Here is a 71,673-nt window from a genome sequence, read left to right on the forward strand (position 1 = left end):
TTGTCCTTTTGCCCTTGCAGGCTTTGGAGAGGCCTCCCAGCTCCCAGGCCCCACTGTGTTTGCTCGCTCCCAGCCCCCTGCTTTCCAGTAAGAAGCTCTCGCCAGGACCCTCAGCTCTTGGCTCAGTTCCCCTCCAGCTGCATGTTTCTGGCCTGGGACACTCTGTGAACTGGCCTGGACAGCTCCATGCAAACCCAGCTCGGGGTGAGGTGGCCAGCCTGCCTTGCAGACTCTGGGAACACAGAGCATCCCAGGCAGTTGCAGAGTCCAGAACCTGGGTTCCAGGTTGGCAGGAGATGTTAGCCAAGATCTTCTTTCCCTGTATCCCTGGCTGGGTGCCTCGGCTGGATTCCCTGGTTAGCTCAGGCCACAGCAGGAGAGTGGCCCTTGGTTATTTGGCTTTGATTGCATAACCCTGTGTGTGAGGCAAGAGCAGACATCTGTTGTTGAGGCCAGCCCAGCACCCATACCCCCCCTTCTTGGCAAAAGCCCCCTGATTACCCCATGGGGAACTCCCCAAAGTGTACAGCCTGGGAGGGGTTCTGCCTATCCAGATGCTCTGGCCTTCCTTGCTAGGGAACTAGCCTGCTGCTATGCTTTCAGGAGCATCTTCATCTTGATGGATGGTGCCTGGGTCTTCTTTCCCTGAGTGCCTCCTTTACTTGTGATGAAATCCTTTCCTGTAAAGGCACACACACACACACACACACACACACACACACACACACACACACACACACACACACAGCAGAAACACAGATGGTTAGATTCTAGGTGCTAAGCCTGGCTCTGCATCAACCAGAGGTGTAGCCCTGGGTAGGATGCCTGTCTCTGGTCCTCAGTGTCTCCATTTGCACTTCTGAGTTTGTCCTCCGTGTTGCCTCTTTGGCACTGCCTATAGCCCTTGTCTGCTCTGACCATTGAGGCCATTTAGATAGGAATGTTCACTGCCCAGGGCCTTTCTGCCTTGACCCCAGAGGTCTGTAAGATGTGGTCAGCAGAAGAGAATAGCAAGGGTGTCTTCGTGATTTCCTGTCACGTGCCAGTATCATGGGGATCAGAATACTGTTCCTCAGCCTGCCTAAGGCCAGCACAGCTGTGGCTTCATGGAATAGCTGTCTCCTCCAGAAGCCAATGGGCCTCATATTTGTTGACTTTTTATCTTCCTTTTGCAGAACTAGGGATGGGAGCCAGGGCCTTGAGCATACTGGATGAGCACTCCAAAGCTAAGTTACACCCATGCCATTTCTCTCTTTTCTTTGACTTTTTGTTATATTTTTATTATTTATTCATTTATTGTATTGTATGCCTGTGTGTGTGCGCGTGTGCGTGCCCGTGAGCATTCACGCATGTGTGTGTGTGTGTGTGTGTATACTTGTACCATGGCACTGGAGTACAGTGTCCTCTAACAGGACAACCCGGGAGTCTGCTCTCTCCTCCCACCAACTGGATCCTGGAAACTGAACTCGTACTTGGCAGCGAGCACCTTCACTCCTGGGCCATTTTGTTGACAAAAGCCTTTTAGACAGACTCTAGGTTGCCCAAACTGGCCTTTACCTCTCCATATGACCCAAACAGGCCTTGGAATTGTGAAGCTGGGGTTATAGGCTTGTGCCTTCAGGCCTGGCTATTTTTTACAATTTTATTAAAAGTTTTGGATATTTATTCAGACCTAAATATATCCTCCTCCTTCTCCTCACCTCTCTTTCACCTCCCAATGCACACACACCAGTTACAAGGTGGAGGGCTAAAATCAGCTTTTGCACGATTATGCCCACGACAAGGCCACCAGGTGTCTGGAGCGCTCACTGGTCTCCACACTGTTTCCACACCCTGGTATGCTTCATTAGCATTACCCCTTTCCAGCTCCTCCACCCCACGAGGACAGTATCTATAATGGAGATGGCAGTGTGTTCCCCAAGCTCTCAGTCATGGCTTTATTGGGGAACATAACTGGACTACATTTCCCAGCATCCTTTGCATTTAGGCGTGACCACATGTCTGAGCTCTGGCCAATAGACTTGGTCAGGAAGGGAAATGTCCCATCCCTCCCCTTTTATCCTGGAAATAAACATCCTTCCATGCTGTCCTCCACAATCTCTCCCTCCTATCCAGCTGTTGCAGAGAAGTCCCTAAGAATGGCACGGCCACAAGGAGCTAGACTTTGCTCCTCCTTCTGCCAGCTTATAGCTGTCTGTGACAGGAGCAATAGGTGTGCTTTTGTTTGGGGTGTGTCTTAGTTTCCTTTCCTGTTGCTGCAATAAAATACACTGACAGAGGGAATGTATGCCTGGTACTATAATCCTGGCCAAGAACCTGAAACTGGGAGTTTATAGGCCTCAGTGTGACACCTTCACTGTTCACCAAAATGGACAAAGCTTCTTGCAGAAGAGGACAGATAATGTGACTCATGACTGGTCAAGGTGCAGGGAGTACCTGGCCCTAAATATGACATCTAAAACACGCAGACACACACACACACACACACACACACACACACACACACACTCACACACACACACACACACACGCTCACACACACATACACACACACATACACACACACACACACACACACACACACACACACACACACACACGCTCACATGAATACACACAACATGAATGCTAGAAGGGGACTTGTTGGGAAGAAAGGTTTCACCAGGAAAATTTAGAGGGAGGGTAATGGGGTGAAAAGGATTAAAAGGCATAGTATACATATACAAAACTGACTAAGAATAAAAAGCCTAAAAATTCTCTCTGATAAAAGCAACTTAATGGAAGCTGAGTGTGGTGGCACACGCCTTTAATCCCAGCACTCAGGAGGCAGAGGCAGGCGGATCTCTGTGAGTTCGAGGCCAGCCTGGTCTCCAGAGTGAGTTCCAGGACAGCTAGGACTGTTCCACAGAGAAACCCTGTCTCAAAAAACAAAAAACAAAAAACAAACAAACAAAAACCAAAAACAAAAGCAACTTATGGAGAAAGGGTTTATTTTTGGCTCACCATTCACAGTCCAGTCCATCACGGTGGGAAAGTCGAGGCAGGCAGCGCTTAAAGCAATTGGCCCTGTTTCACCCACAATCGGGATACTGGGGGGGCGGCAGGGAAATGCAGCTAGTGTGCAAATTCATTGTCTCATTTTATAAGCCCAGGATCCCACGGAGGGAGGGATTCTATTCACAATGAAGTAGGTTTTCCCTCAATTAATATGGCCAAGATACTCCTCACAGGCGTGCCCAGAGATTGACATGAACACTAACCATTATGGGGTTATTTGTTATAGTCATTGCCACTAGCAAAGCCTCTTCACTGGCTCTATCCAGGGAAGGCTCTTTATTGTAGAAGGACCCCATTTTAGGCTCCCTGAAAGCTAGCAGGTTATTCTGCCTTCATCCTGGAAATGTGAAGCCAGAGGCTCCATCTCCACCCCTGGCCTTCACTAACCACCAGCCTCTTCTCCAAGTCTCATAGCTGGGCTTCACCCCTTTTCCAAGTCTCATAGCTGGGCTTCACCCCTTTTCCTCAACCCACACTCCAGCTTCTCACACTGCTGTGTGCCAATAGTTCCTAGCTGTCTTTGGCCATCCTGTCATCTCTCATTTATTTGGTTGCTGTCTGAGACTGGCATTTGGGGTCAGAGATATGACTGTTGTTTCCTTCCTGACAAGTGACTGCCAATCTGGGGCTGGCTCTCTCCTGAGTACTCCTGCCCTGCCGTTGGAGGTGTCTCGGGACTGCTCTGAGTGGCCAGCCTTTGAAATCCTATAGTGTGGAAGCTCTAACAGGGCTGTTCCCACGACCCTGTTTTCCTGGGACACCTGGATCCCAGTGGGAAAGGCTGGCCTCTGCCTTTCCCTTCCAGGAGCTGCAGGAGGCTCCAGGAACCTGGAGGCCAGGAATGGAGGAGGCCTGCCTAGCTCTGTACCCTGCTTGACAGCTGGGAACAGAACCTGGACCTTGCTGGGGCGGGGGGGGGGGGGGCTGGCCAATTACTTGAAGTGTAAATTTCTGTTTTGCAAAGTGAGCACCTGACTTCAGAGAGTGGAGGTGGCACGGGGGACTTGCTGAGGCCCTGAAAGGCTTGAGGTGTCAGTTCAGGGTCCCAGAGATGGCAAGCAGTGGCTGTGGGCGGGTGAGCACTCCTGAGGATGGAGGCCTATCTCTCTGCCCATTGCACTGACAGGCGTGGAAACTCTTGCTAGCATCCCCTCCCAGAGAAGACTACTCTTGCTTTGAAGCATGTTCTTACATAGCAAATCTACTAAGTAACCAAGGGTGACCTCTGCCTTGAATTACTGATCGTCCTGCCTCCACCTCCCAGGTGCCTGGGTTCCAGGTGTGTGTCACCATGCCTGGTTTATTTGGTGCCATGGATCAACCCCAGGCCTCGGGCATGTTGGACAAGCACTCTACCAGCTGAGCTGAACCCCCCAGGACCCTCTCCCCCTGGAAATGACTAATTGGCTTCCAATCTGCCTGTTCCCATCCCCCTAGCCCACGGTTATCTTCCTAGTAATAACTTTAACAGCAGCAATCCTACTAGCTATGTGTGCACAGCCCACTCAAAGCCAGTCACACCCTAGACTTCATTGACCCCCTTCCCACTGGCCCCAGAAAGAGGTACTCCATGGCCCCATTCTATGGATGGGCATGTTGAGGTCCTCTGAGCCTACCCCAAGAACAGCAGTAAAGGCCTGGCTTCCCTATTCGGCAGCAAGGTGCACAGAGTTGCTAGGGAGGGGCAGGAAGGCTGGCTCTTCCAAGAGCTCATGGGCTGTCTGCTCTCCTCTCCTTCTGTGGGCCCCTGACTTCCACAGCACCCCAACCTGCTGCTTGCTTGTCCACCTCTGGTTCCTAGCACAGAAGGTAGCGACAGCTTGGACTGCTGCAGGCTCGGCTGTGCTGAGTTTCTCCAGTCCCTATCGGGATCCCTGCTTCTCCAGGCTGTGTGCTCACTTTGCAAAACAGCAGAATTTATAGCCCAAGTAATTGATCAGGGTGCTCCTGCCTCCCTCCATCTCGCTGGGTCTCCTAATTCCCTTCTTGCTTTTCCTCCGCTTTCTTCTCAGCACACCATCTGTGGTGTCAGGGAATAGGAAGCCAAAAAGGGAGGGGAGGGTTCTAGCCCCAGTTCTGCCAATTAAGAGTCAAATGAACCTCAGTTTCCCCATCCACCAAACGGAGGACCATGACACTACTCAAAGAGTGTTAGGCCCAGGTGCTGGAGCCAAGGGTGACCATTTACTCCCTAGAGTCACTCCAAGAGCTGAGGGTGGGACTGAGACCCACTTTCTGGATGGGGGCATTGTGACTTTGAGAGCTTGTACTAGTTTAGGGCTACAGAGCTGGTAAACAGTGACTTCGGGCTTAAATCCAGGCTTCTGTGCCTGGGATCCTAAACCCAGAAGCTAGACTGCCCTTCTAGAAACAGAAATAATGGAATCACCCCGTCGGGCCTGACCCTACTTCTCTCCACCTTGTGACCAACCATGGGCATAGGGCAGAGTGTGCAGGCACAAGGGGAATTTTTATAAACTGTTCAGTGCTGCCGCATGGAAAGAAAAGTCCTAGTAATTTCTATCCCTCAGCGCTGGCCTCTCCAAAGCCTGCTGTATGAACAGGAGCTTTCAGGGAGGCCAGTAGAGCCTTCTAGAGTGATCCATAAGAGGACTCCAGGGGGCACACCACTGACCCTTCCCAAGGCAGGCGAGGCACCAACCTGGGAGGTCCAGTGTGCCTGGCCTGGCCTGGCCCTGCAGACATGGACTGGGAGCCCCTCCTCAGCCCTCGGGCTGGTGGTAACCTCTGAGCACCTTTCTGCTCAGTTGGTGGGAGTGATTGCTTTCTAGAGGTCACTGGCTTGTGTAACCCCCTCCACTCTCGGTCTAGCTCTGCCCTTCTGTCCGTTTGTCTTTTCCTTTCTCCCAGCACCTGGGCGCCACCGATAGGATTCGTTTCCCTTCCATGCTACAACCTCCCCAGGTCAAGGCCAGCTTCTCTCCCTCAGCTGCGCATCCGTGGGGGCCTCTGCCCAGTGCAGCAGCCGAACCTCCTCCTGGCCGGACTCTACTGGGGATAGAGGCCTTTTTTTTGTACCCGCTTTGGGGCAGGGATGGAGCCTCCCTCCTCGGTGGCCGCCTGCTCGCGCTTTGCTGAAGGAGAGATGAGAGCAGGCTGCAGGACTGCAGGCAGCGGCTTGCAGAACAAACAGAATTTTTTTTTGCAACTAGAGGGGGAAGCACAGAGCTAAAAATAAAACGAAAAGATCAGTATCTGTCAGTCTGACAGCTGATTGGCTGCTCGGAGATGCATATAATTACCAGCAACTGGCGCTGGGTAGGCAAAGCCCGGAGAAACTGCTGAGATGAGGTTAGGATTTAACCTTTAAATTCTGGAGCCACCGGAAAGCTAGGGGAGACGACGGGCGTCGGTGCTAATGAGGCTGGGGGGCGGGGGCCGGGGGCACCGAGTCGGGTTCAGGTCCGCGGGCTCGCCCGGAGGCCCGAGGAACCCTCAGTCCGCGCCTCCGCCATCAGACTGGGAGTGCCTCTGATTGGGCGGCTCGGGGGCGGTGGGCCTTCTCCCCGCCCAGCTGGGGGTGATGTCTTCCGGGAAGTTGGGGGTCGCTCTTGGGAGGGAGGGGGAACTACCCGGGGCTCTGGGGGGTCCCAGGACCCTGTCCCCACCCACATTCCTTTATCTCTCTGTGTAGTACTAGTAGGGTTTTGTTTTGTTTTCGCTGCCCCCTCTTCAGCTCCCCCCCCATTCCCACCCCAGTCTTCTTCCTGCCCTGGCCAGGGCACACTCAGGCTGGTCCCAGGTTTCCCTAGAGATAAGCCAGAGAGGTGTTGCTGTCCTCCCTAAGCCTCAGTTTCTTCATATGTAAAATGGGATGGCAATGGTAAAACCTGCCCGATGTCTCACAGGTGCCAGGCAATTTTGCACCCAATGACTACCCAACCCAATCCAGGGACCAAAAGACTTTGGTCTCCCCATGTGTGAGCTAGAAGTAGGGTCCTGCCATGCCCCTAGGGTAACCTTGGGGACCCAGTGAGCACCTGCATTTCTTAGGATGGTGGGTGGAGCTCCCAGCAGCTCCTGGTACCTTCTCTTTTCCCTGCCTCTCCTCTAAGCATCTTCACTGAAGGTGAAGCCCCAGCCATCCCCTGTTGCAGCCTCTGGGTTTCTGACTCACAGACTGTGGGCCTGAGGAGGGCAGGAACTGCAAAGTCAGCCATTTGGCCCCTCAAAAGGAAACTTCAGATTCCTTGCTCTGTGGACTAAGAGGCCAGGCAGAGGCAGAGGTCTCAGGCAGCCACAGAACTGAGGCAGGCAGCGGCCGCAGGGGATAGGCACCCCTCTATTCTCGGTACTCCTAGGGCCACTGCTTCTCGGACAACACCTAGGAGATGCCACCCTTGGACTGGGAATAGGCAAAGTGTCTGGGATGAGGGAGGAAGGAGTAGCTCACACGTGGCCTGGCTGTGAGCATCCCACAAGGATCCCTGCAGTGCCCACAGCAGGCCCTAGAAACTTGCTACTGTTGGCATTCTCCAGATGAGGGAACTGAGGCATGGAGCTGAGCAAGGAGAGTGAGTTCTGAGACTGGCAGCAGCCCAGGCCTTGTCTCCCTTGGTGATCTCTGCAGGCCCTGGCTGTGTGATGAAGATGAAAGGGAGGCAGGGGGATGCGGAAGGTTCTGGAACAGCTGCCCTGAGACCTACCAGGCCTAGTGAACCAGGGGGTCGTGATTTAAACAGTTTCTCAGTGATTTCCAGTGTCATAAGTTATGACACAGTCCTGTAACTGCCCCGACCCCACAGTCCTTTTTATTTCTTACTGTAATGAGGACCTCAACAGTGGTGACAGTGGCAGCTCCCGACTGGGCATCTGGGCACCCAGTGCTGGCCTCAGCTTTGGCCCAAAAAGTCATCCTGAGCTGTTGTCGCCAGCCTCAGAGACCACCCTCACCCTTGTGTTACTCACCAGCACTCCCCGTCAGACCCAGCCGGGCTGGCCAAGGAAGTTTCCTTCAGATGAGAAAGCTAAGTAAGGGACCAGGAGGTAACTCAGCTTGCCAGGAGGCAGCCCTGGACTTGTTCATCTGGAGAACCCAGCTTGTGACAGCTGTGTGACACAGCTGCTTGGGACCACTCCTCCCATTTGACAGGTGCCCACTGTACTTTCCCTTCCTGAGCCTTCTCACCCCGAGCCCACCCCAATGGTTTCCTTGCTTACCTGGAAATTGGGTGGAAGTTGACCGCATATGTACATGGTACATGTATGTGTGTGTGACTGTGTGGGTGTGTGCACATGTGTTTGAGGGTGCATGTATGTTTACACAGAGACTAGAGGCGCCTGCCTCACTTGCTCTCTGCCTTGTCTTTGCAGACAGGGACTCTCAACTGATTGGCTCAGGGGATCTACCTGGCTGTCGCCTCCACAGCACTAGAGTTACTAGAGGAAGCTCTGCCTCTCCTGGCTTCTCTATGGGTAGGGGATCCAAACTCGGGCCTTCATGGTTGAACAGCAAACGCTTTGCCCACTGAGCCATCTCCCCAGCTCTGCCTTTCTTGTGTGACCCGATTTAATTTCTATCTTTGTCACCATGATTCCCATTTACAGAAACGTTGGCAGTGTGTGTGGCCTTGCTATGACTACTGGCTAGGGTCACTCACACATACAGGCTGTTGGTGTGGCTTGTCTCTGAAGGGTCTCCAGTCCTGGGGTGGGTGATAGCTGGAGACTGTGATAGCTGGAGGCCATGGGGCGACCTTGGAGCCTCACATCACCTCTTAGAGTGCCGGCTTCCTGCTTTCCAGCATGGAGACAGGCAGACGAGAGCTCAGTTGCATTAGCTAGCTCCTGAAGAGTGTCTCCCTGGCTGCCTGGTTTATAAGAACCACGCTGGTATCAAAGCAGCTGGGACTGGTGAAGGTTCTGACTAAGGTGTTAGGTTTGTCATGGAAGAACCTCACAGGTGCATGCGCAAGCTAGGACAGCTATGCCCTGACCGGCAAGACAGAGGTGTGAGATAGGCCTCTGCGTGATATCAGTTGTGATAAACACCCTTAACGTGGCGGCCTTTCTCCCAGGGAGCAGCCCTCCTCGGCTGGAGCTGTTGCAGGTTGTCCTTCATCCTAGCAAATGTATGACTAGCCGGCAGGGCTGTTGGAGGTGGCCTGTGTGGGTCTGGCTTCAGGGGTTCCAGGCAGGGGCAGGATGGGCGCCGTGGCGGTCATTGCCCTCCTGTCTCTCTGGCCCAGTGCTGTGCTGCCCACTGTAGTCTTGCTTGGGAAGAAGAGTTCTGAAGATGGATGTCGGTCTCTAAGGCAGTCGAGGTTACCTCTTGACGTGGTCCTTGTCCTTCTGCTTTTCAGAAGATGTGGCTGTACAGCTGTGGTGGTGGTGTGGTAGTGTTGTGATGGTGGTGTGGTTGTTGTGGTGATGGTGTGGTTGTTGTGGTGATGGTGTGGTTGTTGTGGTGATGGTTTGGTTGTTGTGGTGATGGTGTGGTTGTTGTGGTGATGGTGTGGTTGTTGTGGTGATGGTGGTGTGGTTGTTGTGGTGATGGTGTGGTTGTTGTTGTGGTGATGGTGGTGTGGTTGTTATGGTGATGGTGTGGTTGTTGTGGTGATGGTGGTGTGGTTGTTGTGGTGATGATGGTGTTGTTGTTGTGGTGATGGTGTGGTTGTTGTTGTGGTGATGGTGGTTTGGTTGTTGTGGTGATGGTGTGGTTGTTGTGGTGATGGTGTGGTTGTTGTGGTGATGGTGGTGTGGTTGTTGTGGTGATGGTGTGGTTGTTGTTGTGGTGATGGTGGTGTGGTTGTTATGGTGATGGTGTGGTTGTTGTTGTGGTGATGGTGTGGTTGTTGTGGTGATGGTGTGGCTGTTGTGGTGATGGTGTGGATGTTGTGGTGATGGTGGTGTGGTTGTTGTGGTGATGGTGTGGTTGTTGTGGTGATGGTGTGGCTGTTGTGGTGATGGTGTGGCTGTTGTGGTGATGGTGTGGTTGTTGTGGTGATGGTGTGGTTGTGGTGATGGTGTGTTGTGGTGATGGTGTGGTTGTTGTGGTGATGGTGTGGTTGTTGTGGTGATGGTGTGGTTGTTGTGATGGTATGGTTGTTGTGGTGATGGTGATGGTGGTGTGGTTGTTGTGGTGATGGTGTGGTTGTTGTGGTGATGGTGTGGTTGTGCTGTGATGGTGGTGGTGATGGTGTGTTTTGAGACAGAGTTTCACCGTGTAGTCCAGCCTGGTCTTGAACTCCTCACCCCGTCTTGTCTTCCCCAGTGTTAGATAATCGGCCTGTGTCATTAAGTCTGACTCAAAAGTTTTTCTCAAAATCCTTTCTGACCCCTTGCTTGATGCCTAGCGTGTCCCTGGCCCTGAAAAGGCCAGACAAGGTGACCCACATTGAGGGCGTGTGTAGGTGCGGTCTCGGTTATTTTTCTGTTGCCGTGATAAAGCACCCTGACGAAAGCCACTTAAGGAAGGAGTGTTTACTTTGCCTGTCCCCACAGCGTGTTAGCGAATCCAGACCGCAGCAGCCACATCCATCCACAGTCAGGAAGCAGAGAGCCGGGGATTCGTAGCGTGTCTTATCTCCCTTACTCCACTTCATACAGTCCGGGGTCCCAACCAAGGAATGGGGATACCCACAGCGCGTCGCTCTTCCCACTCCATCCCCCACAAGTCTCCTGCGTGGCTCTAGAGTCTGCCAAATTGACAGTTGATGCTAACCACCACATAAGCCTGACCTGCCTGCCCAGTTTGTCCTCATGGTGTCCCTGGGGAGTGTGGCGATGGGGACTCCTCTGTGTCCCAGGCTGGGAGGAGCAGCACTAATGATCCCTGATGTGAGGTCCTGGGGCTGCTGGGCCTCACTTCCTGCCCTGGTTCAGAGTAGAGTCCTGAGCTTGGCAGGGAGGCAGCACTGGCGTTCGAGTCCCAGCCTCTGGCACTAGGCAAGGTTTTGGGGACAAACTGGGCACGCCTCTGTCCTGGAAGAGGTATTTCCTGGGAGTAGACTCATCAAGGAGGGGACTCGTGAAGGTGATGGGATCAAGAGTGGGGCAGAATGTGGCACACAGTGGGAAGTCACGAAGCAGCTGCTCTGAGACCCTGTTTGTAAACAGTCCCCTGGCTGGAGCGATGGCTCAGCAGCTGAGAGACTTCACTGCTCTCAGGTTTCTGATTCAGTCTCCAGCACCCCCCTGTAAATGACAGAGGATCTGGCACCCTCTGGCTTCCACAGGCACCTGCATGCCTGTGGGGCACATAAACTCATGGGACCTCACACATAAACACAAAAAGTAAAAAGTAAATTTGGACTGGCAGCGGTGGTGCAGGCCTATAACCCCAGCACTTGGGAGGCAGAGGCAAGCAGACCTCTATGAGTTCAAGGCCAGCCTGGTCTACAGAGTGAGTTCCAGGACAGCCAGGGTTACTTAGTGAGACCTTGTCTTTAACAAAAAAGTCCCATCTGGCACATCAGTGTTTCTTAGGTCCTTTGTTATAGCAGATGGACGACCTGTCAATTATCCCCAAAGTGGATTCAAAGGGTCCAGTTCGCTCACCCTTCTTGTGGTCCCTGGACCAGGATCTCTTCCTACTGGCACATGAGAATCTGTGTGTGTGTGATGTTAGTGTGTGTGTTTGTGTGTATATGTGTGTGTGTGTGTGTGTGTGTGTACCTGTGTATGCATGCATAAGGAGGTTAAAGGTCTGCACTGGGTATCTTCCTCAATCAGTCTTCACCTACAGTGTGTCTCTGTGTGTATGTATTTGTGTTTAGGCCTGGCTGGCCTGGAACTCACAGAGATCCACCTGCTTCTGCCTCCAGAGAGCTGGGATTAAAGGTGTGCGCCACCATGCCTAGCCTCTACTTTACTTTTTGAAATGTGGTCTCTCACTGAACTTGGAGTCACCAACTAGCCAGACTGTCTGGCCAGCCAACCCAGTATCCTCCTGCCTCAGCCTTCCCAGAGCTGAGATCATAGATATGATCTCAGCTGCCACGCTTGAATTTTTTTTTAATGTAGGTCCAAGGGATTCCACTGGGTTCTTCAGGCTGTGTGGCAGTACTCACTGAACCTCTCACCAGCCAGTAGCCTTTTAAGATCACATCCACTTACTTATTTGCCTGTTATTATATGTGTGGGCAGGCCCATGTCACAGCAAGCATGTGGAGATCAGAGGACAACTTGCTGGGGTCAAGAGTCTTTACCCACTGAGCCACCTTGCCTGCCACTGAGAACGCCCCCCACCCCCCACCCCGCCCCTGCCTGAGACAGGTTTCTTTGTGTAACAGTCCTGGCTGTCATGGAACTCATTCTGTAGACCAGGCTGGCCTTGAATTCAGAGATCCACCTGTCCCTGCCTCCCGAGTGCTGGGATTAAAGGTGTGTGCCACCACCCAACCTGAGAACCATTCTTAAGAAGCTGCTGTGCCCTTCTTCCCAGTGGCTTCTGGGACGCTCTGTTTGGAATGGAGAAGAGATATCCTCAGGATCATGGGCTCTGGGGACCTCTGACATAGGTGGAGGAGATACACTAGGTAGAAAACTGGGGAAGAGGAGAATTGTCTGTCACTGGCAGATACCCCATGTCCAACATACTTCTGAGCACACTTATGACCTCTGAACCTTTCTGGTAGGTGCATCCAAGGCTTGGAACCCCCTATGTTGTGAGGTGAGGTTGGGGAGGGAGGTGTTGGTCTTCTCTGTAACCAGTGTGATGTTCCCTGACTGTCTGATTCCCATCTTGTGCCATGTGTGCCTAAGTTGGGCCTGCTAGCCTCCCCTGCCAAGAGGATTGACATGGTACAGAGTATGAGCAAGGGTCGGTCCAGACCCAAGGTCTTCGTGCAGATCTATCCCTTCCTGTCCCTTCCAGTGAGCTGTGACCATCATCCCTGCCCTCTCCAACTTCTTAGCTGCCCCCTGGTTGGTGGGGTGAGGTAGGTGTGGGGACTCCCACCCCGCCCTGCACCCCACACCTGGGCAAGTGCTTTGCCACTGAGCGCCACCAACCCAGCTCATCTGAAAAGCCGGAGAGGCCGGTGCTGAAGCTGCTGAGAGACATCACAGGCAGTGGCCTCAAAAGGGCTGACTGTCTCCTCCTGCTTCTCCTCCCGCTCTTCCTCTTCTTCCCCTTCCTCCTCCTCCTCCTGCTCCTTTGGGCAGGGTCTCTGTAACCCCGCCCCTGGCTCACAGTGTAGCTGAGACTGACCTTGAGCTCCTGATCCTCTTGCCGCCACCTCCCAAGTGCAGAGAGTTCCCACGCCCAGGTAGGGCAGCAGGTCTTTACGGTACTGTTACACTGCCTCTAATTTGGGTCTCTCCCCTTCCCACCCTGTCTTACCATGACCCTTCTATGGCTTTCTATGGTGAGTGAAGGAGGCAGAGAAAAAGCAGAGGCATGGGATGGGCTTTCAGGAAATGTAGCCAGGTGCCCCTGTGAGAGGCTACACCAGCACAGAGAACCTAGGAGGGGAGAGGGGGTTTCCGTGCATCAGGATGAGGGGCTCCTTGAGCCAGCCTTTCCAGGGCTCAGCCCAGCTCTCTCCAACCTTTTATGTGCCTCAGATAAGCTGGGGATCTTGCCCAGACTCTGCAACAGCTGGCCTGCATAGGGTTGTAGGGTTGGATGGGAGACTCGGGTTCAATATTTGCAGACTCCTCACCTCACTCCTGCTGTTGCTCCAAGCTCACAGGGGAGATGTGGCCAACTTTTGGGGTCTGCAAGTGAAGGCTCTGGGGCTGGAGAACCCTTCGATGCTATGTGAGGAAGAACAGAGCTACTCCAGGGGGGAATTATGCCTGTACCAGAAAAGAAAGATCTCTGCCTTCTAGTGTGCACACAGAGCTCCGTTCCCACCCCCACAAGGCCCCAGGGACCCGAAAGAATGTGGTTTGCTGAGCACTGCCTTGCCTCCCTGAAGGGGGTGGATTCAGCCTGAAAAAGTTGTGTGTGAAATGAATTTTTCTATATCCAATGCCATTTTCCAGTGGGTCGTGTTTTAAGACCACGGTTGTATTTCCTCAGAGAAATGTCCCTCTGTGTTTTGGGAGCAGCTAGCTTGCACAGGGATAGGGACCCCTGTCAAAGGAGCATGGTGGGGTACCCGGAAACACCCTTCTCTCCAAGGGTGCACAGAGTCAAGGCAAGACCTCAGGAGATCATGTGACACTTTGGTCCTGTGTCCCAAAGGATTCTGATGGCAGAATCCCAGAGTTTCTGAGAAATGCAGGGTTAGAACAGCTCCCATGGCCAGAAGGGTCTGCTCAAACAAGCCAGAGCCCTAGGAATCTTGACCAGGAAGCAGGCCATGGTCTGCCTGCATTCACTAAGAGTAGTTTCCAAAGCATGTCCTTGGGTCAGTATGCCTGGGAATGAATTTTGGGAGGCCTATGGATGATAGTTCTCTCTGTTTTTGTATTAGTCACCGACCATTGCATAACAAGTGGCCCCACACTTAAAACAACAAGCACGTTTTATCTCAGTTTCAGTAGATAAATAGTAGTGCAGGAATTCAGCTGCACTGCCCCCCCACCCCCCCACCCCCAACCCCCGCTGTCCCCAGCCTGAGGTCACTGTGGCTGCAGCTGTCTGAAGGCTTCACTGAGCATGGGGTAGGTATTTCCTACAGACTTGTCTCTTGAACCACAGGGCTGCTTGAGTTTCCTTCCAAGATGGCAGCTGATTTCCACCAGATTGAGCAGTGTAAAAAAACCTTTATGGCCATGCCTTGGACAGCACATCAGTCGTTTCCTCACACTGTATTGGTTCCCAACCAGCCCTACTCATTGTGGAAGGGGACAATACAGCCTGTAAATGCCTGAAGGCAGGAATCGTTTGGAGACCATCTTGGAGGTTGGTGACCATGGCAACCATCACTTCTGCACAAAGAGAGGTATCTTTCCTGGCACACATTGTTGGTTTCTTACCATTTAGTGGACATGAGCAGCTTGAGTGTTAACCTGGTATGTGAAGGAAATGGAAGAAGTGGGAATTTATCAGCCACACTGAACTCAGGGGAATGAAAGTGGTGACAATTACAGAGCTCCATCTCTCAAGCCATACTCTGCCAAGTCATGGGTGCTGTGATACCAGGCAACCATCACCCCTAGGCAGGCTGTTCCACCCACATGCCCAGGTTAGACCATTCACTTGTAAGCAGTGTATGAGGTGAGGGTGTGTGTGTGTGTGTGTGTGTGTGTGTGTGTGTGTGTGTGTGTGTTTCCCCACAGCTACAGTCACAATAGGATCTTGGGAGAGGACTGGAGCAGAAGTTTAGGATAGACCCAAGCTAGAGTGATAAACAAATAATATAGATTGTGCCAGGCAGTGGCGTCACACATCTTTAATCTCAGTACTGGGGAGGCAGAGGCAAATGGATCTCTGAGTTCGAGGTTAGCCTGGTCTACAGAGTGAGCTTCAGGACAGCTAGGGCTACACAGAGAAACTCTGTCTCAAAACAAAACGAACCAAAACAAAAAAGATGTGGGGATGTGAGATGTATAAACAGGGTGAGGAGTTGGGGCACCCACTGTCAATCCAGAGTCTGCTTGCTGTGACAAAGGGCCACACAGGCAGGGGCAGGGCAGGCCCCTGGCCAGGAGGCCTAGTGGTAAATGAGTGTGTCTCTGGGTACCCACCACAGCCATACCCTAGGGTAAGCCTCACTGATTATTAGCTGTGTGTCTCAGGCTTCCCATCTATGAAATGGGTGACACTGATGTCACTCTCTTCCCCCATTGTGATTCGGTTTCAGAGATAGGATCTGGGCACGGCCCAAGGACTCAGGTTTGCTTCACTAGGACAACCAGGGCACTGATTTGGTGACACTCTGAGTTTGAGGAATCCATATAGAAATTCTAATGACTAGAAGGGTTCATTCAGTCCATGAGCCTTCTAAAGGACCCTGGGGAAAGAATTCAGTCCACCTTGTGCTGGAGACATGTACAGGTCTGATGACTCCTCTGCCAGTCTGGGCACAGAGTAACTCTCCTCTGGGGATGCATCCCAGGCGTTTTCCCCTGAAGGCTCCACACACAGACTTCACACTGGCCTACGTTTGCTCTCCCAACCCAGACAAGGGAGGAGACAGCACTGACCATAGACACTGGGTCCTGTAGCCTGGACTGGACCACAAGGACATTTGGAAACAGCAGAAGGACCTGGAGGGAAGGGCCAAAGGTACTTACTTGTTTTTTTTTTTTTTTTTTTTTTTTTTTTTTTTTTTTTTTTTTTTTCCAGGCCTATTTGGGAGTTGTGTGACTCTGGGAAAGTGTCTTAGTCTCTCTGGGCCTCAGTTTTCACATACACAGAACCACAGATTGAATTTGCGTTTTGCTTCTCCATCTGTCCTGAGAAGTCTGGGCTAGCCAGGGGAACCCAGAGACCTCATGGTTGTGCATGAAGTGGGGCCAGTGACTTCCTCCTCTCATCCCATCAGAAAAACTCTCTGTGGTACACTGACAAGCTGAGTGCTGCCACACTTTCATCAAAAAGAAGGAATTTAAAGGCTGGGAGTGTGGCTTAGCTGATACAATGCTAAGTATAGACAAAGCCATGAGTTCGATTCTCCAGTACTGCATAAATCAGATGTGGTGACACACATCTGTCATCCCAGTTCTGGGTGACAGGTGGAGGCAGGAGATCCAGTTATGCAGTGAGTCTGAAGCCATCCTTTCTCAAAGGAATGGGTGGGGGGTGGGGTGGGAGAGCTCTCTGTGGTAAACACATTGCAATCTAGAGCTTCCCACCATCTCTCCTCTCTAGCTCGTTTCTTCATGTTTTAGGAAATGAAAGGGACACACACGCACACAGCACGTGCACCAGAAAGCTGCGTGGGTTAGCTGCCCTTTGGTTAGCAGCCCTTTCCAAGTGGCTCCTGGGTTTCTAGGCCTTGAATCTGCCTCTCTAGGGGACCTGAGGCCCAGGACAGAAAGAGAAGCCAGGGACTGGGTAGGGTTGGTGAGTTGGTGGCCGGAGTGTGTGTGTGTGCCTGGGAGGTGGGGGGCAGTGGATCCCCGTTCCTGTGGCTACTAACACTGAGCCTGTTTGGCATTCTAGCTTCCTCCCTGGGAGGCCTGCCCCTTGGTGGGGGCCTAGGCCAGCTGCTTGATATCAGCTTCCTTCAAAACTCCTGGAGGCTATGAGGTCTCTCTCAGCACTCTCAGGCTCCCTAACAACAACGTTCTGTCTCCTTGGGGCATTCTGGGGGCTCCAGGTGTATACAGGTGTGCTGACTTTTCCCAGAGGACTAGCCAGTCTGGAGCTGGGGTGGGGCGCTGCACTGGCTACAGGAGAGTCTATGCCAGGATGTGTGTGGGCTGTATCCTGTTGGTGGCACTTTGGTGTGTTCAGGTGTGCTGGACCAAGTGTATTGATTTGTTCATGAATCCCCTCAACTAGGTGGTTGTTTTGTGTGTATTTATGCACACATGTGGAAGCCAAAGGCCAGCCTGGTCCTCAGACCTTTTCTACCTCCTTTGAGAAGGGTTCTCTCCCTGGGACCTGAAGATAACTAATTAGGCTAGATAGGCAGGTCAGGGAACCCCAGGGATTCCCCCAGGGATCCTTCTGCCTCTCCCCTACTCCAGCACTAGAATTACAGGCTACCAGGCATGGGTTTCTGATGAAGGTGTTAGGGATCGGATCCAACTCAGGTCCTCTCACAGTGTGGCAAAGGCTTTTCTGACTGAGCCTCTCCTAGGCCCTGAGTTATTTACTGGAGAAACTAGACCATGTCAAGTTTCCTCTCCAGAGGATTGTCCCTTGCGGTGTGCTCTCCACTTGCGGGATCCCCACAGTAAGTGTCTGCCCAAAGCTCCCTAATCTGATCACTTCCAGGGACAAGGAAGCCCTTGGGTACTTAGTGGGAGCCCCTTCCCCCGATTCAGGCAGAACACTAATTGGGAAAGTTCAATGAGTCCCCAAGCACCTCCACCCCACACCCTAGGGCCTTGGCCTGGTCCAGGGGGAGCTCTGGAAACTTCTGAGTGAGTTTCTGATAGACAGATTGACGACTTGTTGATCCAGACCAATCACCTGACCAGGTCACCGGAGCCTGGAAAGTCTCTGGCAATCAAGACTTCCCTCCCTGGGGTGGTGGGCTCCAGCAGCTGGAAGCTAAGGGGTTAAGAGTTTCTGGCGGCCGCCTGCTGTCTGCAGTAGTTTCCCCCTTCCCAGCTGCTGCTGCAGGGGTTGGTTGGCGAGGAATGTTTGTTATGCGGGCCGGAGGGAGGGAGGACTGGGGGGGGCAGTAGAGTGGGGCCTGCAGGCCCTACGGCCAGGCTCCCCCAGGTTGAGCAATCGCCTCCAGGGTCCAGTAACTTCGACCCCCCTCACCCATCCCCCACCAGCCCTCCTCATCGCCTCCACCTCTGGCTTTTGAGGGAGGTAGAGAGACTGAGACTCCAGTGCTTGCCTCCTAGGGAGGCAGAGAAGCAGGCCAACCACCCCAAGCCGAGTAGGCATAGCCCAACCTATATCTTGGGGGCCACAGCCCTCGGGGGGGGGGGACGACTTGTTGGTTCCTTTGGCTCCAGGCTGCAACCCACACAGGACTGCAGAAGTCGCTGCCAGGTTGCTCAGAGCCGCAACAGGATAATCCCACTCTAACCCCAGGGTCTCTGGAGCAGGGGGGCTCCCACTGGGACAAGCATCCCGACCTGGCTCTGCAGGTACGGAGAAACGCCAGCCACCCTGTGCAAGGGGGGCCAGTTGGGCTAACTTGGGAAACTTCCTTTTCTCCTCCCCTCCTTCTACTTTGCTAGTTACCAAATAGTCACCCACAGGCCAATGAGCTCCAGGCCCATTTCTCTCTCCTAATTGCATGGCATTTCTGGTGGGAGAGTTGCCTCCTACACACCGGGGAAGAGGCTGCCCCCTCAGCCAATAGCCCAGCTCCATCTCTACCACCTTGATGCTCAGTGGCCTTGGCACCTCCAGCCCACTCCAAGTTTCCTCATCCGCACAGTGGACTTCAGAGGGCTGGGGGCTGGCATGGCCACTTGTCTCTCCCAGGGAGTGGGGATCTGTCTGCTCAGGTGCCCCATCCTGCTGAAATGTAGCAGGGATGCATTTCAGGGTCACCCGCCCCTACTGTGGTGCTGGAAGTTCCCATGAGAGTGTGCCACTGTCTAGGTCAGGAGTTGGGGAAGAGTGGCTTACTGTGCAGACAGAAAAGAGCACACACAGCACGGAGGCCCCTCTTGTATTTCCTCTGCCAGTAGTTTTTGCTTGTTTCCTGAAGCAGGGTCTCACTATATAGACCAGCCTGGCCTAGAACTCACAGAGATTCGCCTGCGTCTGCCTCAGTGCTGGGATTAAAGGTGTACACCACCAGACTCCAGCTGAGTGCCAGTGTTTTACAAGCTTGATCTGCTTTAACCAAAGATTCCACTATAGAGGAGACATATTATACTGCTTGCTTAGAAAACAGAAAGGTTAGCTGGAGTGGTGTTGCAGACTTTTTTGTTTTGTTTGTTTGGTTTGGTTTTTGGTTTTTCAAGACAGGGTTTCTCTGTGCAACAGCCCTGGCTGTCCTGGAACTCACTCTGTAGACCAGGCTGGCCTCGAACTCACAGAGAGGTGCAGGCAAGCAGATCTCTGAATTCAAGGTCGGCCTGATCTGCAGAGCAAGTTCCAGGACAGTCGGGGCTGTTACACAGAGAAACCCTGTCTCAGAAAACAAACAAACAAAAAACCCCAAAAACAACAAAAAAGAAAAGAAAGAGAAAGAAAAGAAAACAGAAAGGTTGGTGACTCTCCTAAAGTCACACAGCTTGAGAAGTGGAGAACCTCCAGAGACCCTAGTGCCTGGGTAGCCTTGGGCTTGTGGCTCAGCACACCACCACCACCCCAGACACAAAGATAGGGAGCTCACCCAGCTCTCAATGACGAGTTTCAGAGGCAGAGCCTCCCATTTCTATATAGCAGGGCATATAGCAGGAAGCACAGTGTTCCCCTCACTGACCCTGATTCCCTGTGGCTGGGAAGGCCCCGGTGGACACAAGGACAAACCACTGACTGACTGGCGTTTCCTCTCTGCTCCCCTCCCAGGGCCGTGGGCTGCAAGGCATCCCCACCTTCTCTAGAGCAGGTTTCCTTTAAGAAACCCAAAGATTGATTTCCTGGCAGGCTGTGTGCGAGGAGCCGTCCAAATGGTTTGCATGTCTGCATTTTTTACTGCTCCGTTTAATATGTATGCAAATGCCGGCCCTGCACCGCCCGGCTGCAGTCACACGCGGAGCCCATTAAAGCGGCCTTCCCGGGTGCGCGCCTCATTCGAGGCGACGGGCTCGGCGACCCTGATAGATGGGGTGCTCGACGGAGACAAATGACGCCTTTGTCATTTCTTTCTCTCCTTTGGGGGGGGTGGAGCCTGGGAGCTCACAGAAGAGATTTAAATATATGCAAAATTGTTTGCTGGGTTTGGGGCCCGGTGGAGACCAGAACCACACTGAGAAGTAGAAGTCCAGTTCCCCAGGGGAAGCCAGGCTGGAGGCTGCAGGATGATGTGAGCCTGGGTGTCTCCCAGGAAGGAAGATGCACCTCCCCCAATCTGGCTTCCAGGGCTCTGACTGTATGTAGACAGCATCAACTAGTCCATGCTAACCATGACCTGGATCCCACCCATTGTGCAGATGAGGAAACTGAGGCCCTTCACTGGAAAAGGGGTAGTGAAGCCAGTTGTGGCTCTGTGCATGTGATGATATGTGTGTTTATGCGGCATTGTTTGTGAGTGTGCTGCTGTGTGCCTCTGTGCCCATGGATATGGGGGGCTGTGATCCTGTCCATGTGCACCTTTGTGTCAGGGCCGTGTGTGCATATGTGTGTGGCAGGGGTGCTGTATTTTATTCTCTGTCTCTTGGCTGGCCATCCTGACAGATTGTGAGAGTATTCTGTATGCGTCTGTGCATGAGGGGAGCTTGGTTTGGATCATGGCTGTGCCACCCTTGTGTCAGAATGTTGTGTGTCTGTGTGTTAGTACACACACATGGGTCAAGTTGTGTGCGTGTGAAACTGACAGTCTCTGAGAATGTGTCTCCCTGTCCCAGGTGGATCCTGCCCGCCCTGGTTCAGCCTTGCTGAGGGAAAGCTTGAGCTACAGAGCTAGGGGATGACAGCTGAGCCACAGCGGTAGCTCACAAGGAGGCCTCACAGAGGAGGCTGGGAATGGCCAGCCACCAGCCTGAGGAATTCTGTGCTAGAAGCATCTCCCAGCCACTTGGGTACTTCTTACAGCCACTGCGAGTGGGAGCATCCACTGGGTGACTCCCAGGGCCCTGCCTAGGCTTGGGGAGGACTCTTGGCATGTCTGTGGGCTCTGTAGGTGTCATCTTTCTTCTGAGACTCACAAAATCACAAATCCCATCCAGGGTAAGGGCCCACAGGTCCTGCATGTAGGGCTAGTCCAATTTTCTTGTAGGCCTGTGGCTCACGACATAGTTTCACTGAGAGCCATCATGAGCCTTGCTGTATAGACATGGCCTTGCTGTCAAGTTCAAGGCCAGCCTTAGCTACATAGAAAGAGTTCAAGACTGGACCACAGGAGACCTTCTCAAAAGGAACAAAAACAAGCCAAGAGGTCAGCAAAATGGCTCAGCAGATGAAAGCATTTGCCTAGCAAACCTGACAACCGAGTTTGATCCCTGGAAGCCATGAAAGGTGGAAGGACAGAAATAAATTCACAAAATTGTCCTCTGACCCCCCACATGCACACAGTGGCAGATGTGCATAGACTCACCACACACACACACACACACACACACACGCACACACACACACACTCTCACTCACTAAATTTTAAAAACAAACCAGCCAGGAGGTACCACTTCCCACATGTCAGGATGGCCACAGTCAAGAGAAAGAGAATAACAAGTGTTGGCGAGGATGTGAAGAGGATGCTTTGAATCAATGGTTCGGTCACTATGGAAACAAGATGAAGCACTGACCTGATGGTGCAGTTGCTATGGAAACAGGATACTGGTTCCCCCAAAAGAAATAAAAGAAAAGAACTACTGTATGCTTGATCCACTTCTGTATGTCTGCCTCCAAAAATTGGAACAGGGTCTCAAAGGACACTTGCACACTCATTATCACAGTCACATCATTCACAGGAACCAAAGATGGAAGTGACATGGTGCCCTCCGTTTCATGAACAAATGAGCATACATTCGTGCTGAGATAGTATTCATTTATGGAAAGAAAGTCAGGTGCATGGTGCATGGTGTAATCCCAGTTCTGCTCGGTGAAAGCACCTGGCATCAGAAGACAAATTCTGAAGCTGGTGTGGCGGTGCATGCCTGCAATCCCAGCTGGCACAGTTTGAGGCTAGCTGGTCTACACAGTGAGCTCCAGTCCCCAGTCAGTGAGTGCTGCATGGGGAGATCTTCTCAAAACACTAGATGGAGGCCATTGGGGCTGAAGACAATTTCCATGTTGCAAAAGTCCTGTGGATGAACTGTTGAGAGGTTTCTTTTGAGACAAAGGCTCACTTTAGTTGTAGGAAAGGAGACTATGGGTGGACCTCTCAGGTAAGGGACCTTCCCTCACTGAGCCTTAGTTTCCATGTGGAGTGGTGAAGACAACGTTGAGTCTTTCTTCCTAGGGCCACTGTGGAAGTCAGTGACACCCTGTGATATCCAACAGTGCTATGTCTTGGTAGGGGTCCCAGGTCTTGAGCACTGGTGTCCTGACCCACCCCCCCACCCCACCTCACCCCGCCGCAGGAGAACAGAAACCTCTAAGTTTAGGTGGATGAGACCAGAATTCAGGGTGCAGGTGAGCTCTCCATTCAAGGACCTTTCAAACAGGGCACTGAAGAGGAGCAGATGGGGCAGCTCCTCTCTAGGACTGGAAGGCAAAGATCTGGTTACTCTAGGCCTCAGGCACAATCACCCCCAAGCTGAGGTCGAGGGGACCAGATGCTTCCCAAGTCTGTGTGACCTTTGAGATTTGGCTTCCCCAGGCCTGAGCCCTCTTAAGTCAGCTCAAGGCATTCTTTCTAGAGCTTTCTTTCTGTAGTTATCTGAAACCCACAGTACCTACCCTAACTCTACAGCTGCTCAGATTGAGTCAGTGCCCTTGAGTTCTCTCCCCACATGATGTGTTCTTTGAAGAACACCTTTCCATAGTCTTAACTTATTGACCAAAACATTAATCTCTCTTTCTTTCTATGGGGAGGGAGTCATTGTACTAATTGATTCTGAGGAAACCACACACCTGACTATAAAATCATCAATCTGACCACTGACACTGAAAACAACAGGCAAGAAAGTACACACAGACACAAAGACAAAGACAGACACACAAACACCCAGACAAGCACCCAGACATAGAGAAACACAAACACACACATGCACACACACACATATACATACACCCATTCAAACACACACACACACACACACACACACACACACACACACAGAGGCAGGCAGACACACAAACACACAGACAAGCACATAGACATAGAGAGGCACAAGCACACACAGAGATACAAATATACACAGACTTACACATACACAGACTTACACATACACAGCCATAACAGACACACAGACAAGCACCCAGACATAGAGAGACACAAACACAGGGATAGACAGACATGCACATACACACATATATGTATGTATACACACCCTACGTAGACATATGGATATACCAATATGCATATATATACACTCATACATACATAAACATGTACAGGCATGCACACACAGAGAGATACATGCACACAGGTGCACACAATATACTCTCACACACACATGCACAAGCGCACATACAGACACCCTGTCCTCCCAGAAAAGCCTCTGGCAAAGACTTCCAGAACCCTCCTGGAGATTCAGACTCCCAAGCTCCCAAAGTAAAGGAGGATGGGGTGAGCCCACTTCCTGCTGGGGTGGGGCAAACACATATCCCTCACAGGGGCTTCCCTCTCTCCTGCAGTATAACACAGCTCCTACCCTTTACCCTGGTGGAGGGCTTGTGGAGGTCACGCTGCAGCTCCCCCACCTGACACCCCCCCAACCCACCCCCACCCCCACTGCCTGGGTCCTGCTGAGCTTCAGACAGAGAAGCAGCTCTGGTTGAAAAGAATTTAGAATTTTCCATCTCTGCCACCAGGTTTCATTCCTCCTCTCAGACACTTGAGTTTGTGGCAGAGGATACAGTGGCCTGCTCACCTTCCCTTGGCCACACTGACTTCCTCAGGAAGAGGAAGACCTGCCAGTCTGGGTCTCCACCCATCTGACCTCATCGGCTTCCTGGAGGAACCTGGTTCAGAGAGGAGGATCCAAACCCGCTCTGACAGAGGTGTGAGGAAGATTTGTGGTGTGCTGGCTCAAGGGGACTCCTGCAGCCTTGCGTTGATGCCTTGGAGACATGCCATCAAGGAGCAGCAGACCAGGTCATCTGCATTTTCTAGTCATCATTGGTACCCAAAGAAAGCCTCAGGGGTTGGGGAATGTGACCCAAGTGGTAGAGTACTTGTCTAGCATGCACACAGACCTGGCACTGATCCTCAGCACCACATAACCCAGACTTGGTGGTGCATGCCTATAACCCCACACTTGGAGGTGGAGGCAGGAGGGTCGGAAGTTCAAGGTCATCCTTTGCTACATAGTGAGTTTGAGGCCACTCTTAGAACAAGCCTCAAGTGGCACTGACAGTGGTGAAGAGCAGGAAGAGGGAGGGAGTTGGGGGAGACTAGAGCCATGGCTCAGTCTGGAAAGTGCTGGCCCTGCAAACATGGGAATCGACTCTGGATCCCCAGAGCTTGGGAAAGTGGGACAGCTTTAGTGGCACATAGCTCTGAGCAGCTGGAGACAGAAGGACACTGGCGCTTGGACAGCCAGCCTAGGCCACCATTGAGCTCCACTGTCAATGAGAGATGCTGCCTCAAAAAATAAGATGGAGAGTGATTAAGAAGGACACCCAGGCTGGTCTCCTGCTTCACATGTAAGCAGACAAACATGCACACGAACCCCCATGTGATGGCAGGTCTTGGTTGTCAACTTGACTATATCTGGAATTAACCAAAACCCAAATGGCTGGGCACACCTGTGAGAGATATTTTTTTTTCTTAATTAAAGCATTTGAACTGGGGAAAATCCACTTTTAATTTGGATCTTTTAAAGTGGGAAGACCCACTTTTAATCTGGGCCATACCTTGTGCTGGCAGCCTAAATAAAGACATGGAAGAAGGAAGCTCGCTCTCTCTGCCTGCTTGCCCTTGCTTTCCCTGGCAAGTCCATTCCTTCACTGGATTAGAGCCTACTTCTTTGGAATTCTGCTGTGTACTGAAGACCAGCTGAGACATCCAGTCTCATGGACTGAACAACTACTGGATTCTTGGACCTTCTCTTGGTAGACAGCCGTTGTTAGAATAGTTGGACCACAGCCTGTAAGCCATCCTAATAAATTTCTCTGTCTGTCTGTGTCTGTCTGTCTGTCTGCCTCTATCTATCTATCTATCTATCTATCTATCTATCTATCTATCTATCTATCCTGTCATCCATCTGTCTAGATATGGATACACACATGCATACACATGTGTGATGTATGGCATGCACACAATGAATGTAGAAATATATTTATACATTAGAACATCTCTATAGATATATATCCAATGGACACAAATGTGTGTGTGTATAGACGTTCTGCTCCTCTTAAGCAGTGGTTCTCAACTTATGGGTCATGACCCTTTTGGCAAATCTCTATCTCCAAAAATATTTACATTACTATTCATAACACTAGCCAAATTACAGTTACGAAGTAGTAACAAAATAAATTGTATGGTGGGGGTCACCTCAGCATGAGGAACTATATTAAAGGACCACAACATTAGGAAGGTTAAGATCCACTGCTCTGGCGAACCCTGACCAATACAGCCTACATACATGCACACACTGGAACACATGTCAAAAAGTACATACAAAAACAAGACAAAACCAAGAGTGAAGAAGGCAAGATCCCACCATGCAATGACCTCACAGCTTCTTCAAGAGTGGGCCTGGGAAGACACTATCACCCGTGAACCTGGTTCCCAAGTCCCCAATATGCAGTAGTCTCCAGGTCAGAGCGAGTGGGGGGGACACAGGTGAGATTCCCTGAACCTGTTCCTACAGCGGTGCCGTCTCCTGAGACCCACACAGCTGGAGGGGAAGTGATGAGGGGAGCTGAGGTCCAAAAGCAAAGTCCAAACCTAGACCCAGAACCTGACACCTAGAGGCTGAGGCTAGAGGAGCCCCCTCCACTGCTGTGGCAGGGACCCAAAGCTGCTAGGGTCAGACTGGTCCAGTGATAGGGAGCACTGTGCTGCACCCCTGTGGCTCCTCCTGCTCAGCCTGAGAGGCAGCCTCCAGGTGCTGAGTGGGAAGAACTAATGGGTTTGGGTCCCGTGTGGGTGAAGGACAGAACAGGGGCCCACCGAGTGCCCCATGTAGAGCACACAGCACTGTGAACGGGAACGACAGTTGCCCTCCATGAACCCCAGGGAGGCCTCGCTGCCAGGTCCAGCTTGCCAGGAAACCAAGGCACCTGGGCTTGAGGCCACAGACTGATGGCAGGCAGGACTTACTGCAGCGTTCCTGGTTTTGTCAGGGACTCATGCAGCACAGACCGGCAGCAAAGTCTGAGGATGACCTTGAACTTCTAATCCTCCCGCTTCCAGGTCCCCAGTACTGGGATTGCAGGTGTGTGCCACCCACCACCACCTGGTTTTTATGCTATGTGGGGATTAAATCCAGGACTTCCTGCATGTCTGGCAAGCCCTCCACCAGCTGAGCCACATCCCCAGTCCAGAATACTGGCTTGTTCCCTCCCTCTCTCCCTCCCTCCCCCTCCATCTTTTCCTTCCTCCCTCCCTCCCTCCCTCCACCCCTTCCTCCTTCCCTTCCTCTCTTCCTCCCTCCCCCCTTTCTTTTTCTTGAGGCAGGAACTCAATCTAGCTGCAGCCCAGGCTAGACACGAACTCTCAGTCCTCCTGCCTCAGACTCCCGAGTATTGGGATTTCCAGAGCCAACCTGAAGCACATTTTGTGAAGAAATTGTTTCATCTGGGTCATGATGACAACATACTTGTGATCCCAGGAAGCTGAGGCAGGAGTATCATGAGGTCCTGGTCAGCCTGTCTGCCACACAATAAAACCTTGTCCAACAAACCAAAACAAAAGCCAAGGATTTAGGGTGTTGTTTAGTAGTAGAACCCTTTCCTAGTTCATGCAAGGTCTTGGGTTTGAACCGCCCCCTGCACCAAAAACAACAACAACAACAAAAACAAAATTAAAACAAAAAGGCCCAAACTGTTTCTTTTTGGTGCCCAACCAAACACTTGTCAGAGTGGCCAGGAAACTGCTTCGACTGCCTCCTGCTGACACACACAGCTGGGAGTTAGCGCCTAGCCCCCAGGGGGAAACTGAGGCTGTGTGACCCGAGAGGCTGGTCTGGGCCCGGGGAACTGGCTGTGAGCCTCGGACCCCAGCCAGCTCCCTCCCCTGGTCCACTCAGCCTCCGCCTGGCCGCCCCAGCATCCTGGCCTCCAGAGGAAGATTCCCGCGGTCCCGGTTGGGGGTGCCAGACTGCCGCGACGACGGCGTGTTTTTTTAAACCCTCTCTCGCTGACTTATGATTATTCTTCTTTAAGGCAGGGAAGAAATCCAGAGCGTGGCAGCTGGTCACCTCGGGGTGGCGGCCCCTCCTCGTCTGCCGACCTGCAGAGGAGACCGGAAGCGGGAGGCTTGAAAGAGGAGGAGGAGCGGGAGGGGAGGATGGCAGAGGAAGGGGATGAGAGGCGTGGGGAGGAGAATAGGGAGAAAGATGGAAGGGAGCACACAGAAAAGACCCCCCAGCTCCTCTAGCAGATAGGGGAGCGGGAGACACACAGATGAATAATTTACCAGGAAAATGCAAAAAGAATTTAGAAAATGCATTTATAAATATTTATTTTCGCAAGTCCCCCCCTCCACATCCTCCTGCTAGCCCTTGTCGATGGGGAGGGGGCGGTCTCCTCCTCTACCCCTCAATTTCTCTGGATTTCCTCCAGGTCTGGGCCTCCCCCGCCCCCAATCTCTGCCTATCTTTCTCCTTTCTCACACTCTGCCCTGTTTCCACCTGTCTCTCAGCCAGATACAGTGTCCACACCCACCCCATTTGGGTGTGTGTATTCCATTAACCCCTCTTCTTTAGCCCCCATTTCTTGAGGCTTCAGGTGAGCCCATCTTGGCGTTTGTCCCTGCTTCTCCTGTTTCCTCCCTGTCAGTTTCTGACCCTTGCAGTTCTCAGCCTCTGCCATCCCAGAGACCTCATCTTTTGTCTTGGGTCAGGATCTGTAAGGACTGGGCAGCCAGGAGAACTGGGGTGGGTCATTTCCATGGCTTTCCCTTTCTCCTCACTAGGCACCTGAGTGAGATTTCTGAGACTGGGACAGGAAGGGCCGTGTGAGGAGGTAGTCTGGTACCCTTTATCAGTGAGTCAGCCACCATCAGCAGGAGTGGGAACTCAGGATAGGGCGGGGAGCTTGGGGAGCAGCCATTGGACAGACTCAGGGCAATGCTTGCCTTCCATGGCTTTCTCTGAGGAGGGGACCCTGGGCTTGGGCATCACTACACACTTAGCCCTGGGAAGGGAGACAGGCAACCGCCTCCTTTATCTCTCTGTGCTCCAGGGCCTGGCACTTGTGCCAGAGAGAGCTGGGGGTCAGGGAGGCCTGTGAGTGGCACACATCTGTCATCCCAGCGCAGTGCAATCAGGGCCCACCTGAGATCATCTTTCAAAACAAAAAGATCCAAAAGACAAACGACAGGACTCTTTTCCTTTTTGGTTGAGATAGGGTATCTCACAACATAGGCCAGGCTGGCCCAGAACTCTCTTTCGTAGTTCGGGCTGACCTTGAACTTGTGACCCTCCTACCTAAGCACCTTTAAAATTTTAAAGAGAGAGCAGTGACCCTTGTAAACATTATTGTCTGTAGCACCTGTGTTACAGACACTCGAGGGGCTGAGGCAGAAGGAGCTTGTTCAAGGCTTGCCCAGGCTACATAAGGAGTCCCTGAGGAAAGGACAGAAGAGAGGGGAAAGGAGGGGAGGGACAAGGGAGGGGAGGGACTCCAAGAGGAAGCCTTTTAAAAACCAAGTTCAGCAGGCTCTACCTGAAGGAGTAAGGCAGCAGGGACCTGGGAGGTCCACCTCAAACGGTTGCCACCTACTGCTGTGCCAAGCCTCCCAAACATGGTGGCTCTCAATGTCCCTCAGTGAGACCACTTTGTGACTGCCTTGGCTCATTGGCTGATCTGGCCTTCCCTGAGCCCCTAGCATCTCCTCTGCTGATACTGAGGACACTCTGTCTTGCTGCCTGGCTGCACGGCCACACCCAATCTCCATCCAAGGGCTTGTGTCCAGCTCACCCACATAGGATAATGAAGCTGCCTCTCCAGAAAGAGGTCATCATTCACAAAGTCACTTTTTGTTTTGTTATGTTTTTTGGGTGTTTGTTTGTTTGTTTTGTTTTTCCAGTCATGGTTTCTTATGTATCCCTGGCTGTCCTGGAATTTGCTCTGTAGACCAGGCTGGCCTCAAATTTAGAGATCTGCCTGCCTCTGCCTCCCAAGTGCTGGGATTAAAGGTGTGCACCACCACTACCTGGCCACTAAGCCACTTCTTGTGTTAGGCAGATCTGAAACTAACCAGTTCCCTGCATGGGTAGTTACCATGTTCTCTGAGCCTTATTTGTTTGTCTGTAAAATGGGCACACTGTAAGTTCTGCTGCACAAACTTCTGACAGATTCAACAGGGGGTGGTGAGTGGTCTTGATAGAGGGAGACCCAAGCCTTCCCGGTCCAGAAGTCTCTGCCTCAAGGCCTGTGCACATCCGTAGTCTTGGCTGCATGGGCAAAGGGACAGCGGCACCGGGACGTTGCGGGGTGGGCTGAGCAGTCCTTCCCCAGAGAGCAGGGACATGCGGTGTACTTCTTCCCAGCCTGTCTGCAGTCCACTCCCCTCCCCTTCCTCCCACCAACTTGTGCTATATCCACTGTCTTGGAGCAGGGGAGGGCAGGTCCCCAGAGTGGGAGTCAGGAATCAGTAGCCCCCACCTGGACCAGGAAAATGAGTTCTTTGGGAGATAGGTGCATGTTCATTCCAGCCCGCGCTGCAGGCAGGGGGCTTGGCACCACCACAGAAGCGCCTGTTCAGAACCTAAGCAGTAGGTGAGATGAACAAGGCCTGGGTGGGACCGAGAGCCTAGAGAGCAGTGGGCCCCAGAGCTCTAAGCAGCCCCTCACAAGCAGAGGCCTTCCTGCTGAGAGTAGGGCCACTGACCCCAGTGCCCTCCCAACACGCCTCCTCTCCAGTTATCTCTCTCAGTCTGCAGCCAAGGAATTCTACCACATCTACCACATCTACCGATTCTCCAGGAGCGGCACAGCCACCCCTTCCTTCTCCCTCTCATGTCTGGAGCTCGGGCCTAGTCTTTCCTTGGCTGGAGAGAGCCCCAACAACGAGGCTGCCCCGCCACCCTTGATTTCTGCCTGCCCTGGCAGCCTTCTCTCTCCATGTCCAACCTGACTCAGGTATTTGCCAGGCAGCTGTGTGCTATTTGGTGGCCCAGAGTGCTCTCCACCCATCTGATCATCTGCTTGGTGAGTTCTCAGCCCCCTCCTTTGGAGACCACATAGGCCTCTCCTGAGCTCCCTGGGGCATCCTCAGGTTTACTTAGCCAGCTGGAATGAGCACAGACACCCAAGCTTGGACCAAGGTCTGGGGGCAGGGGACAAAGATGGGGACACCCTGGTGCATGGTTGACACAATTCCCAGATTGGCTTTTCCTCCTCTGGAACCACCCTGCCCTGGGAAACCATTCACTACTCCGTTTTCCACCATTTGCTGTGTGGCACTGCACTCTGCACACCTCCCTTGACATCGCACACACTTGTGTCGGCATCCGGGCTGTGTCCCTTGCCTCAGAACCTCAGCCCTCCTGTCTGCTAACTGGGAGAGCAGCGGCACACCCATGGCTGTTGTAAGGACTGAGTGAAGTGTGACTGGTCTGAGCATCATGGGAGCAGTGTTCATGGTTCTGTTTCCTATTACCCAGCCTGGCCCACTGCCATCTCTAGCCCGTGTCTGAGACCCCTGCTCCAAATAGCCCACAGCTTGAGCACTCTGTGGCTCCCCATTGCCCACCCCCAGGAGCTAAAATCTCTAGCTCACATTCAAAGCTCTTTATCCCCCATGGGGACCTGTCTGTTCCGGGCAAACCATTAACCGCTAACACGGTCCCCACCAAGAGGATTCCCAACAAGGTACTGTGGTCCCTTGTAACTGCTGGATGCAGAAGACTTAGCCCGCTGTCAGTCCTTTTGTCCTAGCATGGAGTGTGCTGCACAGCTCAGACCCTGATCCATAATGACCTTCACCTCCTCCCAATTTCTAGACTGTCACTCTGTGTTAGAGAGAAAGGAATGACACTAACTCAGGCTGGCTCAGAGCTCACTGAGGAGCCAAGATTAGCATACAACTCTTGACAGTTATCCTGCCTCAGCCTCCCAAATGTGGCGACTAACTGGAGCTGGGGTAGCAGCCCATTGGTAAAGTGCTTACCTAGCAAGCAAGAGGCTCTGGGTTCAAACCCCAGTAATGCATAAACTAGGCATGGTGGTGCATGCCTTTAATCTAAGACTAGCCTTGGATGTGTGATGTCTGTCTCAGAAACAAACAAATAAAAAATAAATAATACAGAAACGTTTTCATCCATTTGCAAAAGTAATGCATAGTAACTGTGGATACTTCTGAAGCTAAGATAAACAGAAAGAAACTTTATTTTGTATTGTATATTTTTATTATTGTATCTGTACACTGTGTGTGTGTGTGTGTGTGTGTGTGTGTGTGTGTGTGTGTGTGTGCTCCTATGGAGGTCAGAGGACAACTTTGTGTAGTTGGCTTTCTCCTTTCACCTTTATGTGGGTTCGGGTCACCAAGCTTAGGAAGCAAACACCTTTACTTGCTCAACCACCTCCCAGGCCTCCAAAGAGAAACTTCAAAGAGTCTTTACTTCATCAGCCATCCAAGGCCGCCAGGCTTCTTGCTTCTGCTGCCCAATGCTCCCACTGTCCTTCAGCTCCCTAACTCCCCCATCCTGAGAGCCTGCCGTCCCTGCACCTTGCTACCTGGGTGCTCCTGCCAGCACCCCTGAACTGCACAAGCTCCAGCTTCTTGAACGTGGGGCAGTTTGAGGAGGCCCAGAGTGTGCTGTGTGGACACTGTCACACTTCAGGCAGTCCTTGCTTACTGAAGTTTCAACAATAGCACCTCAGGGTTTTAACAGTTCCTGGCTGAGCCTGCAGAACAATCTGGTTCCCTGAAGCCAACAGCAAGGGAGTTCCCACAACTGTTCTTAGAACTTCTTGGCTGGTGGGGACACTGGGAGGCTGAAGTGAGGGGTCATTCTTCCGAGACCACTCCAACTCTAGCCTAACCAGCCCTTTGCCGATACTAGAGCCTGGCTGGCCCATAATTTATGGTGCTGTTTTTGTCAGAATGCCAGAAAATGTGTGTTGTGTATGTGTGTGTGGGTGGGAGCTGTAACCATCTCAGGCTTGGGGCTCAGCGGTTCCGACCTGCTATCTCTGGGTATCAGGACCAGTGTGCCCCAGTGACGGATGATGGTGCACATTGTGGGCTGGGTGTGCAAGCTTCATCTCACCATGGGGGGGGGGGTGGACTGGGGGAAACACAGAGAGGGACTTCAGGGAGAAGGGAGAGATGGGAGATGTCACAGAAGGAGGAGACTGGGGCAGGGGACCTTCCTGTCTCAGGTGCCTGTGGCAGGAACCACAGTGAAATAAGTCAGGACCCTTTTGGGGAAACCCTTGGTGAGGAACAGAATGCAGAAGGCAGTGGATTCTATTAAAGGCAAGCCTCATTATTGTACATTAATTATTAACAGGATTGGGCAAATAAAAGATGGGAGACCCAGCTGGGCCTGGCTCAGACCCTGAGCAAATAGTATTTGGTTCCCATCCAGGAGACCCAGCCATGAGCAGGAAAAGTAATGATAAACCCAAGCTACCACCGTGGGAAGGACACTTAGGAGGGGCGGGAAGTCAGCTGAAGTGACAGGACCACTAGGACAAGTCCCTAGCTTTCTCGGACATGCACTGTGGGCTCCATCCTCAGGGACAGCTTCACTGTCCTGACTCTTGGGAGCCCAGAGAGGAAGTCTTGAAGTGTAATCCCAGAAACTACAGCCAGGATGCAGCTGATTGGGTGGTGAGCGGTGGGCAGAGGAGGGGAGAGAAAAATGCGCCCCCACATTTCTAACTACACCTGTTCTAGTGTCATTTCTGTTGCTGGGATTGAATACCTTCACAAAAAGCAACTCAGGGAGAAAGGAGTTTATTTAAGTTTAGAGTTCCAGGCTGCAGTGGGCCAGTGTGGCAAAGTCAGAGTGGGGACTCCAAACAGCAGGTCACAGCACATCCACAGGCAAGGGCAGAGAAATGAGCACACTCATGCTTGCTTGCTTGCTCACGTCCAGCTTGATTCAGTTCAGGACATTCTTACGTAGAGAATGGTGCTGCCCACAGTGAGCAGAGTCTTCCCAAATTAATTAAGTCAATTAAGAAAATCTCCTGGGGCCTCTGGTAATGGATGAGTATTTATCCCTAGTACACGAATGGACTTTGGGAGCCCACTCCACATAGAGGGCTCTCTCACCCTAGGCACATGGGGAGGGTCTAGGCCCTACTCCAAATGATATGGCAGACTTTGAAGATTCCCCCATGGAAGGCCTCACCCTCCCTGGGGAGCAGAAAGGGTATGGGATAGGGGGTCCGTAGGGGGCAGAGGAGGAGGGGAGGGAGAGGGAACTGGGATTGACATGTAAAACAAGCTTGTTTCTAATTTAAATAAAAAAGAAAAGAAAATCTCCCACAGAAAAATCCACATGCCAGCCTAGTGTAGACAGTCCCTCATAGAGACTTTTTCCAGGTGACTCTAAACGTGTCTAGTTGACAAGGAAAGCCAACCACCACACCATGCCAGCTATCTTAGGGTTCTATTGCTGTGAAGAGACACCATAACCATGGCAACTCTTATAAATGAAGACATTTAATAGAAGACAGTAGACTTTGGGGGAGACGTGGCCTAGACAGAGAAGGGCCAGGACAACCAGGGGATATGCATCTCTGCTAACCCTCTGCCTCCTGGTTGCCATGGTGAGCAGTTCTGCTCCATCACATCCTCCTTTCCAGGATGTCTTGGCTCTCCAAGCATCAGAGAGATGGAACTGAGTGACCATGAACTAACCGCCAACGCCGATAAACCTTTCTTCTTTACATTGTTTGCCTCAAGTGTTTTATCACAACAACAAAAATCTGGCTGCCTGCAAAAGAATCCACACCAGGCTGTCTGGACTCTGCCACACTGACCTCTGTGGCAGACAGCCCTGTTTGTGAGGCCTGGGGAAAACACTGGCCCTTACCAAGGAATGGGCTTGCCTATCAGATGTGGACTCAAAACGCACCACTGCTGCAACCAGCTTGCAAACACAAAGTATAAATGATTGCAAACAACATTTCCAGAGGGAATAAAATGTCAAAAAATATTCTCCAATGGTATTTAACATAATGAAAATATAAGAATTTAGCCAGGCAAGGTGGCATAGCCTGGGATCCCAGTCTCTGGAGGGTGAGACAGGAGAATCGGTTGAGTCCAAGAACTGGAGGAAAGTTATGTGACAAGGGGGTGGGGTGGGGGGTCCTGTCACAAAACAAAACACAGTCCAAGAAAGCAAAATAAAATGAATAAGAGCTTTTCCATCTAGAGTTAAAGGTTTATTTATTTTTATTTTACGAGCATTGGTGGTTTGTCTGCACCCATGCCTGTGTGAGGGTGTTGGATCCCCTGGAACTGGAGTTACAGACAGTTGTGAGCTGCCATGTGGGTGGTAGGAAACGAACCTGGGCCCTCTGGAAGAGCAGTCAGTGGTCTTCTGCTGAGCCATAGCTCCAGCCCTGATTTAAAGGTTTAAATAAAATATTGAAATAGATCAGAACTGGAGGCCCTGACCTTATCTGAATTGAGTTCCCTCCAGACAGCTGCCAACGTGAGACTCTTGCAACACAAGAGCATCTAGTGACCAAAAGCTGAGTGAGCATCTAAAACAAAATGTGAAAGATGGAAGAAGGATGGGGTGGGGAAAGAGAGAGAGAGAGAGAGAGAGAGAGAGAGAGAGAGAGAGAGAGAGAGAGAGCCAGCTGCCAGCTTCCTCCTGGAAGCAACTTGCTCTGATGCTAAGATTGTAAGAGCCATAAGCCAAGGTGAGGGCCACCAAAACCATCCTCCAGACACCACACTGCTCTCGGAACTCCCAGCAACTATAAATACAGTTCCTGCACTGGGCCTGCACAAGACTGGCCTGGGCAACATCAGTCACGGCTGGAGGGGCTCACAGGCTCCTACCTCTAACTGCTGAACAATCAGCTCTTGGTAGATCCTGGGAGAAGGGGAATCGTTGCTTTTGGTTGTGAACCTTGCTGCTGAACCCACCAGGCTCCAAATGGTCACACATCTGGCCCTGGTTAAACTCAGTGGGGTCGCCAAACAATAGACATGAATGTGTTGGAGAGTTTGGTGGGCAGATGGGTGAGGGTGGGCATGATGAGTAGTCAGTATGCATTGTATACGTCGGTGACGTTGTCAAAGAAAAATTTAATTGGTTAAAAAATACTACATGGGAGGGAACACTACATAAATGTGTTACATTTTGGCGGTAAAAAAGTAAAGGCCCTTAGATTGTGTAAAACAGAAACTAAAACGAAAACCCAGTTATAAGTGGGATGCTGTTGCTCACACCATTAATCCCAGTATCCCAGAGGCAGAGGTAGGAGGATCTCTGTTCTATGAGTTCCAGGACGACCTGGTCTACATACGAGTTCCAGTACAGTCAGGGCTATGTAGTGAGACCCTGTGAAAGAGTAAAATAAACAAACAAAAAAGCCAGGCTTGGTGGTACACACCTTTAATCCCAGCTCAGGAGGCAGAAGTAAATGGAACTCTCTGAGCTCGAGGCCAGCTTGGTCTACAGAGAGTTCCAGGACAGCCAGGACTGTTCTCTCTCTCAAAAAACAAAACAAAACAAAAACAAAAAAACAAAAAAAACAAAACAAAATAAAAAAACCAACCAAAAACCAAAAACCAAGAAATTATTATATTATATTAATTTAGTGTGTGTGTGTGTGTGTGTGTGTGTGTGTGTGTGTGTGTGTGTGTCTCGAGCGCGCAGGTCAGGGGCAACTTACAGGAGTCAATTCTCTCCTTCCATTACATGGACCCTGGGGATCAAACTCCAGTCCTCAGGCTTGGCCACAGGCGCTTTTATCCACTGAGCCATCTTGACAGCCTTTATCTTTGACATATTTAAATAATAGCCACCCCCCCCAGTTTGTATAGAATTGGAATATAATTAATAAGGTTGATTTAATAATTGAACTTTGTACCCTACGAATAAAAGACTCATTTCTTTGCCAGAGCCCATCAAACATTTATGAAAATTGATCATATATTAAGCCATAAAGAAAAAAAAATCCAATAGAATTCCAAAAGCCGACCGAGGAAAAACCTTGTCTTTGACCAAAGTGCAATTAGGGTTAGAGAGTATTAAGAAAGGTTTAAATTAAAAAGCCAACCATTTGAAAATTAACAACCACTTTCGTAAATAGCTAAGTACAACTCATGTGACAAACAGCTTAGAAAAGTAACTCTTCAAAATGCCATGTGTGGATGGGACAGGAAGGTGACCGCCATGCTAGGAGCAGGGAACCCACAGGTGCAGGCCAGAAATTTATGTCTGAGAAAAAGGACAAGAATCACTAAAATGAAGACTCAGCTGAAGTCTGGGGGGGGGGGGCACAGCAAAAGAGAGTCGGGAAGGGAGAGGTGGGGATCAATAAAGATAAAGCACAGAATCTAATAAATAAGGAAAGAGGCAAAAAAAAACCCAAACAAACAAACAAACAAACAAAAAACCCAAAATAATGGCTTTCTGAAAGTCTAATAAATTAGGCAGACTTCCAGCAGAAAGGGAGTTCCAGGACAGCCAGGACTAACAGAGAAGCCCTGTTTGTGGGGGTGGGGGTGGGGTTTGGTAGGTAGCGGGATGGGGGAGTATTAAAGCCAAGTGTGGTGGCATCCTTAGCTCTGTTAGCTCCTTTTTACTGTTAAATTGACACAGCCTAGGGGCAACCTGAGAAGAGCCTCAATCAAAGAATTGCCTAGATCAGACTGTCCTGGGAACATGTGTTGGGGGGACCTGTCTTGATTATAAATTGATTTGGGAGGGTCCAGCCCACTGTGGGCATCACCATCCCTGGGCAGGAGCTTCTAGGATATACCAGAAAGCTAGCTCGAGCCTGAGGGAGCCAGCAGCAATGGCCCTCCCTGGTTTCTGCTTCGAAGGTTCTTAGAATTAGGGAAAGGTTGACACACAGCCAGGCACCAGTGGTAGCAGAGGCCACCAGGGTAGCCATGACTCACCTTCTCTGGAGGCTAGTGTTCCTCTGACACACAGGATACCTTGAGGCCCAGGACTTTGCAGTTTGACTTTGAGTGTCTTTTGACAGCTCCAGTCTATGATTAGCCAATGAGATGATGCCATTGTAGTGTGGCAGTGGTAACAGCTATGACTCTCAAGAACTGGCCAGCCCTCCTTTGCAGCTGGGTGAAGTGGGGCTGTCTCACTATCCATCTCCAATAAAGCCAGACTCAAAGTAATATGTGCAGTTTCTAGGCAGAAGCATTTTATAGCTGGTCTGAGGCTCTGGTGGTTGGCATTGACTGTCTGCCTGACAGAATCTAGACTGTCCTGGAGATGGGTCCCTGAGTATGCCTGTAGAGGATTATCTTGAGGATGCTAACTGATGTGGGAAGACCCATCTCAATTGTGGGTGGGTGTTGCTGGAGTTTTCTTGTCCTGCCAGGTCCCAACGCTTCAGCCCCAAATGAGCACACAGAGATTAATTGTAAAACTGTTGGCCGATGGCTAGGGCTTCTTATCAGCTAGCTCCATCTTAACGATTAACCTATTTCTATAGTTCTATGTATTTCCACATGGTCTTGGCTTACCGGAGATTGTCTGGACCTGTTTCTCCTTTGGTGGCTACATGGCATCTCTTTTCGGTCTCTCTCTGTCTACCTTTCCCAGAATTCCCCTCGTCTCCCAGTCCCACCTATCTTCCTGCCTCTATTGGCCAAACAGTGTTTGATTCATCAACCAACAAGAGAAACATACATACAGAAGTACATCCCCTATCAGGTGGGACCATTCACTGGTCAAGGAATTCTGGATTATATAAACAGGGAGAGCGAGCTAAGCATGCCCTCACCCCTCTCTTGACTGCTCCTACCTCTGTGACTTTCCCGCAGTGATGGATTGCAACCTGAACTGAGCCCGAATAGGCCCTTCCTCCTTAAGTTGCTTTTGTCAAAGTATTTATTACAACAACATGAAAAGAAACTAAGGCAGGGACCCTCCAATTACAATGTATAAGGCTGAGCCAACCACAATTTCTTTCCAGCAAAACATTCCATGTACTTGTCTCAAGCCAAGAGATTTTGACACGACTCGGTGTACCATCTTGGTTCCTGTTACTGTGATAAATACCACGACCAAAAGCAACCTGCAGAGGAGAGGGTTTATTTGGCTTACAGGTAACAGCATCCCACTGAGGAAAGTCAGGGCAGGAACTCAAACTGGAACCTGGAGGCAGGAGCTGACTTATCTTCTGCTCACGCAGAACAACCCATTAAGCTCAAAGCTCTCTATGGTTTTTCTAGCCCAAACTTCCATAACTGCCCCCAAACACCATGGTCTGGTGCATCACAGCAATGGTCCACTTTCTGGTACCCGTGTCTATGTTAGCTGCTTTTCTGTTCTATGATTTATTTTGGCTTACGGTCCAGAGGGACAAGAGTCTATCATGGTGGGAGACATAGCTGCAAACCACAGCCATGTGGCAGAAGCAGGAAAGCTGAGAGCTCACAGCTTCTGAAAACACAAAGTGGAGAACAAATGGGAAGTCAACTGAGACTATAAAATTCTCACCCCATCTCCAGTGATACACTTTCTCCAAGAAGGCAGAACTTCCCCAACAGTGCCACCAGGGGACCAAATGTTCAAATGCCTGAGCCTTTAGGGATGGTTCATCATGCAAACCCCCACATCTATCGTCTTAGTTACGTTTCTATTGCTGAGATAAAACACCATGGCCAAGGTAACTTGTTTAAAAAATAGTGTTTAATTTGGCTTATGGTGTCAGAGGGTTAAAGTCCATGATGGCAGAGTGGAAAAAAGAGTTGAGAACTCACATCTTCATCCATAACCATGATGCAGAAAATTCTAGAAATTGCATGAGTTTGTTTGTTTGTTTTTAAACTCTGAGCCTGCCACCAGTGACAAAGCTCCAATAAAGCCATAATTCCTAATCCTTCCCAAACAGTTCTGCCAACTAGAGACAAAGTATTTAAATATATGAGCCTTTGGTGAGGGCATTCTCAGTCAGACTATCACACCTAAGTATCCTGATTAGTTTCTTGACAAAGAAGATGTATCTCAAGCTGAGAGCCAGAGTGATACCTAGCATTAACATTCTGGAATCACCCTTCATGGTGTCCGAACCATGGCAAAGATGCCTTTGTGGTTTACATTGCTGAGTTCTGGACCTTGCAATAAGTCATGAAATATAAATGGAAGGACAACAGCTAAAGAGGCAACAAATTATCCTTCCTTGTGAATATTGTGATTGTCTACTGGGGAACAAAAAAGAAACAAATGAAAACATAGACTTCTGGAAACCACCATAAGTCATACCACCAACATGTTCCCATCTTACTTTCCATTTGTCCAGTTTTTCTCACTTGTTTTAAAAATATATATCTATTTGCAGGTTCAGTACCCAGTACCCATGTTTGGTAGCTCACAAGCACCTGTAGCTCCAGCTCCAGAGGATTTAACGCCCTCTTCTGGACTCCTAGGGCATCTGCACTCACATGCATCTACACAGACACATAATTAAAAGTGAAATAAATCTTTTTTATTTATGACAAGATCCCGACCCCCCTCCATAGCCAAGAATTGCCTTGAGCTTCTGATCAGCCACAGCACTGAAATTACCATGCTGGGTTCATGAGTGCTGGCTGCTGAGACTCGAAGCCAAGGTTCCATGAATGCTTGGCAAGTCGTCTATCTACCGAGCTACATCTGTGGCCCTAGATACTACTCCCTAGCACTTTCTGTGCACGGTTGGCTTTCTTTCCAGACTATGTACAGTGTTGGAGAGACCCATCTTCCATTACTGAGTTTCACTATCTAGTGTTTTATTTCTCCCCTGCTCTAAGCCAGCATCTGTCACTCCCACCCCCACTCATATTCAGATGTGAGTCATACTTTGCTGTCTTGGCTCATGACCTCTTACATGTCACACGATGCTGGGCTAGAGTTCCTTTGTCATCTTTCAACCATTCTGTCTGCCGAGATGTAGGAGCAGTGGAGTTCTTCAGTCTATTTGAATGTTGATTCTCCTTCACTCTTTGGTGTGTGTGTGTGTGTGTGTTTGTGTGTGTGTGTGTGTGTGTGTGTGTGTGTGTGTGTGTGTGTGTGTGTGTGCGCTTGAGCACTCTGAGGGTGGCAGCCTCAGGTTAACTTTGGATGTCTTCTGCCACTCTCTGTATTACTGCCTTGAGACAGTGTCTCTCACTGAACCAGAAGCTTACTTGTTTTCCTATCCTGGCTAGACATTGAACTCGTGGCATCCCCCTTTCTTTGCTACCCAGTGCTGGGTTTACAGGGATGCACACCACGCCTATGTGAGTGCTGGGAGTTTGAACTCAGGTCCTTAGGTTTGCACAGGTAAGTGCTCTTACTCCCTGTGACATTTCCCTGGCACCTTCACCTTGATTTTTTGAGACAGGGACTCTCCCTGAACCTGGAGCTCGCTGATTGACTCCACTGGCTCCCAGCAAGCCTCAGGGATCCTCGTGGCAGGTTTACAAGGCTGGTTTTTTATGTGAGTACTGGGGATCTGAACTCAGTTCCTCATGCTTGTGCAGCAGGCACTTTGCTGACTGAGCTGTCTCTTCCCAGCCTCACTCTCACTCTTGGAAAGGCAATTTAGCTGAAAGAGGGTTCAGACTGATTAATGTTTGCTTTAATTGCCTTGATGCTGCCATTATAACATTGTTCTCCAGTCTTTCCTGCTGCTGATGGGTTTGTGGTCTCTCTGGGCTGTGAGCGCCTGGCTAAGGGAAGCTTCTGCCCTCCAAGATGCTGGGCCACACCCTGGCCCTGCTCCTGGTCATGTGCAACCTTATGCCTGGTTGTCCACTGTCCTCAGTTTGCTAGCTGCACTTCAAGGGCATTCTGCTGCTACTGTTGCCTGGGCTGGTTGCCATGGTTACCCTCACCTGGGATTGGCTAGAACTGCAGTAACGAAGAACCACAGGCTGGCTGGCTTACAAAACAGAAATGATGCGTTTTCTCAGTTCCAGAGGACACAAATCTGAAGGAGGTGTTGGCAGAGCAGGCTTCTAAGCCCTCTCTCCTCAGTGTATCAATGTCCCCTTCTCCCAGCTTTCCCCCGAGGTACCCAACTCTGTTCTTCCCCCTTTTTTCTATTTTATTACGTGTGTGTGTGTGTGTGTGTGTGTGTGTGTGTGTGTGTGTGTGTGTGTTTGAGAGAGAGAAAGAGGGACAGAGACAGAGAGAGAGAGGGAGAGAGAGAGAGAGAGAGAGAGAGACAGAGACAGACAGACAGACAGACACACACACACACACACACACACAGAGAGAGAGAGAGAGAGAGAGAGAGAGAGAGAGAGAGAGAGAGAGAGAGAGAGAGAGGAGTGTGTGTGTGCTGGGGATGGAAGCTGGGATTTTGTGCATGCTAGGTAGGCCCTCTACCAGTGAGCCACACTAACAGTTCAGGCAGCCCTTATGATGACTTCTACATCTGCCTGGTGGGCACCCCCCACACACCCTCAGCCTGCACCCAGCTCCTGGATACACTAACCATCTTAACAACAACAAGTAGAGGCTATCTGATCTCTGAAGGAGGGGCCTGGAAGGTTCCTAGTATCTCTGCTACATGGGTCTGGTCAAGCAAGCATCAAGATCAGCACAGGCTCCAGGGTGTGGAAGAGAAAGCTTCTCTTCTCATGCCGTTGTAAGAGAGACCTTCCCAAAGGAAGAGAGTAAGTCCGAGCACTGAAGGGTGTGGCCAGGGCAGAGGGGGGACTGTCCAGGGGCCATATCTCAGCAACACAAAGTAGAAAAGGTGATTTTAAACTCAGGGCTGGGCAGATGCTAGCAAGCCTGGGGACCTGAGTTCAAGCCCAGCACTTCTGTAAAAAGCCTGGTATGATGATTCCTTGAAATCCCAGTGCTGGGGGGCGCGGGGGAAGGGGAAGCCAGGCAGGCCAGCTGAGCCTAATCAGCAAGTCTCAGAGCCCAAGGAGACCAAGGATCATAACTAACAGCTGGACCCTGAGGAATTCCATCTGGGGCCAACTTCTGCCCTCCACGTGCATCTGCACAGCCACAGACTCGCAGCCACGGACTCCTGAACACACACACACACACACACACACACACACACACACACACACACACAAAACCACTTTCAGTCTTCAAAACGGAGAAGAGGGGCTGAACAGATGACTGAGTGGTTAGAAGGCTTGCTCTTGAAGGGGACTGGAGTTTGGTTCCCAGCACCCAGGATGAGCAGCACCACATAAGTTCCAGCCCCAGGAGATCTGTCACATGCTTCTGGCCTCGGTGGGCACCTGCATATGTGTGTGCACACAAGCTTTTCTAAATGAGAACAGAATGCTGCCTTGATGACTTCATGGTGGGGTGCTAGGTACGTGCACTTTCCTCTGGGTTGCATTTAGTGGTGGTATCCAGGTCTAGACTGACTACAATTTCCTATTTTGACTCCAGGGACTGAACCCAGGGCCTCAAGCATGCCAGGCAAGCGTTCTACCAAGGCACCATGATCTTAGTCCCAGTGCACTTCAAAAACCTGAGAAGCCAGCCAGGCATAAATTAAAGGCTTGCCTTTAATCCCAGCACCGGGGAGGCAAAGGCAGGTGGATCTCTGTGAGTTTAAGGCCAGCCTGCTCTGCATAGTATGTTCCCATAGTGAGACCCTGTCTTGAAAAAAACATAAATAAATAAATAGATATCTGACAAGTAGCATTTTCACCAGTTCTTGAATATTCTCAGGCAAGAGCACGTTGAATGCATTCTCTTTCTCCTTCCCAACCTTTTCCCACACAGATGTTGGGGCTGCTCCCCTCTGTTTCACTTTTCACACTTCCGGTGTCACCAGCTCTGCAGGTTGTGGCCTGGATCATTTCCTTGGCTCTACCTTCCAGGTCATGGGCAAGTTTTTGAGCTGTGTCTTATCCACCGCTTCACCCGCTGATTGAAAATGTAATTCCGGCCACTGTATTTTCCTTTTTAGAAGGTGTTTGTTTTTCTTCACACCTGCCTCTTCTTAGTTCTTGGTGTGTTTTTTATGCTCTTATGGTTTGTTTAAATAATTTAAAGCAAGCCGGGCATGGTGGGTTACAGCTGGTATCCAAGAACTCCAGAAGTAGAAACAAGAGGATCCAAGCTCAAGGTTAGCCTGGGCTACATAATAAAGTCCAGCCTTGAAAAACAGTTATTTTGTATCTGTGATACGTGTGTGTGATGTGGTGGAGAGGCTGGTGTGCACGGTGCATGTGTGGAGGTCAGAGGTCAACGTTGGGTGTCCCCTGGCCTTCCACCTCCTTGTGTATGTGTGGGGGTGCTTTTGTTGTTTGTTGCTGCCTACAGCAGGCTGGCTGTCCTGTAAGCTTCTGGGGACCCTCCTGTCCTCAGTTCCCAGGAGTGCTGGAATTAAAGATGCATACTGCTTCGCCTGGCTCTACATGGGTTCCAGGGATTTGGACTCAGGTCCTCACATTTGTGCAGCAACTGCTGTATTCACTAAGCCATCTCCTCAGGCCCGGCTGACAATTTTAGAAAGCATTTACATTCAGTACTCCCCTGCTTTGTGCTGTGGTCTGGGCTCTTGTGGGTGTGGTTCTCATCTTGTTTGTTCACCTCCTGCATTGTCCCTGGGTCACCAGTCCCTGGGATAAGAAGGGCTAAGTCTGGGTCAGTTTCTTGGCATCTCTTGCCTTTTCTCTCTTGTTTCTGACGTGGATAGCCACGGTTATTGCTGTTAGACTCTGCCCACATTCCTCCTCGGGAGTGGTTGGGCTTCTTGAGCCCAGCGTCAGCTCAGCTATGCTACAAAGGCATCATCTAACCCAGAAGGGAAAGAAGGCTGTTTATCAAATGGTATTCAGACAATGGTTCAATAACGGGGTGTGGAGGAGCAGGTTTTTCGCCCCAGCATACCTGCAACTAGAATATTGCAGACAAAAACATAAATATAAAAGAATTATAAGAGCACCAGGTATTGATGAGGCAGGAACAGTCTTTTAAATTATTCAGGAAACTGCAAGCAACCTGAAGTCTTGACTTCAAAATGCCAAAAGTTACACACTGGAGAACTAAGGAACCTGTGAACCAAGAGAGTGGTTAAGATAATATTGCAAGAGCTGATACAGGCTCAGTATCCTCAGTCTGCACAGTGCTGACAATGCAGGCTCAGTATACTCAGTCTGCACAGTGCTGATGATACAGGCTCAGTGTCTGCAGTGTGACAGGCTCAGTATACTCAGTCTGCACAGTGCTTGCAAATGTCCTGAAGGAAATTAACACTTCTTAGGAAAATGGGAGAAAAAATGAAGCAATAATTCGCTAGATAAGAAATAGGAATGACCAATAAGCCTATGCCGGTCACTTCCCTTCCACTAACTACCTAACTAACTAACCCTGGGCCTAAAACAAGACTCTGGACAGGCAATGACTCAGCCAGTAAAGGTACCTGTCACCAAGTCTGATGACCTGGATTTAATCCTGAGAACTCACATAGTTGAAGGAGAGAACTAACTCCTGTAACTGTTCTGTGACCTGCATATATGTACCAAAGCATATATGCGCACACACACACACACACACACACACACACACACACACACACACACAAGAGGGAGGAAGGAGAGAGAGAGATACATTTGTTTTCAAGACAGGGTTTCTCTGTAGTTTTGAAGCCTGTCCTGAAACTCACTCTGTAGACCAGGCTGGCCTTGAACTCACAGAGATCCACCTGCCTCTGCCTCCTGAGTGCTGGGATTAAAGGCTTGTGCCACTACCGCTCAGCATTTTTAAAAGACTCTATAGCATGTCCATAAACCAGGTAAAAACCAGGAGTCACCTCCATGATCAGGGAACGGTGACCCTGTAGGATCCTATGGCCTTGGTCCCAGTGTGTGATCAGTGTGTGATTCTGTGAGTTCAAATGCACAGTCCCTGAGTGTGACCTTACTTGGGAAAGACTGTGCCAGTGTGATGATAAGAAGTTGAGGGGTATGAACCCCAGGGCCTACCCTTCACTAGTGCTTTATTGTGTGTGTGTGCGCGTGTGCGTGTGTTTAAACAGGGTCTTAATAGTCCAGGCAAACCGTGAACAACCTCGACCTTCCTGTCTCTATCGTCCAGGTGCTGGGATTATGGACACATTTGGATCTTCCAGTCTGTGTTTTTCTAATTTTTATTTTGAAACAGAGTCTCACTAATTTATTCAAGATGGTCCTCCTGCATCAGCCTCCCAAGTGTGGATGAAAGGCCTGTGTCACCGTGGGTCACCATGCTCTGTTAACATCTTAAGATAGAGGCATCTGTGACTGTACACCTGGACCCTAAATTTGATTCCAACTGTCCTTTTATTGTTGGTTTGTTTTGGTTTGGGTTGTTTTGAGACAGAGCCTCTGTATGTGGCCTTGGCTGTCCTGAAACTTGCTCTGTAGACCAGGTTGGCCTCAATCTCACAGAGCTCTGCCTGCCTCCACCTCTAGAGCACTGGTATTAAAGGTATGCCACCATACTCAGTGCCAACTGTCCTTATAAGAGATGCACAGGCAGAAGACAATAAAGCAGTGAGGAGACCATGTGACCACTAAGGCTGAGATAAAAATGGCTGCAAGTCAGGAGCCACCAACTGCTGAGAGATTCTGAAAAATTAAGGAAGGTCATCCCCCTGGATCTAGAGGGACCCAGAGTCCTGGTGGCAGTTTGGCCTTGGGGCTCTGCCCTCAGCACTGTGAAAGCAAACCATATTGTCCTAAGGAATCCCGCTGTGGACATTCATGGGGTGACACAGGACAAGTGTCATGAGAACATTTCTACAGGGGAATTTGGCAGTCCAGGCCTTCACATGTGCATTCTTCTAGAACTTTCACGAGATGAATAACTGAGTTTGTGAAAGATTTCTTGGCATGAGTGCTTGCTGCAGCCTTCTTTAAGGAAAGCTGAGCAGGCTGATTACCCAGAGACGACTATTACAAAGCTACTACTATAACGATAGAAACAAACAATAATGATGGCCAGGATTGACTGAGGTCTGTGATGTACCCTCTCCCCCAAGGATGGACCCTTCCCTTGGAATCCTGGCCACAAACAGGGAGAGGCAGCCGTGGGAACACAGTGCACAGAAAGGAGTCTGAGAGATATCAGTACAGGCCACCTGCGTGAGGTTCCATAGCTGAGAGGTGGAGGGCCTGACCCCAGGTTGTATGCTGTGCCTTCTGCATCTAACAGGACAGGCCATTGTGCAGCCACCGGACACCACCATGGGGGTGACAGGTCAAACACAGAGGGTGTGGCCACACAGCCCTAGAAGAAAAACAGAAATTGAGCATGTCCTATTTTTGTAAAAATAAAAAGTGTGTGGATATGCAGAGAAAAGGGGTTGCAAGGATTTACCTTATGTATTAACAAGGAAGTCATTGAGGGGTGCAGGCCAGAAGGTTTGCATTCCTCCTTCTGCGCTTGTGGCTTTTGTAATCTGAACAACAATAGGAAAAGACAAAAGCAGCCTGTGCCTAACCAGGCCCTGCCCACTGGGCTGGTGCAAAGGTGTCTGCAAGCCACCCACCTCCCACCCCACCCCCACCCCCGCTCAGGTCTATTCTCCACACCCTCTCTTCTGCATCCATCGATTTTCCTGCTCTTCAGAGAAGTGTCTGAGGGAAAGGAAAGAACATCCCTGCTCAGAGTGCCTCAGTTGCAGGTGGAGGGTGGTGCCAGCTTGTCCCTGCCTTGCCTGGAGCCAGCGGCGGGAGCTGGGCTGGCAGGGCTGCAAGAGGTGGACAAGTAGAAGTTTGAGTGACAGTGGTATGGGCGTGTCGAGGGCAGCCCTGCATGGTGGTCTCGGTGGAAGTGTGTCTGTGGGGACTGCATTTGTGTGTAGCAGGAGGCATGTGCTGAGGCAAAGATGGCCTGTGAAGGGGCTTGGCTGCCAGATGCTGAGAATAGCTGTAAACAGGGGCGGGTCTTTGCCTGAAGTACAAGGCTGGCCCTAGCCTCCACACAGCAACATAGTTATGTCACAGAGCTCAAAAGGGGAAACTGAGGGTGTGTGTGTGTGTGTGGTGTATGTGGTGTGCTTATGGTGTGTGTGTGTGTGTGTGTGTGTGTGTGTGTTTATGGTGTGTGTGTGTGTGTGTGTTTATGGTGTGTGTGTGTGTGTGTTTATGGTGTGTGTGTGTGTGTTTATTGTGTGTGTGTGTGTGTATGTGTGTGTGGTGTGTGTGTGTGTGTGTGTGTGTGTGTGTGTGTGTGTGTGTGTGTGTGTGTGTGTGTGTGTGTGTGTGTGTGTGTGTGTGTGTGTGTGTGTGGTGTGTGTGTGTGTGTGTGTGTGTGTGTGTGTGTGTGTGTGTGTGTGTGTGTGTGTGTGTGTGTACGGTGTGTGTGTGTGTGTACGGTGTGTGTGTGTGTGTTTACGGTGTGTGTGTGTGTGTGTGTGTGTGTGTGTGTGTTTATTGTGTGTGTGTATGTGTGTGTGTGTGTTTATTGTGTGTGTGTATGTGTGTGTGTGTGTGTGTGTTGTGTGTGTGTGTGTGTATGTGTGTGTGTGTGTGTGTGTGTGTGTGTGTGTGTGTGTTATGTGTGTGTGTGTGTGTGTGTGTGTGTGTGTGTGTGTGTGTGTGTGTGTGTTGGAATCCTGTACTGGGTCCTCCAGGCTCTGCCAGTGCTGGGAAGCACACAGAGTAGGCTGCTATGTGGCCTGGGGTGAGAGAGGACAGTGAGCTCTCTGCCTTTTCCTCTGGAGATTAGCCTCCCCTACACAACTGCACAGTGTCCCCACACCTCAACCCCTATGCTTCCCATAGTCCTCCAGGACAACAAACCAGTCACCACAGATTGAGTTCACTCTGCACCCCAGATCAGGCGCTCTGGGGAGTCAAGAGAGCTGCGGCTCTCTGCTGAGTCTGTGTGCCCACTTCCTGGTCTGTCACCCAAGAGGCTCCAGATGTGTTTGTGAAGTTAATGGATGGTCCCTGGTCACTGCTGAGGAAAGACACCCAGACAGCCTTTTGTGAGAGACATGGTGCTGGGGTGCACAGGAGTGTGGAAATGTATGCCCAGGGGCGTGGCAAGTCCACGCACATGTCCACGTGTTTATCTGTGTACACACTGTGTGTTCACCCACAAGGACTTTCCTGAGTACATACCTTGCTGAATGCATGTTACATCTTGCTCTCAAGTCTGGCAGTCAAGACTCGACCTTGACCCCTAACCCATCCCTCTGCTGCGCTACCCCCAACCCCACAGGCCCACCCTCAGCAGCTGCCTCACAATTCACCATGCTTTCCCAACACTCATGGGGCTACTAGCCCGGAAAATGGGGACGAGAGCTCAGAGCTTTTAGTGTTGCTGTGACAGGGGATGGCCCTGGCACACAGTGAGCACCAAGTAGGGTGGACATCAGGCCTCAGCCATCCGTGGGACCCGGGTTACTGTTGCTGGGACGGAGTCTTGGGAGAAGGGGAAAATCTTGTGGGGATGTGTGTGGTGAGTAAACATGTTTGTGCCTGTGGTGGTCAGAGGTCAACATCCAGTGTGTTTTCAGTCTCTCCTCTGCCTTGATTGCTTCACGACATGTTTATTTACTTTGCATGGGTGGGTGCACCTGTGCACAAGCACATGTGGAGGTCAGAGGTCATGGGTGGGTGCACCTGTGCTACAAGCATATGTGGAGGTCAGAGGTCAGAGGTCAGTTTGCAGACATAGGTTCTGCTCTCCCACTGTGTGGGCCCTGAGGATGGACTCGAGCTCAGTGGGGTTGGTGACTGGAGCTTTTATCCCTTGAGCCATCTTGTCTGCCCTCCACCTTATTTTTTGAGTCAGGATCTCTCACTGAACCTGGAGCTCACTAATTGGCTTGGCTGACTGGCCACTGAGCCTCTGGGGATCTGCTTGTCTGCCTCCCGGAGCTGGGACTGCAGAAGTAGTCTCCATCTGGTTCTTTTCCTGGGTGTGGGGAGACAAACTCAGGCCCTCACGATTGTACAGCCGACACTTTACCCACCGAGGCATCTCTTCGGCACCACAAGGTGGGAAATTGAACTCCTGCTGCTGGCCCCTGGTGATGGGGAAAGTACAGGGAACAGGGAGCACCTGCTGGGCTCACAGACTCCTTCCAGGCTGCTCAGCGCACTGTGGTTCCAGGGTCCCTTCGCAGCATGGCGACTGATGAATACACTTGAACTCAAAACCATAGTCCTCTCCACACCACCTCCAAACACAGACTTGCCATTTTTCCTGCCCTGTCTTCAACATGAGGTGTATTCTTGTCCCGGGTCCTCTGCATCTGCACATTCTGGTCTTAAATCATCTTATGGCTGACCCCTACTTGACCTTAAGTTTAGAGGCCCCCTCCTGTCTCGACTATGCCCAGCAACTCACTGTCGCCTTCAGCCTGGATGATGCTGTTCACGGTGCTACTTCACAGCCGAGGACGCATTAGCCTGCTCTCATTAAGCTGGTCCAGGGAAACCCAGCCCAGCACAAGAGCCGGGGGAAGGGCAGGATGGAGGTGTGTGGAAGGAAGGGAAGGCCAGGGCGGTGAGCCGCCATCTGGCTCCATGTGGTCAAAGCTCTTGATATGCTCATCTTCACCCGAGCTCCCGCCATCTGGGCGTCCCTGGGGTAGGGTTCTGCTACACTCCCAGTCTGGTGATCTTTGGGGTGAAAGAAGACCTGAGCATAGGCGCCAATCCCTTTGGCTTTGATTAGGTTATTGGACTCTCTACGGTGCTGGGAGGCAGAGCCTCTGGGGTCTGTGCCTGGAGCCCCCAGTGCTGATTTTCTGGATGTGGAATACTGGGTGCTATATGGGTGGCCCAAGGCTGCTACTGTTGGCTCCCCAGTCCTGAGGCAGAAAACCTGGGCTGCGGCCTTGCAAAGTAGATCCTTAAAAGGAAGCAAAAAGAACGGGGTAGCAAGATGGGAACTTCCTCAGCTCCAGGGAGTTCCCACTCTTGAGAGACTGACTTTTTGCCAAGGCCACCTGTGTCATAGCCTTGCAGGGTCTTGACACAGGGTAGGTGGGAGGACAAAGCTCTCTGCATTGTGTGTAGGATGCTGGGGACTGGCCAGGCTTTGCAGCTGATGCATGGCCTGGGCTGAGGCCCTTACAGTGGGCCGCTGGCTGCTTGGGAGGCAGAGGTGGCCAGGACCTTGTTGAAAGACTTCCATTAGGGACACAGGGCTCCTCTCTTCTCCCCCTCCACCTCCCCCCCTCCCTTCCTCCTCTCCTTGTCACGGTCCTCCTGGGCTCTCCTCCCTGTCTTTCTTCCTCCTGCCCCTCCCCCTCTCCTTGTCTGTTACTGTCGGGTTCCCTCGCTATAGGCTGCTCATTTTCACTTCCTGTTTCCTTCGGTGCTCTGAGGCTTCTCAAGACTGCGCAGCTGGACGTGTGCACGAACACATGTGTCCCTTTCCACCCGCAGAAGCAGGCAGTGAGCTCTCCCTAGCTTCCCAGTACTTGCCCACTTCTCCCCCTCTCTAGATCTTTAAATTTGATTTGCTCTAAGCTGTAACTCCTTGGATCTTTGTGCACCCTGCTCCCTCCATTCTCAATAGGAACCCAAGCCCAGGCCCGACAAAGCCTTGCTGGATGAACAGGAAGCCATATCTGCAGACGCCCCAACCTTTGCTTAAGGGATTAAATCTGATGTGGCCAATCTTTCATGCCCACGTACTGTTCTGTGCCCTGTTCCTGGGCCCTGCCTGCCTCAGGGCCTTTGTACAGGTTCTGACCTCTATTACTGACTGTGTGACTTTGAGTAAATTGCCTAACATCTCTGAGCTTCTATTTCCTTGACTGTAAAATGAGTTCATAATAGGATGCTTGAGGGTCCAAGGCAGTGAGAGTACAAAACACATACTTGACACTTAGGGCAGACCAGGGTCCCTATTCTTGTCCCACCTCTCCAGTCACAAGGCCATGTGGCTATGACCTTCATTCAGGACAATTCTCTGTCCCGACCCCCACTGTTAAGGACCAGCTGATGCAAATAGAAAGGGACCAGGTCATGCTGGGTGGTGCAGAGTACACCTTTGATCCCAGCACTCAGGAGGCAGAAGCAGTCGGATCTCTGAGTTCAAGGCCAGCCTGTTCTACAGAGTGAGTGCCAGGACAGCCAGGGCTACACAGAGAAACCCTGACTCTAAAAACAAAAACAAAACGAAAGTGAAGGGACCAGGTCTGGAGACAGGTGAACTGGGCTCAGAGTCTGAGAATTCTTCCTAGCTGTGTGACTGTATGTGAGTTGCTTCTTCATCTCTTTGTGCCTGAATGTTCTCTGAGATGGAGGGAGAACACTGCCTGGCCTGCACCTCAGGACTGTGGAGGACAGCAGATAGATGTCACTCTAAGCAGCAAAAAACTTGGATGGAGAGCATGAGATTGGGCCTGGCAGACAGCTCGTCACTTGAGCCTCAGCCTTGAGCCTTGGCTCCAACAACAGGTACCTGAAGCCCCATGACCAAAGACCTCAGAGAGTGGGAGAAAGACATGCTAGCTCTCTCTCATAAATAAGCCCTGGCCAGAGGGGTGATGTGACCTCCTCAGCCTTACCCAGAGCCCCTCACTGAAGGTGAGCATTAGCCCCCAAAGTCCTCACAGTCGTGCTTCATGGAGGTCTCCCATGCCCAGGACACAGTCTTATGAGCTGACATCCTGGCTTGGGGGATGTTTTGGTGACATAGCTGTTTTTGTGTCACCCAGGCTCCTGTATATTTTACCTGCTTAAACACCTAACAAAGAAATCATCTTTGTCTGGCTTATGTACAATACACAGTCTATACTTGTATTAATACAGATATGTGTGTCACTTTCAAAAGTTTATGTGTTTTCAAAACAAGGGGACCAGACACCAATAAAAAAAAGGCCCAGATGATTTAACATCCAAAACAGCTTCAAGGCTGCTGTCTGAGATGATGCAGCCTCACAGACTACTACAGCCAAGTCTTGACCACAAGTCTTCAAGGGTCCCTCAAAGATTACCAGTGCCCACCAATCAGCAGGAATTAGTCTAGAGAACTATGCCCGAAAATCCCAACATGTTCCTTATGTTTGTTTTCATATAAGGGGAATTGGTTACAAATTGTTATTGGTCATGGTCAATCTCTTTCTAAAAGAAGAAAGGGGGATATGATATAAATACGATGGGAAAAAAGGTATATTAATAAATCTATTTTAATTCAAAAAACAACTGTTAATCTCAAACTATTTTCATCGGTATAGATTTTAGTTTATTAATATAAATTTAATAGTAATTTTATTATACTGCGTATATATGTATATATCTACTCTTGTTTAACGTATTGTGTTTTTAAAGCTCAATTAAAATATATAATTAAACAATACAAAATTAAGCTGGGCATTGGGTGGCACACACCTTTAATCTCAGCACTCAGGAGGCAGAGGCAGGAGGATCTCTGTGGGCTGGAGACCAGCCTGGTCTACAGAATTCTACCAGAATTTCAAAGAAGAGCTAATACCAATACTCCTCAAACTGTTCCACACAATAGAAACAGAAGAAACATTGCCAAACTCCTTTTACCAGCTACAGTTACCCTGACACCCAAGCCACACAAATATGCAACAAAGATAGAGAACTACAGACCAATCTCCCTCATGAACATTGATGCAAAAATACTCAATAAAATACTGGTAAACTGATTTCAAGAACATATAAAAAAAAATCATCCACTATGAACAAGTAGGCTTCATCCCAGAGATGTAGGGTTGGTTCAACATACAGAAATCTGTCAGTGTAATCCAATATATAAACAAACTGAAAGGAAAAAAATGATTATCTCATTAGATAATGAAAAAAACCTTCAACAAAATCCAACACCCCTTCATGATAAAGGTCTTGGAGAGATCAGGGATACAAGGAACACATCTTAACATAATAAAAGCAATTTACAGCAAGCCAACAGCCAACATCAAATTAAATGAAGAGAAATTCAAAGAGATTCCATTAAAATCAGGAACAAGACAAGGATGTCCACTCTCTCCATATCTATTCAATATTGTACTGCAAATTCTAGCTGGAGCAATAAGGCAACAAAATGAGACCCCGGGTATAAAAATCAGGAAGGAAGAACTCAAACTATCACGTTCACAGATGATATGTTAGTTTGTGGCCCCAAAAACTCTACCCGGGAATTCCTACAGCTGATAAACACCTTCAGTAATGTGACAGAAGACAAAATTAACTCAAAAAAAAAATCAGTAGCTCTTCTATACACAAATGATAAAGGTTCTGAGAAAGAATTCAGAGAAACATCACCCTTTACAGTAGCCACAAATATAAAATATCTTGGGTTATCTCTAACCAAAGAAGTTAAAGACCTGTATGACAAAAAACTTTAAGTTCCTAAAGAAAGAAATTGAAGAAGACATCAGAAAATGGAAAGATCTCCCACGCTCTTGGGAGGTAGGATCAACATAATAAAAATGGCAATCTTACCAACAGCAATCTACAGATTCAATGGAATCCCCATCAAAATCCAACATAATTCTTCACAGACCTTGAAAGAATATTGTTCAACTTCATGGGGAAAAACAAAAAATCCAGAATAGCTAGAACAATTCCGTATAATAAAGGAACTTCCAGAGATATCACCATCCCTGACCTCAAGCTCTACTGTAGAGCTATAGTAATAAAAACAGCTTGGTATTGGCATAAAAACAAACAGGTGTACCAATGGAATCAAATTGAAGACCCTGACATTAATTCATGCACATATGAACACCTGAGTTTTGACAAAGAAGCCAAAAAGGTATAATGAAGAAAGGAAAACATCTTTAACAATGGTGCTGGCATAACTGGATGTCAACATGTAGAAGATTGCGAATAGATCCACATCTATGGCCTTGCACAAAACTCAAGTCCAAGTGGATCAAAGACCTGAACATAAAGCCAGTTACATTGAACCTGATAGAAGAGAACGTGGGAAGTAGCTTTGAACACATTGGCACAGGAGACCACTTCCTAAATAGAACATCAGTAGCACAGACTCTGAGAGCAACAATTAATAAATGGGACCTCCTGAAACTGAAAACTTCTATAAGGCAAAGGACATGGTCAACAAGACAAAACACTGCCCACAGACTGGGAAAATATCTTCACCAACTCCACATCTGACAGAGGGCTGAAACTAGACATCAAACTACCAAATAATCCAATTAAAAAATGGGGTGGATATGTAAACAGATTTCTCAACAGAAGAAATTCAAATGACTGAAAGACACATTTAAGGAAATGCTCAACATTCTTAGTCATCAGGGAAATGCAAATCAAAAAGACTCTGAGATACCATTTTACACCTATCAGAATGGCTAAGATCAAAAATACTCAGTACAGCTTATGTTAGAGAGGATGTGGAGTCAGGGGAACACTCCTCCACTGCTGGCGGGAGTGCAAACTTATACAGCCATTCTGGAAATCAGTATGGTGGTTTCTCAGAAAATTGGGAATCAATCTACCTCAAGACCCAGCAATATCACTATTGGTATATTGGGCATATACCCAAAGGATACTTGTGATGACATATTATTTATGATTTATTAAAGTTTGCCTAAGGTTCAGAAAGCAAAGCTAGCCACAAGCCATAGAGGTCAGGCAATGGTGATATATGCCTTTAACTCCACGGCTTGGGAGGCAGAGACAGGCAGATCTCAGTGAGTTTGAGACCAGCCTGGTCTATAGAGAGTTTCAGGAGAACCAGGACTGTTAACATATAGAAACTCTGTCTGGAAAAAAGATGATGGAACCCCACAGATGACAATTTCAACAGAACTATGACAGCAACATTAAGCTGAACAACTCCAACTAAAGATTGGCTTTGGACTACAAACTGCTCAGAACAATTTTGAGGTGGCCACCTGACATGATCCAGCCTCACAGACTACCGTAGCCAGGGCTTGAGATAAGCCCTGAACTTTCCTATTGTGCAGAGACTGAACAAAAATGATACAGCTTGACAATTAACCCAAATCTTTCTTTTCAGGATCCCCTAAAGATGCCTTCACCTCCATACAGCAGGAAGTAACTTTAAGAAAAGGATGCCCATATTCCAAAGAGGTGGTGTGGGTGGTTTTTGGTCTTTCATTGTGTTATGGATATTGATCATTGTTTAGGGGGATTAGTTACAAGTTGTTATTGGTTAAAAAGGGGGGATACAGATATGATATGATAAAAGGGTAGATTATTGAATCTACTCTGAAAAGAAAAAAGGGAGGTTATAGATATAATAGGATTAAAACAGTGGATTAATGAATCTAGTTTTAAAAAGCAATGACTAGTTTTAAAGATTTTACTTCTGTATATTGTATACAAATAGTAGATATTGATACAAATTTGAGATTAATTTTGTTAAAACATACTGTACATATATTCCTAATCTTGTTCAAGGTATTGTGCCTATACAGTTCATTTAACAATGTAATGCAAATTTCTAGTCCTTGAAAGTTATTATTACCAACTACATAAGATAATAAGGGTATGTAGGTTAATAATTAGTCACCTAATAGAATCAAACTTGTAGTCACATTAGGTATGTTTTCAAGGTCAAACAGAGATATATTTTAGAAAGACAGATCATCTTCAAACACTTCAAAGATCTACAGAATATGGCATTTAAGCTGTTTTAATAACATGGGTTTTTTTATGATAATGAGACATGTATGCTTCTGCCAGCACCAATCTATGTTAGAGAAGATGATGGGCATCAAAGAAATTCCACATGGAGTTTACTTTCTTTGTGGCAAAAGTAGCCACTGGCAAGAAAGTGCCTTTGCCTCAACTGCCGAAGCTATGCTGTCCAAATTGGACAAACAGGACACCAAAGAGTAACTGCAAACCCTGTAAAGACAAAGTGGGACAGTCCTTCAGAATATCCTGCTTCACAGAAAAAGTCTGTCACAGATGCTACCCCTATAGGCTGGAGATGGATGCCCCAACATTGCAGAGAAACCTTGGGTGACTGTCCAGGCAGCCAGCTGTTTCTGTCATTTCTCACATTCTTTGCAAGTTTCTTGCTTGCACTTCCAGCTTACTCAGGTAATATTAATACCTTCTTGGGTCTCTGAGGGACTTGAAGACTAAGATAGTTTAGTTATAGTTTTCCTTGTTTACCAGATTCAGAAAAGAACCTACTAAAGATGTGTAAAGTGTAAAAGGTTGAAAATCATTAAAAGATAATTTGATAATGCAAATTAGAGTAGAAAGAAAATTAGGCACAAGACTTTGAACTCACTAAGGTAGGATAGATAATGAAGTATTTTCTCTGAATTTGTCAAAGGCAAAGGACAAGACATTGTTGATGAAATTGTTGCCTGTATATCTTCTATTTACTTACTGTACTTACTACATAGAAGTATTTCTTTTGTTACTTGTAGCCTTCTTTTTATATTAGACAAAAAAAGGAATTGTGGTGATATGTTATTTATTATTTTTAAAGCTTGCCTGAGGGTTCAGAAAGCAAAGCTAGCCATAACCCACAGAGGTCAGGCAATGGTGATACACACCTTTACTCCTAGCAGCCATACTAGCCAGCCATAGAGCTAGGTGGTAGTGGCACACGCCTTTAATCCCAGGACTCAAGAGACAAGTAGATGGATCTCTGTTAGTTCACTGAGCTACATGAAATTGATCCAATCCTAAAGAGAAACAGCTCACACAAAGGTGGTCTCAGCACTTGGGATTACACGCCTTTAATCCCAGGATTTGAGAGGCATAAAAAGAAGAGGCAGCAGTCTGGGGTTGCAGTCTGAGGTTTGGTGGGGAGATTTACTCTCCAGCCTCCCAAGGAGAGGACAGCCCTTTCAGCCTGAGACAGAAGTAAGAACTAGTGGTCAGCTGCTTTGCTTTTCTGATCTTCAGCTTGAAGTTTGAACCCCATATCAGTTCTGGGTTGGTTTTTTGTTTTTTTTTTTATTAAATCATGTTACAGATCCTCAATCATAACACAAGGATACTTGCTCAACAATATTCATAGGAACATTATTCAAAGTAGCCAAAAACTGCCACTGTGCACATACGGGTGTCAGAGGACCACCCTCTGGTATCTGTCGTTCCATCTCGGGGTTTAAGGGTTTGAACTCAGGTCATCAGGCTTGCACAGAAAATATTTTCACCCTGCTGAGCCACCTTGCTAGCACCCAAGACATTTTTTCATTTGTTTGTTTTTTCAAGACAGAGATTCTCTGTTCTGGATGTCCTGAAACTTGCTTTGTAGACCAGGCTGGCCTTGAACTCACAAAGATTCATTGGCCTCTGCCTCCCAAGTACTGGGAGTAAAGGCTTGGCCACTACTGTCTGCCAAAACATTTTTAAATGCAAAAAAAGACGCCCCTTTTCATTTCAACCTTCTCTATTGCTGCCACATCACTCACACGGTTCTTCAAGCTCACAGCCAACTCATCTGCTCTAGATTCTGTAGCATTCCCGCTGTGAAACAAACTATACAAAACCTGTCCATCAGACAATGGGAGTTCCCTCATTGTGTGTCACACAAAATAGTAACTCCCCACTGTCTGGTGACATCTGGTACCTGTTTGAACTCTCACTTACAAAAGGCAGAAAATCTAACCCAGGAAGGAAGTACAGGTGCCTGTCAGAGAACAATTCACTAGTAAAAGTGGGCTTCAGGCATGGTTTGATCCAGAATCTAATGATGCTGGCAAATTGGCTTGGCTTCTCTTCCTTCCCCTTTCCCCTCCTCACAGTGTTGGCTGGTTGAGCCCACCCAGGTTGGCTGGGTCCCCACACTCCTCTTCTCCAACAGCACCACCCTGGAGGCAGAAGGGGCCTTGGAGCCCTGTGGAAGACAAGGACAGCATCTCAAAGGTTCTTGGACATCCTGTACAAGAGGCTCAGAGAGGTCTTCCAGCTGAAGGCTATTGTGTATCCCCACCCTCCAAGATCAAAACATTCCATCCTGCAGGGAAGCTGCTTAAGCCCAAAGGGAAATTCAAAATGGCTTCAGGAAGTCCCTGAAACCAGGTTCTCTAAGTCCCTTCTTGCCGAGATGTAAGCAAGTCAAGCTGCTGAGAGTCACCCCCAGACGAGACAAGCTGCAGGGTAGACTCTGAAACCAGACCAGCTGCCTGGAAGAGGTTTAGACCAACTGAATCACACAGAAAGGACACTCTCCAGGCAGCATGCTCCATGTTCCCAGCTTTGTGAGCTGTCACTCATGCTGGGGTGGACCTTGGTGATGTAGCTATCTGTGAGTCATGTCTGCCCTGTAAGTAACCCCTCATCCATATTCCTGTAAGTAATTCCAGTTAAGCTTCTTGGTTCACCAAGTTGGACTTGGTGGTATCCATACTTTGGTCTGTCATCGGCTTCCTCTCTGGAGTGAGTAGAAATGTATGCTGTGTCTCCCAAGGAAGTTTTGTCACACAACAGAAGCAGAGCCCCCTAGAAGAATGACCTGAAGGAAGAATTAGGGTCTCATAGTACCCCTGTGACGCTTAGGACTAAGGCAGATGGGAGAAGTCAACAAAGTGAGCTGTGGGATTTAGGAGGCACTGCATGCACTACTGACCGGTCACTGCTTCGGAGTCCATTGTAATCTATGCCCAGTCATCATTCCAGGCCTGAGACCAGAGTGTCTCCATTCTGGCCCTGCTGGGAGGGGGTCGTCTAAGGGAAGGAGGTGTCCCAGACAAGGCAAGCCTTGTCTGTCCATCTCATCTGGGCTGTGTGTCTGGCTACCCAGTCATCCTTCTTCCTCTTTGGCAGGAAAGCCATTAAGCTGCAGACCCCCAAGCACCGGCTGCAGCCTCAGCACTAAGTGCATTTGCACCCATTAGTAAGAAGCCCGGACTGGCTAGCCGGGCCTAATGCACAGCCCCTCCCCCGACTCCCTGGAGCCTGCTGGCCAAAGTCCCACCCATGTGCTCTAAGAATGGAACCTGGGGGCTCCAGGATGCACATGGACAGTCGGAACTGCAACTCAGGCAGCTGGCCTCCACTCTTAAGGGCTGCATTCCACGTGGGAGATGGCACCTATTTGTCACAATCATGAGGGCACCAGAGGGGACAGCTGTGGACTGCCTGGGTGGTTGGAAGAAACCCCAGATGCCCAGAGCCCAGTGCTATCACAGAGGAAGGAAGGTGACGTGCACATGTGGAGGCCGGAGACTGACGCGAGTGACTCTCCAGACCTTATCTTTTGAGACTGGGTCTCTCACTGCACTTGGAGCTTGCAGTTGGCTAGACTGGCTGGCCGGTGAGCCCGAGAGAGCTTTCTACGTGGTATAAGTGTAGCTGAACTTTCTCCCAAGCTCTACGTTAACTTTGAGAAATTGCATGTTTTGAAAAGCCAGTCACCTCCACCTGAGCCTCAGGTTTTATGTAAAATGACTCCCTGTGAATCAGAGGTGTACACTACTTAGGCAGACAAACAGCAGACTGTCCTGGGTGAGTCAGCTTGCCCTCATGGAGGAGCCTGGTGAGTCACACGGAAGAGAGCCCAGCGAGAATCTTCTGCGGCTGCCCCTCAGCTTCCCAGAGTTCGCAACGAGGGATGTGTGAGAGCCATACAATATTCCACCCTCACCTCGTTAACCCTAAACTAGATCAATACGTTCTTGGAGAGAGGAGTTTTATTTTTGCCTCTGGGGAGGGCATTAGCTCAGAATGGTCAAGACTGTCAGGGCTTGCAGTGAGCATAGTGGTGCACACCTTTAGTCCTAGCATTTGAGAGGCAGAGGCAGGCTCACCTGGTCTACATAGTGAGTTCCAGGACAGTCAGGGCTACACGGTGGGACCTCGTCTCAAAAGGAGGAGGAGGAAGAAAGAAAAAAGAAAGAATGTTTGGACTGGAGAGATGGCTTAGTCTATAAAATGCATGCTGCCTAAGCATGAGGCCCTGGGTTCCATCCCCAGCACCCATGGGAAAGGCCTTCAGGGTGTGGCTGAGTGAGGAAGACATCCAGCACTAGACTCTGGCCTCCATGTAAAGGCATTACATGTGCACACCCACAGAAGCACACACACAGAGGCATGCACACCCGTAAACCAGTTGTCAATAAGGCAATAAAATTGCTGGATGGTGTTGATGCACACCTTTAACCCCAGCACTTGGGAGGCAGAGACAGGTGGATTTCTGTGAGTTCAAGGCCAGGTTGATCTATAGAGCGAGTTTCCAGGACAGCCAGAGCTATTAAGAGAAACCCTGTCTTGAAAAATAAAAGGAAGAAAGAAAATGAAAAAAACAAACAAAACAGAAATAAAATTTATGTGCTTAGGACACAGGGTAAAGAAGGAATAGAATCCAAGCTGAGGATGGCGTCCAGGACAGGGAGGGGAGAGACAGTCAGGCCGCATGAGCTGCTGGCCCTGCTGTTACTGGTTGTGTGTCCTTGGCTGAAATGGGTGTGGAGAATGTATCCTTTTCTCTCAGGATTCTAGGGAAATCGAGGCCTCTGTGACACCTCCGCTGTGCTGGCTCTTGGGGCCTCATGAAGCTCTCCCAGCAGTGAGGCTTCTCTAGGCCAGATGGCCTGCTCTGCAGTCCTCCTCACCGCCTCTGCCTTAGCATGAGGACCAGCTTCCTGCCACTCCTGCAGCCTAGTTCCTCTGCCTCTCCACCACACTGCCCAGGCCATGGCTCCCTCCTCAGGGCCTCTTCCACCCTCACTTGGTCCAGCATGGGGCCTGTGGTAGTTGGAATAGATATGGCCTCATAGTCTCGTGTGTTTGAATGCTTGCTATAGAGGGAGTCGCACTATTTGGAGGTGTGTCCTTGTTGGAGGAAGTGTGTCACTGTGGGAGTGGGCTTTGAGGGCTCATATATGCTCAAGCTACACCCAGTGGGATAGCTCACTTCCTGTTTCCTGCAGATCAAGATGTAGAACTCCAGGTCCTTCTCCAGCACCCTGTCTGCCTGCATGCCACCATGCTTCTCACTATGACAATAGTGGACTAAGCCTCTGAACTGTAAGCCAGCCCCAATGAAATGTCTTCATTTATAAGGGTTGCTGTGGCTATGGTATCTCTCCACAGCAATAGAAACTCCAAGACAGGGCCTGTTCAGCTTCTAGCTCTGGGCATGCCATTCCCCACAACCTATATCTGACTGCCTTTTAGTTTATGTAACAGAGTCCCAGATGATCGTAAAAGTTCTGGTATGGGCCTTCTAGAACTTTCCAGATGCCCCCAGAAGTACATCTATATCTACCACACCAACAGCTCTGTGGGCTGAGAGCTACATCTTTTGAAATCAACATGGCCTAAAACTTGCAGCAATCCTCCTGCCTCATTCCAGTGCTGAGATTGTGGGTTTGTTCCACCTGGCTCCCATACTCCCTCTTCTTGCCCCACCCCTATTCACACCTAGCCACTAGTCCCACCAAGGAGCAGCAGCAGTGATTCCCAGATTTTCATTTTATTTCCTTCTTGGTTTTGAGATGACTGTCAGCAGAACACAATGGGACCCCAGCTGTCCCGCCAGGCAAAGGGGAGCAAGGCTTTTCCTCATGAGTCCACCCCCTACCTCCCCTCCCAGCTCAGGTCTCCCTCCAAGTCCTGGACCCCCAACCACCTGGGGCTCACTCACCTCTCACCCCATCAGCACAGGGCCTGTCTCTACCGCTCCTTCCTCCCTTCCCCAGCACAGCCTCCACTGACAGCGGCCACAACCTCTGCTGTCCTGGCTGCCATGCTGTCTGTCTTCCCTGCACCCCCAGGCCTTCTCACTGCCCATCCTTGCTAGCAAACCCATATGTCTGTGCCCCTCCAACTCTGGCCCTGGACTCTGACCACCACTCACAGAGGAATCTGCAGCTTTCTCTGCATGGTTAAAACAGAACCCACCCAGAGAGGGTGGTCTCCTGAGTCCACTTGGGCCCAGGAATCTGCATTCCACATTCCCCTTCCTAGAGCAAGGGACTAGGCCTCAGAACCCACAAATCCTGGGTGGGGCCTGCTCAGACCTCAGCTCAGTACCTACCTCCTCAGGTACTGAAAAGGAACTGACCAAGCTCTCCTGTCCTTGCCACTGGCTGTAGGTTTAGACCCTCAGGGAAGGATCTCACCTCTGTGACACTGTTCCCTCTGCCTGGAACAGTCTTTTTCTCAATTGATCGCTAGGGATGAACTCTTGTTCATGGCTTAAAACCCAATTGGGGGGGGGGGGCGTGGAGGTTGGCACACACCTTTAATCTCAGCACTCTGGAAGCAGAGGGCAGGTGGATTTCTGTGAGCTCCAGGTCAGCCAAAGCTGTATGGTAAGACTTTGTCAAAGGAAAAAAAAAAATCCAAGAGCACAGCCCTCATCCTTCCTCCCCTCCCCCGCACTAGCTCACTCACTTCTGCCCTGCTGGGATGGTTTATCTGCTTTTCTAGAGGCAGCTCAACATCAGGGGCAGGAGACTGGGCTCTGTCTCCAGCAGCTCCTCTTAACAAAGCCTAGGACCTTTACACTGTCACACAATGGGGACTGGCCTCACCTTCTTGATGGGGCTGCCTTGGAGCTGAAATGAGACAGCTCTTGAGATGGGCTCTCTAGCTGCCCACTGGCCTGACTCTCCTCCAGCCTCAGAGCCCTGGGATCCAGAGTGCCTCCTTCTCTAAGGAGGACCAGCTTGGGGTAGCTCTGGGCATCTCTGCTGTGCCTTGCCCCTGGAAACTGCCCTCACACGTCACCATCAGTGGCTGTGCTGGAGGGAAAGGGTCACCTGGCGTGAGAGAGGACAGTAAGGTCCACAGTGGGAGCATGATGGGGGACTTGATGCTGCCCACCCCCCAGCCCCAGGGCTGGCTCAGTTCTCTGGAGAGCAGGGTGCCTGTAAGGCAGGAGGCCTGGCCCCAGCTGCACAGTACAGAGAGGATCTCTTGATGTCTGAACTGCTCAGGAGAGGCGGAGACAGCAGAGCCTGGGAGATGGTCTCCATAGCAACCACTGCCACTCATTCCCCATCTCCTATGTAAATTAGTTACAATTTTATTAGTGTACAGAATTTCAGGAGGCCAAATTCTGCCTTGGAAGGGAAAAGGGTTGGGGGGACATAGACAAGTGTCAAGGGTTTCCTGTTCCCCCAGGACTGCAACTCTGTGATGTGTCGTGGAGAGTGATGGCCACATGCCCTCATCTGTCTCCTAGCCCAGTCACTAGGGCTGGGGTCAGCCCATCCCTGGAGAGCAAGCAGACTCCATTTCCCCATCATTGGCCTCCTGCAGCAGACTGGGAGCCCTATCCCACACAGCTGAGCTTGTTAGCTGGTCCACAAGTGCCCAGGTCAGTCTGGGCAAGATTGCTTGCTTTCTCTCTCACTGCAGAACATAGGGTCAAAGTTCATGGAGCACGGGCACACATGAGCTCCCAGGGCTTTGGGCCTCTGGATAGACTACAGGACCTGGCTGCAAGACTCATGCATGGGGCCACTGCCTTATGACTGCGCATCTGGCTTTCGGCTGCAAGCCGATATATGTGGCGGTGACCAAAAGGGCATGGCTTCCAGGCTCCTGAGGCTCTCAGTCATACCTACCCCACACATGACTCACTCTTCCCCAAAGAGAGAAAAAAGGCACAGATTTGTCTTTTTCCTAAGGCTGTTGTTAAAATTAGTTGTGCCTCCTAAGGCAATCCCCTGTGTGTGTCCCTGAGGTGGCTCCATTCCTCCCCGCAGAGCTTGCTCTGGGGAACTCAGGGCCTCAGCAAGAGACCTGTCAACAGCCGCACCAGTGCCTGGCAATGGGGCAGTAAAGCACAGCGCCCCATGAGTGGATCTAGGTCAGGGTAAGTCTTACAAGTGTGGTCCCCAGACCAAAACAGGAGAGGCCGCCTGGCTGAGGGAACTGCTCAATAAAGCTTGGATGCTGGCACACTCTTGGAGGAGGGGGAGGAGGATGGAGCAGGGAAGGGATGGGAGCGGGAGGGGAGACTGTTGGCTGGGCTATGGAAAGAAGGAAGGATAAATGAAGGAGAAAGGAGAAAATGGTGGGGAAGATGGAAGAGGAATGGGGAGGAAGGGAGGAGGAGAGAGGACTTGTGGGGAAGAGGGATGGAGAATGGCAGCTTGATGGGTGGAACTGTAGACAGAAAGGTGGACAAAGGAATGGGTGGAGAGATGGAGGGAGGGTGGTAGAGAAAGAAGGAGGCTGGACGGCGGAGTGGGCAGAGTCACGGGTGGAGGGTGATTGGAAGTCGTTTTTCACTGCGGCCAGGCTTGTGTGCTCTGGCAACTCGAGCTTTGCATTAAATCTTAGCTCTTTGCCAAAGCATCAGAGCCCACTAAGCCTCGGCTCTCTTGCATGGAGAATGGGAAACAGGTAATGGCCTGTGGCCTCTTTAATACCTTTAAAGCATCCAGGCTAGCTGTGCACACAGAAAGGGCTTAATACATGTTTACTCTTACAGGGACACACATGGTGCAGACTCCGGGTCTCAGCGCAAGAGAGGTGGGAGCAGATTGGTGTTTTTCACTTGGGGCCCCAGGGTAGCAGCCTCTGATGGCCAGGAGAAAAGGGGTAACCAGGAAGGCTAAGCCTCGAAGGGCTGGAATCCAGGTCCTGTCAACTGGGTGGTGGCAGCGCACACCTTTGATCCCAGCACTTGGGAGGCAGAAGCAGGCAGATCCCTAAGTTTGAGGCCAGCCTGGTCTACAGAGCGAGTTCCTGGTCAGTCAAGGCTATATAGTCACACCCTGCCTCAAAAAAAAAAAAAAAAATTGTCGCTGACAACTGCAAAGCACAGTAAGGACAGAAGGTCCAGAGGTCCAGGGGTGGAGGCTGAGGCAGGGGATTTTCAACTCAGAGCTCCCTCCCACTCACTCTGGGCTCAGCTTTTCCCATGGGCTGGCTGGTTGCCAACAGTGCTTCCCGTCTATGGTTCTGGCTTGAACTGGAGTTGGCTCCAGGTGGGCAAACTCCATTGGCCCATGGTGACCAGCCTTTCCCAGGAAGATGGAGCACCTACTGCTGGGAAGGGGGCTGGGTCTCAGGCCACCTGGGAAAGCACATGCAGGGCCCCATGTCTATGTGAGCACACAACCACCAGCCTGCCACTTGATGGGGCCAGTGGCTGGACAGTCAAATGGACTGAAGGCTCCATGCTGTTGTGGTAAAAAGACAGACCCTTCCAAAGCTGGGTTCATGAGACTCAGTTTTCAGTCCTAAGGTCATGTGTGAGGCCAGGCCACCTGCAGCTCTCCTCGAATGGACAAGAAGTCCACACACCCATGGAGGTACAGTGTCCCTTGCCCTCCAGCTGCCATGTTCTGTAGCCCAAAGGCCGAGCCTCCTGACAGGCAGGGGAGGATGGGCCCGCCCACCCTGTTCCGTGGTGTGTCTTACTAATTATGCCACACACCGGAAAACTTAATTAAATCGATGCTTGGTGTGTAATTTCCACTAGTTTGGAAGTCGGGGGAAATCAAACAAACATCCACATGGCCTTGGCAGCCTACAGCACCTCAATGAATACCACAGGCCTGGCTCTGGCCCTATCCTGCTTGGCTGTGGTGAGACCTCCTGCCCTCATGCTCCCAGTAACTATTATACATGTGTTCACATATCCACCCCACATGTACACACGGATCCACCTCAGACACAAATGCACACATCCACCCACACATCCACACATATCTACACAGACACACAGACCCACACACACACACTGCACACACATATAACCCAACACATACAGCAAACACACATACACCCACACACAGACACCCAGCATATACACACATATATAATCCACATACACATACATGCCTCACCTAATACACATATACCCAGCATGCACACAACCACATACATATGCCCCCAACACACACACGCACGCATACACTATACTCTCACGCACATGCTACGCACGACATTAAGACACCAAGCACTCCACACAGACACACAAACCCGCCAGCAAGGAGGTGACAGGAGGAGCTACGGATTTGGAGACTCTGTGGGATCCTAAGAACCTGGTTCTGTTCTCAGTCCCCCAGTGGCATTCCCCCTTAGGGCCACTCACTCTGCTCTGTTTATGAGGACATCTCCCCAGCAGCAAGTGTCTGGGAAGGGAACACAGAGGAAAACAGGACATCGAGGAACCCAGTCAGTCCAGTGGTCTCCTAATAGCTCTTTGGAGCCTAAGTGGGAACAGAGCAGGGCAGCCAGGGGACAGGTATGGAGAGGGCAAGGTGTAGGCAGAGCTTGCTAGCTAATTTTTTTTTCTTTTTTGAGACAGGGTTTCTCTGTATTGTTTTGGAGGTTGTCCTGACACTCGCTTTGTAGACTAGGCTGGCCTTGAACTCACAGAGATCTGCCTGCCTCTGCCTCTGCCTCCCAAGTGCTGGGATTAAAGGTGTGTGCCACCAATGCCCGGCGAGCTTGCTAGCTTTTATAATGACCTGAGGTACTGGTGGGGACACTGAGGTCTGGGTTGTGAGGTCAGTGGCCAAGGCCCTAACATATTTGGCCACTGGATTTGAAAAGAGGCTCATGGGTAATACCTCAGGACAGTTGCTACAGAAGCTAAGGACAGCCAGAGAGACCAGACAGTATCAGGGCATGTAGGGGAAGCTCTCTGTCTGGCAGCCCGAGGCAACTCTATGTTGAAGATCAGGAGCACACCCTAGCAAGGGACACCCAGAGAATGTGACACTGGCTCAGATCTCATTTACCCACAGTGCCCCCCTCTCTCCACAGGCCATAGAGGTTTCCAAGTACCCACTGAGGACTTAGAATGGAAACTGGAGGTTAGGCAGTTGGCCAGGGTCACATGCTCTGTAAGGCCTGGCTGCCCCGGCCTCATATAAGGGCCTCTCTGCCCCCTTGGAGGCACAGCACGGCAGGCCACGTATGTCTGGACCACAGCTGCCTCTTCTGGAGGTTGCAAGTCACCCCTGAGTCAATGAGAAGGGTTCTTCCTTCCACATACCCGGGTGCTGCTCCTTCAGTGTCCCTTGCTACCTCTTGCTCAGCCTGGCTGGTAACCTTCTCAAGTCACCTAGGATCAGCTGGGCTGGACTGGGGACTTTGCAGCATCTCTCAGTTCAGTTCACCTCTGAGAGGCCATGCTCTGGTCTTTCCCAGCATTCAGGTTTTAGGTCTAGAGCCACCTCTTTGGCAAAACATCCTTGGGACTGGACCATCAACCTGCTGACAGCACATGGGCCAGGACCCTTCCTGTGAGCTCCTCCTGTGTCCAAGGCCCAGGCAGGCCCAGAGAGGCGCTCAGAGGGGCTCATCCAGGACTCGAGTCTATCTGGGATAGTCTGGCTCCCTGCCAGATGCCAAAGACCAGCTAGGGACTGCTGATAGAACTCCAGGGCTCACCTTAGGTCAGTGAGGGTGATGCCTTCAGCACACCTAGCAGGGGAGACACCTACTCAGCCTGGGACCCCAGTGAGCTCTCTGGAGGGAAAGGGCCTGGCGATTGGTCCTCAGGATATTTGTGCCCCAGAATCCTCCCTCCCTCCTCATTCCAGTCTTTCTTTCAGCTCTTTTCGCTCCCCCACCCCACCCCATCTCTCCCCCTTCCTCCCTCCCTTCTGCCCCTCCCTGCCCTCTCCTCCAAGCTCTGGGCCCTGCCCTTCATCTGGCTCCAGCTCTCTCTGAGGTTTCTCCTCTGGCCCTGCCTCTTCTCTTCCAGCTCTTTCCTCTCCACCTCACCCTGTCCCAGGGAGGGGCTGGCGGCGGTGATTTGCAGTTCCCAGGGCGGTCGTCTCTGAGGCTGCACATCTGGATCCTTAGGACGCTCTGGAAATCAAGAGGCTGCCTGAGCGGGCGAAGTGCCCCCCTTCCTCCCCCAACTCTCCCTCCTTCCCACCCCAGCCGGTATTTTTAGCTCTGCAGAGCATCAGTGTGCAGGGCCGGTGAAGCCTGGTTGAGGTTTTATCTGTTGTGACAGCCCCAAGGGCAGCGGCAGAGCAGCTTTTGCTTTCTGAGTTGGGGTGCTTTCTCGGTGGAGCCTCGGCTGCAGGCTTGGTCTCAGCTGGAGGGTCTGTCTGTCTGTCCTGGCCCATTGGACTCTATCCCCTCCTCCAGCCTGCTTTGGCCTTTGTCCCTGGAAGGCTCCATGCTGGAGCCACCTACCACACTGGCTCCCAAGCCTCTCTCCCTTCTTTTGTCCTGGCCTTTTCTTCTGAGGATTCTAGGTCCAAGCCATTCCCTGTCTTGTCCATCGGCTTCTTTCCCTGTTCTCTTGAAGGCATCCATGAGCACAGGACTTCCCACAAGTCCAAGCCTGCCCATCCTGCTCCCTGGTACAGCCCTCCCTGATGATCCCTGCTTCCTGTCTCCCTTTGCCCTTGGCAGTCTCTGGAGGACACAGGGCAAAGTAGTAGGGATGCTGAAGCCCCTCAGGCTTGGGCTTCCAAGCTTTACCTTTCACTAAGTCCCCTGGACATCTCCAGGACTCAGAAGGGTCTACCCTGATCCCTGTGGATCCCCAAGTTGTCTCCAAAAGGAGGCTTCTACCAGGGCAGTCACCTTCAAGTGTTTCCTCAGGGTCTTCCCCATGCAGCCCCCACCTGAACTTCTCTTCTGTGTGGTCACTTGGGACACCCTCCCAGTGCTCAGCACTCTACAGCTTACACACGTCACAGTTATCACTCTGAGTGACAGAGCAGCTATGTGGTCTCCAAGGGACATGTCATGGCTGTCCTCACCTGCAAGGGCCCCAGGCTATAGGATCTCAGCCCCTGTAGCCTGTGCCTCAAGTTCCCATGTCTCTGGAAACATGTCTAGCGGTCTAAGAGGCCCTGAGGGAAACAGGCCTGGGCCTAGGGTCAAACAGCCCAGCCTAGAGCAGAGGACAAAGTCTCTGGCAACGATATACTGTGGAATCTTCCTTCCCATTTAGGCTACAGCTCTGACCCTGATCCAGCTGCCTGCTGGGGAGGGAGCAAGTCATGGGCCCCTTGTCTGCCTAGATCCTGTGCCACAAGCTGGTTTTGTCCACCCCAAACCTCCAGCAGCTTACTCAACCCAGTTCGTGTCAGGGCCCGGCTTGATTCCCTTTTATCTTGTTGGACTTTTCCCTCCATTCAGTACCCAGGTCATCACTGCCTTTCTTGCCCTCTGTCTCAGAGAGCCCCTCCCCCAGGCCTGTCTCTAGAGTCTCCCCCCACCCCCCAGGTCTCTCTTCTTATTTCTCCTTAAAGAGAAAAGCCACCATTGTGGCTGCTGTACAGTTCTGTCTGTACCAGCCCTCCCCCTTCCCTTCCTCTCCTGATGTTTCTGCCTACTCCAGAAGACACACACATTCACACACCACAACACACATACCACCACACATACACCACACACACAAATCACACACACCTATACCACACACCTAAATATGCACACCTATGTAAACCTATACTACCCATACAAACAACACACACACCTGCATCATCCCCACCCCCCAACACCTAGACTATACACACCACATACATATACGTAAAACACACATCTACACCACACACCTATGTATGTACACCTATACACATACACGCCTATACCACACACACCTACATACATACATACACCTTTATTCACACACTAAACATAAAAAACATAAACACACCTACATCACCCACACCCCCACACCTATACTACATACACACACACACACACACACACACACACACACACACACACACACACCACAACTGTACTGAGACACTCAGCCAGGCCCCTTCATTATCGTCACAACAGTAAGGATGCTGACACTGGCCCCAGTGAAGGGAGGGTCCCCAATCACACAGCCCTGGAGGCAACAACCTAGAATGGGGTCCAGGGCTGGGGACACTTTGGTAGCCATTCTAAAGCACCATTTCTGAGCTCCCTTCCCCCATCCCCAGGGATCTCCTAGTGTTGGCCACCATGCTGTGGAAGTCTGAAGTCCCAAGGGTAGCCTGGACACCCCTCCAGACTGTGCTGAGGACCTGAAGGGGGACCCTCCACATAAGATGTCCAGCAGTCCTCACACTACAGGACTGCTAGACCCAGGGAGCCTCTGTCAGTGGTCAGTCACTCAATCACTGGGGCTGAGCTGACAACTTCCAAGAATGCACTGTCCACATGGGGGGTCAAGGAAGAGGAGAGACACACCCTTGATTCCTGTGGTAGGCAGGGCAGACTGATGGAAGGCCCCAGAGCTCAAGTGGTTGCCAGCACCTCTAAGGTGAAGGCCTCTGCCTTTTAAGAGGCAGTCTTCCTCCTCCTCAGCCCCCAGGGTCTCTCCTGGCTCACTGGTGGGATGACAGCTCCTTTCAGAAGGGACCGTGTCCTTTTCAATGCTGTGACTGTAGGATTCCTGTTTCCCTGAGACTGTCAGATGAAAATGAATGAGCGAGTGACTGGGATTGGGGGACAATTAGGGCTCCTGGTGACAAAGTGCCCACTCAGCTGGTCCTTTCCACACAGAGACCGGAGAGTGACAGCTGTTCTGTTAGCCTCCTTGACAAGCCCAGGCAGCCAGGGTCTGGCCCTGCTACTTTTGGCAGGCCTTTGAGTGGCCTTGGGCCAGCCCTGCAGTGGGGCCTTATTCCTGCTGCTTTTTTCTTCCCTGGTTTGCACCCTGGTCAGAGCAACATCTTAGGTCTGAAAATCACCACTACCATGGTGTCCTTGGACCCTCAGGGCTGCCCATTCTTCTTAAAATCCAGCTGCATCCATCTCCTGCACAGGAGCCCTGATCACCTTCTCTTCCTTCTCCTTCATTCTTTTTTCCATTCAGAAGCCTTCCCTGAAGCCAAGTCCTTGCTATCTGCATCCCTTCACTACCAAGGGGCACTGAGGCACAGTACTTGCCATATAAGCATGAGGACCTGAATTTGGACCTCCAGCACCCACGGAAAGCAGAACACAGAGATGTACAATTGTAATCCTAGCACTGGGGGAGGGTGAGAAGACAGGCATATTGACCAGGAGCTTGCTGGCCTGACAACCTAGCCTAATTGATGAGCTGCAAACTCAGAGACCCTGTGTCAAAAAAAAAATAAAGTGGCAAGCAATAGGATGTCAGCTTCCGACCTACACACACACACACACACACACACACACACACACACACACACACACACACACACACGTAGACAAACACATACCAGGTACTAGCCCCCACCTCAGGGCCTTTGCACCCGTTATCCCTGCCCTGGACTTCTCTTCCCAGCCCTTCCCAGAATTCACTCACACTCTCACATGC

The 71,673-nt window shown here is 50.5% G+C and overlaps 1 long non-coding RNA gene across 2 annotated transcripts; it reads left to right on the plus strand.

Annotated features, from left to right (window-relative positions):
* Positions 1-6,270: 6,270 nt before the first annotated feature.
* On the plus strand, positions 6,271-25,459 carry LOC103163029. Of its 2 annotated transcripts, XR_003486723.2 has the most exons (5): positions 6,271-6,369; positions 14,672-14,915; positions 16,032-16,201; positions 21,073-22,551; positions 24,143-25,459. It is a non-coding gene; the product is annotated as an uncharacterized LOC103163029 (long non-coding RNA). The 2 variants fall into 2 exon arrangements; XR_003486724.2 differs by lacking the exon at positions 21,073-22,551.
* The last annotated feature ends 46,214 nt before the right edge of the window (positions 25,460-71,673 follow it).

This window comes from Cricetulus griseus, chromosome 6 (genome assembly GCF_003668045.3).
Source record: "Cricetulus griseus strain 17A/GY chromosome 6, alternate assembly CriGri-PICRH-1.0, whole genome shotgun sequence".
Taxonomy (NCBI): Eukaryota; Metazoa; Chordata; class Mammalia; order Rodentia; family Cricetidae; genus Cricetulus; species Cricetulus griseus.